The sequence below is a fragment of the Mauremys mutica genome, chromosome 17 (genome assembly GCF_020497125.1).
Source record: "Mauremys mutica isolate MM-2020 ecotype Southern chromosome 17, ASM2049712v1, whole genome shotgun sequence".
NCBI classification, from domain to species: domain Eukaryota; kingdom Metazoa; phylum Chordata; order Testudines; family Geoemydidae; genus Mauremys; species Mauremys mutica.
In genome coordinates, this window is record NC_059088.1 from 11,530,056 (window position 1) to 11,595,364 (window position 65,309).

At 61.7% G+C, this 65,309-nt stretch overlaps 6 protein-coding genes across 13 annotated transcripts; 3 read left to right on the plus strand and 3 right to left on the minus strand.

Moving 5' to 3' along the window:
• Window positions 1-4,029: 4,029 nt before the first annotated feature.
• On the plus strand, window positions 4,030-6,275 carry LOC123352124. 5 transcript variants are annotated; one of them, XM_044991881.1, is made up of 6 exons: window positions 4,030-4,166; window positions 4,363-4,581; window positions 4,871-5,002; window positions 5,496-5,636; window positions 5,904-6,075; window positions 6,206-6,275. In XM_044991881.1, coding segments are annotated over exons 1-5 (645 nt in total). In that variant the 5' UTR covers window positions 4,030-4,165; the 3' UTR covers window positions 6,056-6,075; window positions 6,206-6,275. The 5 variants fall into 5 exon arrangements, with proteins under 5 accessions (XP_044847816.1, XP_044847815.1, XP_044847814.1 ...); XM_044991880.1 differs by having other exon boundaries at window positions 5,904-6,077; window positions 6,198-6,244; XM_044991879.1 differs by lacking the exon at window positions 6,206-6,275 and adding an exon at window positions 6,128-6,176 and having other exon boundaries at window positions 5,904-6,077.
• A 7,024-nt stretch (window positions 6,276-13,299) lies between these two features.
• Window positions 13,300-16,195, minus strand: LOC123351527 (protein NKG7-like). The gene is made up of 5 exons (XM_044990913.1): window positions 16,156-16,195; window positions 14,636-14,832; window positions 14,276-14,422; window positions 13,981-14,115; window positions 13,300-13,365 (listed from the first exon to the last, which is right to left on the minus strand). The coding sequence occupies exons 2-5, from the start codon at window positions 14,799-14,801 to the stop codon at window positions 13,325-13,327; spliced, it is 489 nt and encodes a 162-aa protein (XP_044846848.1). The 5' UTR covers window positions 14,802-14,832; window positions 16,156-16,195; the 3' UTR covers window positions 13,300-13,324.
• A 7,161-nt stretch (window positions 16,196-23,356) lies between these two features.
• Window positions 23,357-29,579, plus strand: LOC123352050 (protein NKG7-like). Of its 3 annotated transcripts, XM_044991750.1 has the most exons (6): window positions 24,132-24,263; window positions 26,185-26,312; window positions 27,618-27,846; window positions 28,649-28,795; window positions 28,984-29,118; window positions 29,380-29,579. In XM_044991750.1, exons 3-6 carry the CDS (start codon window positions 27,672-27,674, stop codon window positions 29,418-29,420), a joined length of 498 nt encoding a protein of 165 aa, XP_044847685.1. In that variant the 5' UTR covers window positions 24,132-24,263; window positions 26,185-26,312; window positions 27,618-27,671; the 3' UTR covers window positions 29,421-29,579. The 3 variants fall into 3 exon arrangements, 2 of the variants coding, with proteins under 2 accessions (XP_044847686.1, XP_044847685.1); XR_006574087.1 differs by lacking the exons at window positions 28,649-28,795; window positions 28,984-29,118; window positions 29,380-29,579 and adding exons at window positions 23,357-23,745; window positions 25,273-25,407 and having other exon boundaries at window positions 24,117-24,263; window positions 27,618-27,756; XM_044991751.1 differs by lacking the exons at window positions 27,618-27,846; window positions 28,649-28,795; window positions 28,984-29,118; window positions 29,380-29,579 and adding exons at window positions 23,357-23,745; window positions 25,273-25,407 and having other exon boundaries at window positions 24,117-24,263; window positions 26,185-26,407.
• Window positions 29,580-31,974: 2,395 nt separating this feature from the next.
• On the minus strand, window positions 31,975-34,816 carry LOC123352160 (protein NKG7-like). Its single transcript, XM_044991940.1, has 5 exons — window positions 34,774-34,816; window positions 33,908-34,118; window positions 32,816-32,962; window positions 32,523-32,657; window positions 31,975-32,219 (listed from the first exon to the last, which is right to left on the minus strand). Exons 2-5 carry the CDS (start codon window positions 34,080-34,082, stop codon window positions 32,185-32,187), a joined length of 492 nt encoding a protein of 163 aa, XP_044847875.1. The 5' UTR covers window positions 34,083-34,118; window positions 34,774-34,816; the 3' UTR covers window positions 31,975-32,184.
• Window positions 34,817-41,465: 6,649 nt separating this feature from the next.
• On the minus strand, window positions 41,466-48,994 carry LOC123351989 (sialic acid-binding Ig-like lectin 10). Its single transcript, XM_044991673.1, has 8 exons — window positions 48,922-48,994; window positions 48,145-48,525; window positions 47,215-47,508; window positions 46,179-46,451; window positions 45,434-45,730; window positions 43,240-43,339; window positions 42,488-42,629; window positions 41,466-41,606 (listed from the first exon to the last, which is right to left on the minus strand). Exons 1-8 carry the CDS (start codon window positions 48,992-48,994, stop codon window positions 41,466-41,468), a joined length of 1,701 nt encoding a protein of 566 aa, XP_044847608.1.
• Window positions 48,995-55,511: 6,517 nt separating this feature from the next.
• LOC123352235 (NLR family CARD domain-containing protein 3-like) lies at window positions 55,512-64,758 on the plus strand. Of its 2 annotated transcripts, none has more exons than XM_044992088.1 (8): window positions 55,512-55,648; window positions 56,490-56,820; window positions 59,242-59,334; window positions 59,770-59,826; window positions 60,186-61,941; window positions 62,374-62,460; window positions 62,890-63,057; window positions 63,654-64,758. In XM_044992088.1, the coding sequence occupies exons 2-8, from the start codon at window positions 56,493-56,495 to the stop codon at window positions 63,955-63,957; spliced, it is 2,793 nt and encodes a 930-aa protein (XP_044848023.1). In that variant the 5' UTR covers window positions 55,512-55,648; window positions 56,490-56,492; the 3' UTR covers window positions 63,958-64,758. The 2 variants fall into 2 exon arrangements, with proteins under 2 accessions (XP_044848023.1, XP_044848021.1); XM_044992086.1 differs by having other exon boundaries at window positions 55,544-55,648; window positions 56,493-56,820.
• Window positions 64,759-65,309: the final 551 nt, after the last annotated feature.

Genomic DNA, 65,309 nt, shown 5'->3' on the forward strand with positions numbered 1-65,309 from the left:
GCACCTCCAGCCCAGAGCCCTGACCCCCTCCTGCACCCCAACCCGCTGCCCCAGCCCTGAGCCCCTCCCACACCCCGAACCCCTCATTCCCAGCCCCACCTCACAGCCCTCACCCCAACCCGCTGCCCCAGCCCTGAGCCCCTCCCGCACCCCGAACCCCTCATTCCCAGCTCCGTTGGGTCGCAGGCATCAGTTTTCTTCAGCTGGATCTCCAGAAAAAAAAAAGTTTGAAAACCACTGCCCAAGACACCTCCTGCCTCCCGGTACTGGGGGAGGCAGGATCTAACGGGGAGGACACGTGATCCCCTGACGTGTCTCCTCTGTCCAGTGACCCCCCCTGGGGCCGCTGCACTCTCCCCACCCCACCAGAGTTACTGGGGGGGGGGGATTTGTCCTCCTCCCGCTGTGCCTCCCCCCCGGCACCTTCGGCTGCTCTCCCTGGGCATGGAGCGGGACGGAGCCACGTGGGCTGAGGGTGGCCGCTCCTGGTCGCTGCTCCGGGCCTGAGAGGCAGCCCAGCTGGGGAGGGAGCGGTGACCCACGGGGCGTCCCCTCCGCTCCCTGCCCAGGCCTGGCTGCCGGGGACAGAGACCGAGCGTGCCCCGGGGGAGACCACCCCGGCAGGCCAAGCAGAAATCTGGGGGGGGAGGGGGCACTTAACCCCCGCTGCCGCCCCCCGCCCATGCATCCCCTCTGGGTATCTCAGCCAAGCCTAAGACCTGTAGGAGCTTAGCTCAGCCGGCCCAGGCGTGGGGAGCGAGGAGCAGCCCTGGGCCAGCGAGGTCCCCAGCCTGCTGCCGAAGACGTGCCAGGAGAAGAGGTTCCGGGGAACGGGATCGCGACGCACGGAGCTGTATCGGCCCGGCCGCCGGAGTGTAACAGCTTTGCCTGGCCTAGGGCGACCAGATGTCCCGATGTTACAGGGATGGTCCCAATATTTGGGGCTTTTTCTTGTATAGGCTCCTATTACCTGTCCCAGTTTTTCACACTTCTTGTCTGGTCACCCTGGCCCCGGCCCCTGTCGTGCGTCGGTGCTAACGAGGAGAAGGGGAACCGCAACCCGCGGGAACCGTCTCTCCGGGGCTGATCGTCTCTGGGGGGGTCCCGGGCCCCTCGAACGTGGCTCAGGATGTGCGGAGGGGCTCCAGCGATCGTGATGACATGGTGCCACAGGGCCCAGCCCCCGCTGTCCGCCCGGGCGGCTGCACCCGCACGCCCCCTGCGCTGCTCACGGCGACCCCTGCTGGCCGTTCGCTGTCTCAGGGACTCAGCCCCTCCGCACGCAGGCCGTGTGTGAATACCCCGGAAAGGGACCCCTTCCGGGGGCAAGAGTCCAACAGGGCCTGGCACGGCGCCCTGGTTACCACCCCTCCCGGGCTCGCTCTGATCGGGAGCGGCGCCCCCCAGGGCTTCTTCGCCCCGTTCCCTGACTGAGTCACTGTTCAGCCCCCTCCTGGGGATAACAAAGTTCAAAAGTTACTGACCCTCTTCCAGGTCTTCAGCCCCATCTCTGGGCCACTCCGACCGTAGCTGGTGGGTAGCGGGGACACGGTCCCACCCACTACTCCAGCACCTACCTTGCTCCTCTGGCTCCAGCCAGCAACTGAACAGCTCCGGCCCCAGCTCCTTTTTATATGAGCCTGCTGGTCTCTGATTGGCTGCTTTCCCTGCAGCCTCTCTAGGCAGCCTGGAGGACCCACCTCTCCTGCTCTTTCCTGGGGCAGGGTGTGGTAGGATGGCGAGGCCTCCAGCAGGGGGCCGTAGGGCCGTGGTTCCCAAACTTCAACAACCCGTGAACCCCTTTCACTAAAATGTCAAGTCTCACGAACCCCCTCCTAAAAACGAATATTTCCAGGGATTTTCTCCTTTACCCGAGTAGAAATGATAAAAGCCGTGATCTGGGAAATATAACATTTGTTTTGATGACACGCTTATTACACACTATTTATTATTATTGATCATGACAGTATGTTTATTACATTATGAAAATGGCACCACTCCTCCGAGATCTCACTTCCGCGGCTTGTATCACGTTGAAGAAGCCTGTTCTAAGACAAGGACCCTACGGTTCATCAAGGGGTATCAGATGTGAAACAGCAGGAAGGGATTTAAGAAGCCAACTCACAGAGATCCTCCTCCACAAGCATTCAGGGCTTGAGCAGTCCAGGCAAACAACAGACGTTACAACAAAGCTTAAACTTCTTCTTCATAATAATTTTTAAAACAATACTAGCTGCCTATTTAATTTTAAAAACAGCAAAAAAATATCCACCTCCCCTTTCCATTTCTGATAAGGAGTCTTGAAGTTTAAATCTCCTCAGTGTGATAGAGACGCTTGCTTTGATCTGCTCAGCTCCTGGAAGGCCCCAAGGCTGTGCCATTAGGGATTTTTTTCCCGAGAACCCCCTGTAACATTTCACGAACCCCCAGGGGTTCACGAACCCCAGTTTGGGACCCACTGCCTTAGGGCCTGGTCCACCCGCTCACATATGGGCGGGTAGGATTTCGATCCGCCTGGGGAATTGGACCTTTACTCATTGATTTAATAAAACTGGGCGTGCGGCTAAGACGTGGTACTTGGGACGTATCTGAGGTCGCTCGCCTGGGGCGCGGCGTGTTCCCAGAGCACCAGGGGCCGGGCTGACGTATTCCTGGAGGTTTCATCCCGCGCCTTAAGCCTTAATGAAAGATTCGCCTTTAATTCCTGGGGACTCCAGAGCACTCCTGGAGGGTCGGGGACGCTCCTCCAGGGGCCATTTCACTCCGTTGAGCAAGGAACCGCAGCAACCGGAGCCGAAGCCGCGGCGCCATCATCCAGCCTCACTATAACCGAAACAACGGGCCGCACAGGGTGTGTCTGCACCACAGAAAACAACCCCCAAGCCCCACGGCAGCACGTCTCAGAGCCGGGGTCTGCACCGAAACCTTCGGTCCACGGGCGGGTCCTCGACCCCCCTCTCCACCCCAGGCCCCACCTCTTCCACCGAGGACCCACCCCCGCCTAGTCTCTCCCCATCCCTGCTCCACCCCAGACCTGCCTCCACTGCACCTCCTCCCCCAAGTCCCTACCCCCACCCCACCTCTACCTGTCCCCTCCGCTGCCTCTCCCTGCCCTGGTCCACCCCCACTCCACCCCGTCCCCCAAGCCCCTGCCCCTCCCCGCCTCTTCCTGCCCCGCTCCTCCCACCCACCGTGTCTCCCGCACGTTGCTGAACAGCTGATCGTGGCAGGTGGGAGGTGCTGGGTGGGAGGGGGAGGTGCTGATCTGCGGGGCTGCCAGTGGGTGCTCAGCACCCACTGTTTTTTCTCCATGGGTGCTCCAGCCCCAGAGCACCCACCGAGTCGGCTCGGGTGCTCCGGCTGACCTCCGGACGTGGCGGAGGGGAGTGAAACAGCCGTGCCCTTGGGAGACGGAGCCGAGCCCCGACGGGAGACTTCTCCCCCGCGTGTCCGAGAGGTGGGTTTGCTACAGGCGCAGCAGCACGTCCCGGCCGTCGCTGCAGTGACCGTCCCCACCGCGGCCGCGGTTCGGGCAGCGACGTGCGGCCCCGCGGAGCCCGGGTCTGCCCGCACGACGGCGCTAAACCCAGCCGTGCAGCCGCTCCCGTCGGGGGGGGGTCACAGCCTGACCAGACCGGGCCACGCGGCTAGTGTTAGCGAGGTCGTGCGAGCCCCTCGCTCCGGCATTGGGGCTGGGGGTGTGGACGCAGCCCTAGCGAGCGGCGCCCAGCAGGATTTGGCGTCGCAGAGGGGGAGCCCGGTCGGTGAGAACCGCCACGGGAACCGCCAGCTCTGAGCAGGGCGCTGCCGGTGGGATGGGGCGTCCGGCCAGGTCGGACGGGAAGCAGGGAGGGGAGCTGGGTCTCCAGCCCCACGGGCGGTTTCTCAGGCTCTGGTTCGAACAGGGGAGCGGGGCCCCAGGCCGTGCAGCAGGACGGGGCCGGCCGACCCCAGGTCCCTTGTGCTGTGTAGTCGCTGGGTGGGGGCCGGGCACCCTGGGCCGGGGGGGGAGGTTCTACGGCAGTTGGAGGCAGCCGGGGCCCAGCGATGGCAGCTGGGGCTGCTGGGTCGCAGGGAGGCCGCGGGGATCAGGGTTTGGGGCTGATCGGGGTGTAACCCCAGCCCCCCTCCACCCCACAGAGCATCGGGGTCACCCCCTGCAGCAAGTATATGGCACAGGGATGGGGGCACCTTGGGGATGGGGGGATCTGGATAGTGGGGGGGCAGGGGGGTCATTCTGGGGAGATCTGGATAACTGAGGGGAGGGGAGGGGGGTCATTTTGGGGATCCAGCTAACGGGGACAGGGGGTCATTATGGGGGATCCCTGCCCCCCATTAATGCACATCCGTCCCTCCCCCCAGTGTCTCCCGGGCTGGCTGAGAAGCTGAATTTCAAGTGGATAACCAAGGTCCTCTCCTGCCTGAGCCTCCTGACCGGGCTGCTGGCGCTGGTCTCCCCGTACTGGATGGAAGTCGACAGTCCCGGGTTCAAGACCAACGTGGGGCTGTGGAACATGTGCATCAATTGGTTCTGCAAAAACATCCCTGTGGGGTCAGGTGCTGGACCCACATCGGCCCCTGGTATCCCCCAGCACAGACAGCGCGATGGGGCCCCCCAATCCCGACCCGCAGCCCCTCAACCCACCTGCTGCGCAGCACAACCAGTGTCCCCCCAATCCCGACCCGCAGCCCCTCAACCCACCCACCGCGCAGCGCAACCAGTGTCCCCCCAATCTCGACCCGCAGCCCAGTCCTGGCCTCCACCCCCTCAGCTCTGCCAGTGCCGATGAGTCTCAGGTCAGTGGGGTTGGGGTGCAGGGGGGTGCAGGGAGATTCCCCTCATTAACCAGCCTGGCTCTTGATCCCTCAGTGGCATTCGAGGTGGCCAAAGCGCTGATGACGCTGTCCACTCTGCTTGGGTTCATCGCCGTCTGCTCCGTCCTCACCTCCTTCCACACCTTCCGCAAATACAGGCTGGCCGCTGTCACCAACCTCTTGACAGGTACCGCTCGCCCGGCGCTGGGACGCGACCAGCTCTGGGGTGGGGCGCGGGGGCTGGTTATACAGGGATTCCTCACCCGGCTCTGAGATGCAGCCAGCTCTGGGGTGGGGCACGGGGACTGGTTATACCGGGATCCCTCGCCCGGCACTGAGATGCAGCCAGCTCTGGGGTGGGACGTGGGGGCTGGTTATACAGGGATCCCTCGCCCGGCCCTGAGATGCAGCCAGCTCTGGGGTGGGACGTGGGGGCTGGTTATACAGGGATCCTCGCCCGGCGCTGAGATGCAGCCAGCTCTGGGGTGGGGCACGGGGGCTGGTTATACCGGGACCCCTCACCCGGCGCTGAGATGCAGCCAGCTCTGGGGTGGGGCGCGGGGGTTGGTTATATGGGGATCTCTCAGCTGGTGGCCAGCTCTGGGGTGAGGGAGCTGACTAACAGCTGAGTGGGGCTGGAGAAGGGAGGTTGCAACCCAGACCTCTGCCCCGCACCACAGGACTCCTCATGCTCCTCAGCATCCTCATCTTCGGGTTGTCGTTCTCCAAGATCGCGACCGCCTTCCACCCCGAGGTGGAAGCCCATCGCGGCTGGTCCTTCTTCGTGGCCTGCCTGGCCTGCTTCCTCTTCCTGCTCAGCGGTGAGAGACCCAGAGCGCGGGGAGGCAGGGGGTGGGGATGGGACTGGATGGGGGGATAGGTACCCTGGTGGGAGGGGCTGTGGGGTGGGATGCTGGGGAGGGGGTTGGGGGTGCTGGGGCTGTCGGGGAGGAGGTTGTAGGGGGTTGGGGGGATGGGAAGCACTGGGGGCTATGGAGGTTTGGGAGGGGCTGGGGGGGTTCACCCCATGGATGGGTTGTGACTCCCTCCGAGCCCACCACTCACCCCAGCTCTCCCACCCCCCACAGGGCTCGTGAGCCTCATCACCCACACCCAGTGCTGCGAGACGCCCACCGAGCACCTCAACCAAGTGGCCCCTCAATGGGGCAGCCTCTGGCCCGGGTCCACGGCCCAGATTCACCAGAACCAACCCTGCCAGGATCTGCCCCCGCCGGTGTGAGGGCAGGGACCAGGTCGCTCTGCGTGTGTGTGTGTCCCTGCCACCCCCTGCTGGAGGGGCTGAGCCCTGCTCTGTGTGTGTGTGTGTGTGTGTGTGTGTGTGTGTCCCTGCCACCCCCTGCTGGAGGGGCTGGGCCCTGCTCTGTGTGTGTGTGTGTGTGTGTGTGTGTGTGTGTGTGTGTGTGTGTGTGTCCCTGCCACCCCCTGCTGGAGGGGCTGAGCCCTGCTGTGTGTGTGTGTGTGTGTGTGTGTGTGTGTGTGTCCCTGCCGCCCCCTGCTGGAGGGGCTGAGCCCTGCTGTGTGTGTGTGTGTGTGTGTGTGTGTGTGTGTCCCTGCCGCCCCCTGCTGGAGGGGCTGGGCCCTGCTGTGTGTGTGTGTGTGTGTGTGTGTGTGTGTGTCCGTGCTACCCCCTGCTGGAGGGGCTGGGTCCTGCTCTGTGTGTGTGTGTCTGTGTGTGTGTCCCTGGCGCCCCCTGCTGGAGGGGCTGAGCCCTGCTCTGTGTGTGTGTGTGTGTGTGTGTCCCTGCCGCCCCATGCTGGAGGGGCTGAGCCCTGCTGTGTGTGTGTGTGTGTGTGTGTGTGTGTCCCTGCCACCCCCTGCTGGAGGGGCTGAGCCCTGCTCTCTGTGTGTGTGTGTGTGTGTGTGTCCCTGCCACCCCCTGCTGGAGGGGCTGAGCCCTGCTGTGTGTGTGTGTGTGTGTGTGTGTGTGTGTGTGTGTGTGTGTGTGTGTGTCCCTGCCACCCCCTGCTGGAGGGGCTGAGCCCTGCTCTGTGTGTGTGTGTGTGTGTGTGTGTGTGTGTGTCCCTGCCGCCCCCTGCTGGAGGGGCTGAGCCCTGCTCTGTGTGTGTGTGTGTGTCCCTGCCACCCCCTGCTGGAGGGGCTGAGCCCTGCTGTGTGTGTGTGTGTGTCCCTGCCGCCCCCTGCTGGAGGGGCTGAGCCCTGCTCTGTGTGTGTGTGTGTGTGTGTGTCCCTGCCACCCCCTGCTGGAGGGGCTGAGCCCTGCTGTGTGTGTGTGTGTGTGTGTGTGTGTGTCCCTGCCACCCCCTGCTGGAGGGGCTGAGCCCTGCTCTGTGTGTGTGTGTGTGTGTGTGTGTGTGTGTCCCTGCCACCCCCTACTGGAGGGGCTGAGCCCTGCTGTGTGTGTGTGTGTGTGTGTGTGTGTGTGTGTGTGTCCCTGCCGCCCCCTGCTGGAGGGGCTGAGCCCTGCTGTGTGTGTGTGTGTGTGTGTGTGTGTGTCCCTGCCGCCCCCTGCTGGAGGGGCTGAGCCCTGCTGTGTGTGTGTGTGTGTGTGTGTGTGTGTGTCCCTGCCACCCCCTGCTGGAGGGGCTGAGCCCTGCTCTGTGTGTGTGTGTGTGTGTGTGTGTCCCTGCCACACCCTGCTGGTGTGGCTGAGCCCGGCGCTGTGTGTGTGTGTGTGTGTGTGTCCCTGCCGCCCCATGCTGGAGGGGCTGAGCCCTGCTGTGTGTGTGTGTGTGTGTGTGTGTGTGTCCCTGCCACCCCCTGCTGGAGGGGCTGAGCCCTGCTCTGTGTGTGTGTGTGTGTGTGTGTGTCCCTGCCACCCCCTGCTGGAGGGGCTGAGCCCTGCTGTGTGTGTGTGTGTGTGTGTGTGTGTGTGTGTGTGTGTGTGTGTCCCTGCCACCCCCTGCTGGAGGGGCTGAGCCCTGCTCTGTGTGTGTGTGTGTGTGTGTGTGTGTGTGTGTGTCCCTGCCGCCCCCTGCTGGAGGGGCTGGGCCCTGCACTCGTGTGTGTGTGTGTGTGTGTGTCCCTGCCGCCCCCTGCTGGAGGAGCTCGGCCCTGCACTGTATGTGCGTGCGCGTATCCCAGAGCATGTAGCCACACGTGCCCCTGTGTCCGGCTGGCGTGTGACTGTGCGTCTCAGACAGCCTGTGTCTCCGGGGGTGTGATTCTGCGTCCGGGAGCTCGGGGAGGCGCCGGCTCACACAGAGCGGGGACCCCCGCCCCTCTGGCCAGCGCACGCCCCTCTTCCCTTCTCCCCAGAGATCCTTGTGCCGAAGGATACGGAATCGGGACAATTTATTGCACTGAATTAAAAAGAGCGTTTGCAATTCGCTGGCTGTGCATCGCCCCAGCTGGAATCACATCAGCACCACGGGGCCTGACGCCGGACAGCGGGACAAGCAAAAGGGGGTGGGGGGTGTCTGGGGATAGATAGATAGATAGAGGGGGTGGATGGGGATAGATAGATTGATGGGGGGTGGATGGGGATGGGGGGTTGGACGGGGAGGATCGCGACATAGTTAACTCCCTGTCCCAGCCCCTGTGCTCTGACCCCAGCTGAGCTCAGGGGCCAGTTGTGCCAGGCGCTGCCCGGACACACAGGGGAGACAGGCCCGGCCCAGCAGTTCAGGAACTGACTAGCCAGCGGGCAGACGTGTCGCTGGCCCTGCGTTCAGACGGGGAATGGGAGGCCAGAGACACTGTGGCTCGCGCTGGCTGGGAAAATGTAGTTCAGGTCCACGAAAATTTCCAAATGTTTCGGGGGGGAGGAGGGATTAAACCATCCAGGCTGAAGCAGGAGAAAAAGCCCAAAACACTCGAAAATCTCCAGAGACCCGAAATCCAGCGGCCGATTGTTTTGGAAACACCAACAAGGGGGGGGCTTTTTTGAAGGAAATGTTGTGGGAAGCTCATGGGGTGAGCTGCAGACGGGGCGGGACACTGGCCTGGTCACTTTCGCGCTGCTCCCCAGGCTGCAGGGTCCCCGGCCCGTGGCAGCCCTCGCGCCCCCATAGTCCGGCCGGAGGGGGGGCTGCGGCCCTGTGAGCCCCAGGGGCTCTGAGGCTCCCGGCTGAGCGGGGCTGTCGGGCATTCGTGGAGATCCGGCCACGGGACGGTTCGATTCGGCCGCGCGGGTAACGGCCGACGGAGGAACGTTTCGTGGGAATTGCTGATTCCATCAGTGGGACCTGGAGCTGGATCTCTCTCACATTTCATTCGAGGCTTGAACGACCGACAGATCTTACAGCGATCGGTTACATGAGTCTCACGCAAGGAGCGAAGACACTGAGTGTGCGGGTCGCTTCTTGGCACAGAACTGCGACAGGAGTCGCACGACTTGAAGCCTGGGGCATGGGCCATGCTCCGCACCAGACACCAAACTAAAGAAGTTATCCAGCTAAGGGGAAGATGAACACGACTCAGGCTACTCGAAGGCCGACAGCAAGGCTGGAGCACAAAGTACCAACGACCTTCACTGGCGGCAAGAAGGAAGTGAGGGTGGGGGGAGTGCGCAGCTCCCCTTACAGCGCGTGATAGAGGCGCCTCTCCGGGGGTCGCAGCGGTGCTCCCCCGCTCTGGGTACTGCTAAGGGAAAACCTTCCGGCACCGGTGCACGTGGCGAGCACACACACCTGCTGTGGAATACGCAGGAGCAATCACTCAAAGAAGAATAGCTAGTTCCACATTGTTCTTCAAACCTCAGATCACTGAAATGCAGCTGTGCATCTGAGATACTGTATGACTGTAGTGCGTTTGGCACTGCCTGCATCTAACATCAGGAGAGGAGAAGAGCACAAGACTGGCCCGAGCTTCTCTGAATAAAAAAAAAGGCGAGACACCCCCACCCCCTAGCAATGCAACAAGAAGGGAGAACAGTAGCTGGGGCCAAGATAGGAGATGCAATGAAACCCTTCTGTACCCACACACGTATTCACACACAAACAAGGGAAAGCGCCTCAATCATCCCGTAGATCAACTTGGCACATTAGCCAGGAGGAAGCAGATTGTGAGTGTTTTCGACCACAAACCCCATCCCTCCAGATTTGCAACCATCCCTGGACCAGTGACAGGTGCACAACCATCCCCGGACCAGTGACACATGCATAACCATCCCCGGACCACTGACAGGTGCACAACCATCCCTGGACCAGTGACAGGTGCATAGGCAGCCAAGTCATTCGAAATAAGCAAGGAGGGAGCCAGTGGAAAAAATGAAAGGGGCCACTCTGGTTATCACCTTGGGGTCAGGGGTGTGCTCTGTACCCCCAAACCTTACCTCCCTTTTCACGTATTCACACACAAACAAGTGAAAGAGCGCGCCTCAATCATCCAAAAGATCAGGGGTCGGCAACCGTTCAGAAGTGCTGTGCCGAGTTTTCGTTTAGTCTCTCTGATTTAAGGTTTCACATGCCAGTAATACAGTTTAATATTTTTAGAAGGTCTCTTTCTATAAGTCTATAATATAGAACTAAACTATTGTTGTATATAAAGTAAATAAGGTTTTTAAAATGCTTAAGAAGCTTCATTTAAAATTAAATTAAAATGCAGAATCCCCTCCCCCAGACCCCTGCAATAGGTCAATTTGGCACATTAGGCAGGAGGAAGCAGAATGTGAGTGTTTTCGACCACAAACCCTGTCCCTCCTGATTCGCAACCCCATGGACCAGGCGGCAGCAAGTCCTGAGCAGCAGGAGCACAGATGGTTACGTTGCGCTGCAGAAACTGCAACTAGTTGCAAAACAGGAGGGTTGCACAATGTGTGGTGACACCTGCTCACACAGAGCGGGGACCCCCGCCCCTCTGGCCAGCGCACGCCCCTCTTCCCTTCCCCCCAGAGATCCTTGTGCCGAAGGATACGGAATCGGGACAATTTCTTGCACTGAATTAAAAAGAGCGTTTGCAATTCGCTGGCCGTGCATCGCCCCAGGTGGAATCACATCGGCACCACGAGGCCTGATGCCGGAGAGCAGGAAGAGCGAGAAAGAGAGAGAGAGAGAGAGAGAGAGAGAGAGAGGTGTCTATGGGGATAGATAGATAGATAGATAGATAGATAGATAAGAGGGGGTGGATGGGGATAAATAGATAGATGGGGGGATGGGGATGGGGGGGTTGTACAGGGAGGATCGCGACAGAGTTAACTCCCTGTCCCAACCCCTGTGCTCTGACCCCAGCTGAGCTCAGGGGCCAGTTGTGCCAGGCGCTGCCCGGACACACAGCGGAGACAGGCCCGGCCCAGCAGTTCAGGAACTGACTAGCCAGCGGGCAGACGTGTCGCTGGCCCTGCGTTCAGACGGGGAATGGGAGGCCAGAGACGCTGTGTCTCGCGCTGGCTGGGAAAATGCAGTTCAGGTCCACGAAAATTTCCACGTGTTTCGGGGGGCGGAGGGGGGGTTAAACCATCCAGGCTGAAGCAGGAGAAAAAGCCCAAAACACTCGAAAATCTCCAGAGACCTGAAATCCAGCGGCAGATTGTTTCGGAAACACCGAGAAGGGGGGGGGGGCTTTTTTGAAGGAAATGTTGTGGGAAGCTCATGGGGTGAGCTGCAGATGGGGCGGGACAGCGGCCTGGTCACTTTTGCGCTGCTCCCCAGGCTGCAGGGTCCCCGGGCCGTGGCAGCCCTCGCGCCCCCATAGTCCGGCCGGAGGGGGGGCTGCGGCCCTGTGAGCCCCAGGGGCTCCGAGGCTCCCGGCTGAGCGGGGCTGTCGGGGTTCGCGGAGATCCGGCCATGGGACGGTTCGATTCGGCCGCGCGGGTCACGGCCGACGGAGAAACATTTCGTGGGAATTGTTCGTACCGGGTCAGCCCAACGGTCCATGAGCCCAGTGCCCCGAGGCAGGCGCCCCGGAATCTCGGTAGACGTAGGGAGACCAAGAGACCCCGCCCCTCTATGGCCCCGCCCATTGCTCCGCCTCCTCACCCGAGGCTCCGCCCCCGGCCAGGCTGAAAACCGGAGCCGGGCCAGGGGCTGCTCTCCGGCTCCCCGGCCCCCTGCCCAGGGCAGGTGGAGGGTCAGGTGCTCCCCACAGCGGCCTGGATTCCCTGGGCGGCTCTTAACAGGGCCCTGGGGGGGGAGAGACGGGGCGGGGCGGGGCCACGGAGATAGGCGGGGTCTCGTAGCCTTCCCGCCCCCCCCACGATTTCGGCGTTCTGGCCGTGGGAGGTTTAAGGACCCCCGAAGCGTGGGGCTACGTCAATAGCCATTGACAGGCCTGTCCTCCAGGAACCGAGCTCCTTCGTTTCGAACCCGGGTCACAACGTGACCATCCCCTGCCTGGACACGTGTGCACGGGGCTGGAGGGAGGGAGGGGTGTATGGGGGTCGATAGATGTGGGGAGGGATGGTGGGTGCAGGGGGATGGATTTGTGGGCGGGGAGGGAGGGGTGTATGTGGGGATGGAGCGTGTATGGGGGTCGATAGATGTGGGGAGGGATGGTGGGTGCAGGGGGATGGATTTGTGGGCGGGGAGGGAGGGGTGTAAGTGGGGATGGAGCGTGTATGGGGGTCGATAGATGTGGGGAGGGATGGTGGGTGCAGGGGGATGGATTTGTGGGCGGGGAGGGAGGGCGCACGGGGGGTAGATGTGGGAGGTATGGAGGCTCCCAGGAGTCTGGACTGGGCCCCTCTGGCTTGGGGCACCCCGGACACTCAGGCGGAGGCCAGGATGGGTCAGGGAGACCCCAGAGAATTATGGGAGATGGCTTGTGGGGCCAGTGGTACTCTGAGATGCCCCAGGGGCTCATGGGAGTCTCGCTCCGGGCCCAGCGACGGTGCCGTTAGGCTCCCTTTGCCCAGCGCCGGCTCCGAGCAGGGAGTCACTGAGCCGCAGGGAGGGGACGCTCCTGCCAATTCGCTCCCGGCCGGGCCGCTCCCTGGGCTCAGCTCCAGCCAAGAGCCGCCCCTCGCTCAGCCCTCGCCCTGCCCCGAGCCAGGGCAGGAAACTTTATCCCTTTTCTAACCAGCATCACCTCCTCCCCTCCCAGAGCTGGGAGAGAACCCAGGAGTCCTGGCTCCCAGCCCCACCCCCATCCACTAGACACCCCCTCCCATTCCGTCCCAGAGACAGGAGAGAACCCAGGAGTCCTGGCTTCCAGCCCCACCCTTCTAACCAATTGACCATACTCCCCTCCCAGGGGGAGAGAACCCAGGAGTCCTGGCTTTCAGCCCCCCCTCCCCCGCTCTAACCACTAGACCCTCCTCCCTTCCCCTCCTGTCCACTCCCAGAGCCGGGGCCAGAACCCAGGTGTCCGGGCTCCCTTTCAAACCCAAGAAAGGCTGGAGTCAATCCCCAGACGTGATGCTTTGGGGACGGACCCGTTTAATGTCAGAACAGAGAATGTTGGTTGGACGCCAAAGGACGGGGCTGGAATGTGTGTCGGGGGGAGTTGGAGGGGGGGGGGCTCCCAGGGTAGAGAGAGGCCAGGGCTACACAGACCCCCCCCCCGTCCCCTGTCGGGGCTGTTGAGGGAATCGGCCCCGTGAGGCTGCAGGCTGCATCCGCCCCCCCACCCCCCGGGCAGCGCGGCCCCAGGCTCAGCTCGGGGGAGGTTTCCGGGCGAACATCATCACCGCACCTGGGGCGAGAGGAGAGACATGGGCTCAGGGCACCAATGGGAGCAATGGGAGCAGCACCCGCTGGTACCACCCATAGGCGCCGACTCCGGGGTGCTCCGGGGCTGGAGCATCCACGGGGGAAAATGAGCGGGTGCTCCACACCCACCAGCAGCCAAGCCCCCCCATCCCCTCCTCCCCTGAGCATGCAGCATCCCCGCTCCTCCCCCTCCCTCCCAGCACTTCCCGCCCCCCTCCCCCGGCCGCCGAACAGCTGTTTGGCGGCGCTTTGGACTTCCTGGGGGGAGGAGGCGAGGCTGGGGCGGGAACTTGCGGGAAAGGGGTGGATTGGGGGCAGGGCAAGGGCGGGGCAGGGATGGGAAGAGGCGGGGCAGAGGGGTCAAGCACCCACCGGGCAAAGGGGACGTTGGCGCCTATGCCAGAGACAGCCGCATCTCAGCACCGGGCGAGGGGTCCCCATATAAACACGCCCTGGGCCCCACCCCAGAGGTGGCTGCATCTGAGCACCAGGCGATGGGTCCCCTTATAACCAGCCCCCGTGTCCCACCCCAGAGGTGGCTGCATCTGCGCACGATGCAAGGGATCCCTGGGTACCCCCTACCCGATGTTGCACTCACCAGTGATGAGGAAGAGGGGGAAGGAGGCCCAGCCGAGGCCGAAGGACCAGCCGAAGGTGACTTGGCCTGGCGGGACATTCACGGCCCCAGCTAACTCCCCTGTGAACACGGCCAGCGCGATCATGGCACAGAGCCCTGGGGAAAGGGAACAGCACGGACACCCCTCAGCACGGCCCACGCTCAGTCCCAGCACCAGGGGGAGCCACAGAGCCCAGGGCAGGGTCCCTGGATGGGGGGTGCACGGTTTGGGGGGCTGGGAGTAGCCGGGGGAGGAGGCTGGGGGGGGGGGCGGTACCTGCGCTGAAGCTGCCCACGGCAGAGACCAGGCTCAGGGACACGGGGCCGAGGTGGGAGCGGAAGAACGAAGGGATGAGGGCGAAGAAGGAGAGAAACCCGGCGATCACGGCCAGGAACAGGAAAGCCCTGGTGGCATCAACGTAACCTGAGGAGCCAAGAGAGACCAGGGGCTGAATGGAGAATAACCCTGCAGCAAACTAAAATAGAACCCAGGAGTCCTGGCTCCCAGCCCCCCCTGCTCTAACCACTAGACCCCACTCCCCTCCCAGAACTGGAGAAAGAACCCAGGAGTCCTGGTTCTGCCCTGTGGAGCTGGTTGGTGTCAGGTGGGATCCCTAGCAGAGCCGCCTGCCCTTACCTAGTACTGAAGAATATTGCAGACACAGTGAACTGCTGCAGCTCTTCCACAGCCCACTATGGCTGCCACTGTTGTCCGCCAGCCAGTAGTCAGAGCCCAGGGCGATCAGCAGCAGCAGGAGGCTGAGCAGAACCAGGACGGTGCTGAGGATCCGGAGAAAGGGCATCGCGGGGGGAATCTCAGGATCTGGGGAGCACCTGGGCAGGTGAGGAAGAGCGAGAGGGGAAATAGTGGCCCCAGATGACCTGCCACAGGCTACGGCTGCCTCAGTCCCCGGAGAGACGGGGGCGTGTGGAGACAGACGCGGCAGCAGCCAGATCTCTGCTCCACGAGGCACCGACAAACCACGACGATCGGGAACCTGGGAGCCGCAGCCAATCCAAAATGGTGGCTAAAGCCTAAACAGCGACTACGAGCAAAGTGCCGGTTGCGTGTAACACACACAGGCGCCTCTCCTCTCCCACCTTCTCCGCACCTCTTGTCCCTACTCTGTGCTCACATCGCCCAGCGCATAATGTTCATGCTTCAGGGCCTCAGCCGGCTGCCAGCAGGGGTCAGGAAGGGATCCCTCCGCCAATGTGTTCTGGGAGGGGTTTTTTCCTCCTTCCTCTGAAGCCGCAGGGATGCCCACAGCTGGCGATGGGACACTGGGGGGCTGTCCCAGGGCTCTGGGGTGGCACAGAGCGTTCTCTCTCTCAGGCGTGTCTGGCCAGTTCCCGGCCCCCACACTCAGGGTCGAGCTGATCGCCAGAGGAAGGAATTTCCCCCTCGGGCCGCTGCGGGGGAGGTTCACCTTCCTCTGCGGCACCAGGCACTTGCTGGGCTTAGCTGAGTAAATCTCAGCATCTCGTTCCCCCACCATCGCAGGGGCCTTGCGCTCAGCCCCCCACCCCGGCCCGTGGCTCTGTCCCCGGGCTGGGCTTCTCCCTGGCTCCCGGCCACGTGCGGCCATGGCCTGGCTTGGTTTATTTCTTTACCCAAGGTGAGCAAACCAACAAGCAACCAGGGCCACTCCCCGGGCCCTCCGGCGCGCCGGCCCCTGGCAGCTTCCCGCTCCCAGCCGGCTCTGCCCCAGGGTGGCTTCCCGGAGCCCCCCAGCTGCCCGCTAGCCACCCAGAGCCCCCCGCGAGCCCCCGCGTCCCAGCACGGCGGGAATTGCAGCCAGCCACAGGGGCCAGGGCCGGGCAGGGCCACTGAGAGAGAGAGGCAGAGAGTCGTGTGCTGGGCTGGGGGCAGCGGCGGGTGGGGACGGATGGACGGAGGGATATCGGGTGTGTTTGGGGCCGGAGGGAGGGATATTGGGGGGGGGCTGGATGGACAGATGGGGGTGTTTGGGGATGGATGGATGGCTGGATGGACAGGTATTGGCGTGTGTTTGGGGCTGGCTGGCTGGCTGGGTATTGGGGTGTGTTGGGGCTGGGTGGGTATCGGGGGTGGGGACAGACAGACCCCTGGTCTCACCATGTGGGGCCTACGTTCAGGGGACCATGTTTTAATGAACCCCCTCGATCCCCCCTCACCTGCTCTCTGCGTCACCCCTTCCTCAACGGGCTGAGTCCGTCCGATCTCCACCCCTTGTACCTGGGATGCTTCAATGGGAGGGGCTGGGGCGGAAAGGGGCAAAGTCCTATAACTGCTGCCTCCCACATCGGTCCATCGGCCACTTCCATGTCAGTGAAATCCACCCACGGCCTCTGATCCACCCTCACCCTGGTCCCACCCCTCTCGGCTCCCCTGGAGACTCCCAACCCACCTGGGGATAGGACAACCCCGTGCCCCCCACTCTAACCCACTAGCCCCCCCTCCCAGAACCACAGAGAGAACCCAGGAGTCCTGACTCCACCCCTTCCCCCCTAACCACTAGACCCCACTCCCCTCCCAGAACCACAGAGAGAACCCAGGAGTCCTGACTCCACCCCTGCCCCCCCCCCGTAACCACTAGACCCCACTCCCCTCCCAGAACCACAGAGAGAACCCAGGAGTCCTGACTCCACCCCACCCCCCTCACCACAAGACCCCACTCCCCTCCCAGAACCACAGAGAGAACCCAGGAGTCCTGACTCCCCCCCTCCCCCCCGTAACCACTAGACCCCACTCCCCTCCCAGAACCACAGAGAGAACCCAGGAGTCCTGACTCCACCCCTTCCCCCCGTAACCACTAGACCCCACTCTCATCCCAGAACCACCGAGAGAACCCAGGAGTCCTGACTCCACCTCTGCCCCTCCCCCAACCACTAGACCCCACTCCCATCCCAGAACCACCGAGAGAACTCAGGAGTCCTGACTCCACCCCTGCCCCCCTAACCACTAGACCCCACTCCCCTCCCAGAACCACAGAGAGAACCCAGGAGTCCTGACTCCACCCCTTCCCCCCGTAACCACTAGACCCCACTCCCATCCCAGAACCACAGAGAGAACCCAGGAGTCCTGACTCCACCTCTGCCCCTCCCCCAACCACTAGACCCCACTCCCATCCCAGAACCACCGAGAGAACTCAGGAGTCCTGACTCCACCCCTGCCCCCCCAACCACTAGCCCCCACTCCCCTCCCAGAACCACCGAGAGAACTCAGGAGTCCTGACTCCACCCCTGCCCCCCCAACCACTAGCCCCCACTCCCCTCCCAGAGCTGAGGAGAGAACCTAGGGGCTGTGTGCGGGGGAGGGGGGGATGAAGGGAGTGTCTCTGAGGAGGAAGGAGTCACCAGACAGGAGGATCTGAGAACAGGCTCATCTTTCACCACAGAACAATACAGGGAGTAAAGACTAACAAATTTATTTTAGCATGAGCTTTCGTGAGTTACAGCCGAAAGCTCATGCTAAAATAAATGTGTTAGTCTCTAAGGTGCCACCAGGGGCGGCTCTACGTTTTTGGCCGCCCCAAGCAGTCATGCCCGGGAGGCGCCCCCGAGCCGCGGGAGCAGCGGACCTCCCGCGGGCATGACTGCAGAGGGTCCGCTGGTCCCGCGTGGCTCGGCTGGACCTCCCGCGGCTGCGGACGGCTCGCGGGTCCGGCGGCTCCGCTTGAGCTGCCACAGGCATGCCTGCGGGAGGTCCAGCCGAGCCGCGGGACGAGCGCCCCCTCCGCAGTCGTGCCTGCGGCAGGTCCGCTGCTCCCGGGGCTCCGGTGGACCTCCCGCAGGCATGACTGCGGCAGGTCCGCCGGCCCAGCCTGCTGCCCCCCCCCGGCTGCAAAGGATGCCCCCTAGATTTTGCCGCCCTAGGCACCAGCTTGTTTTGCTGGTGCCTAGAGCCGCCCCTGGGTGCCACAAGGACTCCTGTTCTTTTTGCGGATACAGACTAACACGGCTGCTACTCTGAAACCTGAATACAGGGAGTGTTCACCATCCCTGGCGGATGGGTGCGGTTCTGCCTATCCATGTGAGGGGTCAGGGTCCCTCTCGACTTTCATTTTCTCTTCCCCCCTGTGTGACGGTGCTGCCCGTGGGAGCCAGCTGCGGTCACTCAATCAGGGTGAACTGCAAACCAAACGGGGCAGACAAACCCCAAACGCGGGTGGATCTTCCAATACTTAGATTGACCAACCAGCACAAAACAGTTTCTGTACCTCACTGGCTACTCAGACGTCCAAACAACGCCCTGCCTCAGGCCTCCATCCAGACACACACAGCAGATATGATGCTGATTGCTGAAAATGTGATCTCATCATACCAAAGAAAAGGTTCTTCCAGTCCCAAAGAATCAGCCACAGACCCAGGTCCAATGATAACTTAGATCTTACCCAAAATACACGCTACAGCCAATTCTTATTAACTAAGCTAAAATTTATTACAAAAGAAAAGAGAGAGAGAGTTGGTTAAAAGATCACTATACAGACAGATTTCAATTCAATTCTTGAGGTTCAGACACAGCAGAGATAAGCTTGTAGTTGCCAAAAGTCCTTTTAAAAATAGTCCAGAGGTTACAGTCCAATGGCCATATTCAGGGTGGCTCCAGTCAGGGACTGGGGATCTCAATCCTTGTGACTTAAGGTTTCCCCCTCTTGAAACCCAGAGCAGATCTGAGATGAAGCAGGATCGTGTCCCAGGGTTTTTATACATTTCCAGCAGCCTTTGGCCTGAGAAAACAATCGGCTTAACTCCTTCTCCCAAACATCCTGGCACTTAGCGCAGGGTAATTTATCCATGAACCAGTTCAGATATGGGTTACCACAAACTATTTCACTCAAGTATCATCATAAATGTTAATATTCCCTTTTTTGATCTTTGAATCAAAGCTCTAGCAATAGACAAGACTTGTTTGCTGACATCTTGTGATGTCTTGTGAGCAAACCTCTCCCCTTGAGATCTCTAACACTGCAGACTTGCATTTCAAAGCTCTGTTCACCTTCCTAACCCGTCCTTAAGGTTCACCCCTGGGTCAGGTCAGTCTAGGAGTTAATTAACTCTGTCTGGCCCTGTCACCTTCCAACGAAATATTATAGTACACTCATAACGTCCCCCCCCTTTCCTTTCCCTCTCGCTCTGTGAGGACCTGGGGCAGGGATCCTGGGGGGCAGGGGACACTCAGACCTGGCTGGGACCTCCCCGCCCTCGCCCCCAGCACACACCCCTAGGGATTGATAGGTAGACAGAGGGTGTTTGGGGAGGGAGGGAGCGATGTCTGAACCCCTCTTCTGGGCAAGCTCCCCGCACACCAGGACCCACCAACTCAAAGGCCCAAGTCTTAGGCTGACCGCTGCAGCCAGTGTCTTGGAGACAGGCCTTGGCTTCCTTGCAGTTCTATGGGCTCCAGGCACAATTCCCAGCAAGTGACATCCATGTAAATGGCGTTTCTGTCTCCACTGATATGCTGGGGGACCCCGTGTACCCCCCTATTGCCTGGGCTTCTGAAACCGAACCCTGAGTGCAGAGGCCCTGGCAGAGGGAGGCTCAGTTCCACGCTCAGCGGGTGCCGAACGGTTGCTGAATGTGCTTCTGGCGGATTGAAATCCCGTTGGCGATGCCGCCGGACCCATCTGGCTGCTGGTGCCGTCTGCGTCACTGCGGCTTGCTGGGCTCTTCACAACCGCTGTGAAACCGGAGCGGAGCCGTTCCCCTGCCCCGGGTGGACCTATGCCGGCGAGGGGCCGCTGGACTGGTACCAGGAAGTGCCAGCTGCCCTGCGGGAGCTGGTTACACCCAGGCAGCAGAAGTCAGGGATGATTTGTGCTCCCACATCCTGGACTTGTGCGGCCCGATGGGAGAGGGGGAAATGCCCACACGAATGTGCTTGTGGGTGGGAAGGGGCTAATTATTGGGGGGGGTCAGTGCTTGGCAGGGATGCCATGCGGCGTCCTTGTGAGTGCCGTGGTGAATAGTGAGTCGAGGGGCAGGGCTGGGTTTCTACATGGCGTTTGCTCAGTAATGCGCGACGGCTCAGCGCCATTAGCTCAGATCCTGATTTCATCACGTGAGGCAGAGGCAGCAATAAGCTCCCTTGATGGAAACCGATCTTAACCCAGCCCGACGGTCGCCCACGACACCCCGGGGATCCTGGCGGCGGTTCGGTCCGGCGGGGACAGAGCCAGGCTGGGTTTCGTCCCTCGACCCTGCGGGGTTTGCTCACGCGTGTGATGTGTTCTGTGCCCGGCCGGGGAGAGCACGGGCAGGCGGGTGACGAGTCTCACGGGCAGCGAGGGGTAATCTCTTCAACGGAGAAACGAGGAGCCACAGCACAGCCGGAAATCCAGCTTCCACCGGCGCTGGGGGTGCAGCCGCCAGGAGACTGCGTTAGAGAGCGCGATGCAGGAGCGAGACGAGCACAGGAACGCGGGGAAAACCCTCCACTTCCCAGGCAACACCAGACGCTTCGTTCCCCCCCCCCCCCTTCCAGGGCTTAGAGACCTCGCGACGGTGCAGCTTGTAGCCCTGTAATCCAGTGGTTCTCAGCCAGGGGTGCGCAGGGCCGGCCTTAGGGAAAATGCCGTTCTGGGCAAACTTCTATGTTAGCATCTCCGGGGCAGAGCGATGCTGGACGGAGCCTGAGCCAGGTATGAAAAGATCATAGAATCACAGAATCTCAGGGTTGGAAGGGACCTCAGGAGGTATCTAGTCCAACCCCCTGCTCAAAGCAGGACCAAACCCAACTAAATCATCCCAGTCAGGGCTTTGTCAAGCCTGACCTTAAAAACCTCTAAGGAAGGAGATTCCACCACCTCCCTAGGTAACCCATTCCAGTTCTTCACCACCCTACTAGTGAAAAAGTTTTTCCTAATATCCAACCTAAACCTCCCCCTCTGCAACTTGAGACCATTACTCCTTGTTCTGTCGTCTTCTACCACTGAGAACAGTCTAGATCCATCCTCCTTGGAACCCCCTTTCAGGTAGTTGAAAGCAGCCATCAAATCCCCCCTCATTCTTCTCTTCTGCAGACTAAACAATCCCAGTTCCCTCAGCCTCTCCTCCTAAGTCATGTGCTCCAGCCCCCTAATCATTTTTGTTGCCCTCCGCTGGACTCTCTCCAATTTATCCACATCCTTCTTGTAGTGTGGGGCCCAAAACTGGACACAGTACTCCAAATGAGGCCTCACCAGTGCTGAGTAGAGGGTAATGATCACATCCCTCGGTCTGCTCGAAATGCCCCTACTTATACAACCCAAAATGCCATTAGCCTTCTTGGCAACAAGGGCACACTGCTGACTCATATTCAGCTTTTCGTCCACCGTAACCCCTAGGTCCTTTTCTGCAGAACTGCTGCCTAGTCACTTGGTCCCTAGTCTGTAGCAGTGCATGGGATTCTTCCGTCCTAAGTGCAGGACTCTGCACTTGTCCTTGTTGAACCTCATCATATTTCTTTTGGCCCAATCCTCTAATTTGTCTAGGTCCCTCTGTATCCTAGCCCTACCCTCCAGCGTATCAACCACTCCTCCCAGTTTAGTGTCATCTGCAAACTTGCTAAGGGTGCAGTCCACACCATCCTCCAGATCGTTAATGAAGATATTGAACAAAACTGGCCCCAGCACCGACCCTTGGGGCACTCCACTTGATACCGGCTGCCAACTAGACATGGAACCATTGATCACTACCCGTTGAGCCCGACCATCTAGCCAGTTTTCTATCCACCTTACCGTCCATTCATCCAGCCCAGACTTCTTTAACTTGCTGGCAAGAATACTGTGGGATCCTCAGGCTCATACCTAGAAAGAGCTTGGTGGCACCCCAGCCGCGCGAGCAGATCCGGGAACGGCCAGGGGGCCGCGCTGGGGTGTGTCCCCTTGACTTCGCTGCGGCTGGTGGCCTCCGTGGGGGTAACCCCGGGGCTTTCATTTTGCCTGTAACCGTCACGCTGGAGCTCAAGAAACTCTTCCTGGTGGGGTGACCAGACAGCAAGTGTGAAAAATCGGGATGGGGGTGGGGGGTAATGGGAGCCTATAGAAGAAAAAGCCCCCAAAATCAGGACTGTCCCTATAAAATTGGGACATCTGGGCACCCTGGTCTTGGTGAATCTAGCCAGAGCCCGAGTCCCCAGATGGATTTTCGTCTTTTTTTAATTAATAAAATGGAGCTTTTTTAAGAGCAGGATCTGGATCGTGGGTGGCCGAAGAGGTTCGTGCACATGTTTGATTAGCTGGTGGCAGCAGCTGATTTCCTTTGTTTTCTGTCTCAGCCCTTCCCCGGCTGAGGGGGCCCCGCAGGGAGGAATTCCCGGGGGCCCCTTCCTGGGTCCAAGGGGGTTTTTGCATTGGGAGGTGGCAGCGTTTACCCAGCCAAGGCCAGAGAGAAGCTGTAACGTGGGGAGTTTAATACCAGCCTGGGGTGGTCGGTGTGAATTGTTAGAATCCTTGCGGCCCCCCCGTTCTGCACTCGATGTGCCCAGTGGGGATTCAGCCCTGATCCCCCCACACCCCAAACACTGCCACCCCTCACCCCATCTGCCGGCCCAGCCACCCCTTCACCCCCCCCTCCCCACCCATCCCGGGAGCTGCCCGGCGGGGGCTGGGCTGGGGACTCCCCAGGCTGGGGGGGGGGGAAGGTTCCATGGCAGTTGGCGACACAGAGAGGCTGGGTAAGGGCCCCCCAGCCCCCCCCCGTCCCTTCATCTTTGTCCGTCCCCACCCCCACCCCACCTCCCCCACCCCTCCATCTGTTCCTGCACCCATCAGTCCATCCCTCTGTCCCCACCTCCATCCACCCATCCATCTCCCCATCCCCACACCCAGCCCTCCATCCCCCATATACACCCCTGCAGCCACCCATCCCCCCATATCCCTCCCCCATCCCCACCCCTCCATCCACCCCTCCATCTCCCCATCCCCCATACACACACCTCCATCCCCCATCCCCATCCCCGCATACACACCCCTTCATCCCCCATCCCCCATACACACACCTCCATCCCCCATCCCCGTCCCCCCATACACACCCCTTCATCCCCCATCCCCCATACACACACCTCCATCCCCCATCCCCGTCCCCGCATACACACCCCTTCATCCCCCATCCCCCATACACACACCTCCATCCCCCATCCCCGTCCCCCCATACACACCCCTTCATCCCCCATCCCCCATACACACCCCTCCATCCCCCCATCCCCACACCCAGCCCTCCGTCCCCCATCCCTGTCCCCCCATACACACCCCTTCATCCATCCATCCATCCCCACACCCTCCCCTCCATCCCCCCATTCCCCTATATCCCTCCCCCCATCCCCACTCCTCCATCCCCCCATATCCCTCCCCCCTCCCCCCCCCTCCATCCCCCCATCCCCACACTCAGCCCTCCGTCCCCCATACACACCCCTGCAGCCACCCATCCCCCCATATCCCTCCCCCATCCCCACCCCTCCATCCAGCCACCCATCCAGACGGCTGAGGGTTTGGCTCAGATCAGCTGGGCTGGGGTTTCCATCTAACTCTCGTCCCTCCCTGCCCCCCCCCCCCGCAGGTGCTCCCCAGATCCCAGCCTGCCCCCGGGCCCCAACCCCCCGCCCTGCGATGCCGTGTCTCCGAATCGCCAGCCCCAGCCTGGCCCTGCTCACTCTCCTGCTGCTGCTGGCGGCTCTGGGCTCCGACCACTGGCTGCTGACGAAGGAAAACCAAACGCTGATCCATTCGGGGCTGTGGAAGTTCTGTATGCATCTGAGGTGCCTGATACCTTTGACTGTACCAGGTAAGGGCAGCCGGGCACCACCAGGGATCCCACCGCTACCACCAGCCACCTCCACCAGGCACAGCCAGGACTCCCGGGTCCTAGCCCCAGCTCTGCGAGGGGAGTGGGGTCTATGGGTTAGAGCAGGGGGGCTGGGAGCCAGGACTCCTGGGTTCTCTCCCTGGCTCTGGGAGGGGAGTGGGGACTAGTGGTTAGAGCAGGGGGGGCTGGGAGCCAGGACTCCTGGGTTCTCTCCCTGGCTCTGGGAGGGGAGTGGGGACTAGTGGTTAGAGCAGGGGTTGGGGCAGGTGGGAGCCAGGACTCCTGGGTTCTGCGGTAGTTTCTTGCCATCTTATTCTGCATTTCAGCCCTGCTCGCTCTTGTCTCCTCAGATCGCATGAGGGCCAGCAGGGTTTGCCTGATCCTGGCCGTGATCGCCGGGTTTCTCTCCTGCTTGGCTCTCCTCGCCTCGGTCTTCCGCTCCCACCTCGGCTCCGTGCCCCTGACCCTGGTCTCCGCCGTGGGCAGCTTCAGCGCCGGTACCGCCCCCCCCTGGGGCCTCCTCCCCCCGGCGACGCCTACGGATACGTGGTCCCTCCCACACCAGGGACCTGGGGGTTCTCCCCTGCCCACAGAGGGGGGTGTTTCCGCCTGCCCTATAACCCCGGTGCCTTCAAATGTTCTGCTGCTGCAGCTCACAGCCCAGGCCGCCGCAAGGCTGCGTCCCCTGAGCATCCGTGGGCTGTGCCGCCCGGGGTCACCCCCCAGCAGCCTGCCCACAGCCCCCCGTCCTGGTCCCCCCCGTCCTGGTCCCCCCCGTCCTGGTCCTCCTGGCTGGTGGGAGGTTTGAAGCCCGTTCTGGAGCCCGGGGCAAAGGCAAATTTGCATCCTCACGGCTAAGATTTAAGCAACACACTCGGGGCGCGGGAGATTTCGTAGCCAGCTGCCTCTGGCTCCCTCTCCGTCCCGACCTGCCGCCGCTGACCAAGGGCCAGTTTCCTTCGCCGCCCCAGGTCTTTGCCTCACCGGGTTTCTCAGCTGTATCCAGTGCAGGGCTGCCCAGAGGCTTCAGGGGGCCTGGGGTCGTCGGTGGCGGGTCCCGGGGCGGAAGGACCCCTCGCCGCCGAAGACCCAGAGCGAGTGAAGGACCCTGCTCCAGGGGCCCCGAAAAACTCTCATGGGGGCCCCTGCGGGGCCCAAGGCCTGGGGAAAATTGTCCTACTTACCCCCCCCAAGGCGGCCCTGATCCAGTGCCCGGGGTCTTCGGCCCCCTTGGACTCTCCGCCAGCCCCCTGGCGTGGTGCCGATCGTCCCCACCTCACGGCTCCAACGCCCTGCGCCCCTTCCCGCCCCCCCGCCGGTCGCTCCGGAGTCGGCGCTGCCTCGTTGGAGCGCGGCGGAGGCCGGGAGGTCACTGCCTGTTAGGGCGACCAGACAGCACGTGTGAAAAATCGGGACGGGGGTGAGGGGTAATAGGAGCCTATACAAGAAAAAGACCCAAAAATCGGGACTGTCCAGCTGACTCCGTGCTCTTGCCTCTGGCCCCAGGTCTCTGTGCCACCGTCGCCATGGCCGTGTTCACGTCCCACAGTGCGAAGAGCATGACGGGCGCCTCGGCGCGAGTCAGCTTCGGGTGGGCCTTCGGCCTGGGCTGGGCCGCCTGCCCGCTCGCCCTCCTAGCCAGTGAGTGCCGCGGGGCGGGGGGTGGGAGGGATTGAAATGCAGCTGCTTCTGGGGTGGGACGCGGGGACCCCTCACCCAGCACTGAGATGCAGCCACCTCTGGGGTGGGACCGCGGGGACCCCTCACCCGGCACTGAGATGCAGCCACCTCTGGGGTGGAACGCGGGGACCCCTCACCCGGCACTGAGATGCAGCCACCTCTGGGGTGGGGCCGCGGGGACCCCTCACCCGGCACTGAGATGCAGCCACCTCTGGGGTGGGACCGCGGGGACCCCTCACCCGGCACTGAGATGCAGCCACCTCTGGGGTGGGACGCGGGGACCCCTCACCCGGCACTGAGATGCAGCCACCTCTGGGGTGGGACGCGGGGACCCCTCACCCGGCACTGAGATGCAGCCACCTCTGGGGTGGGACGCGGGGACCCCTCACCCGGCACTGAGATGCAGCCACCTCTGGGGTGGGGCCGCGGGGACCCCTCACCCGGCACTGAGATGCAGCCACCTCTGGGGTGGGGCCGCGGGGACCCCTCACCCGGCACTGAGATGCAGCCACCTCTGGGGTGGAACGCGGGGACCCCTCACCCAGCACTGAGATGCAGCCACCTCTGGGGTGGGGCCGCGGGGACCCCTCACCCGGCACTGAGATGCAGCCACCTCTGGGGTGGGGCCGCGGGGTAGCAGCCATGCAGTGACGCAGCACGGGGATGGCTTGCCCAGCGCTGAGACGTCCCCGTGGGTCCCACCCCTGCCCTGACTCCGTTTTTCTCCCCTCCTCCCAGGTGTGGTGACATTTTTTTCCCAAGGAGCCTCCTCGAGCTGAGTGTGGGGCCTGCGCTGCCCACTGGGGACAGAGCCGGGGGCCGGACGGAGCCTGCAGCCTCGCCGGGCCGATTCCCCCAGCCACCCTGTGCGTGTGCGTGTGTGTCCCTGCGCACTCCCACAGACCCGTGATCCACCCCCCCCCAACAGAGTCCCCCCTTTCTGTTCCCTTCCTTTCCCAGGCCTTGTTCCATGGAGATTAAAGGGCCTGTTCTCAGAGCCTCCTGTCTGGTGACTGATTCCCCGTCAGAGACAGATGGACTCCTGGGTTCTCTCCCCTGCTTTGGGCGGGGAGTGGGGTCTGGTGGGTTAGAGCTGGGGGAGGGGCTGGAGGGAGCCAGGACTCCTGGGTTCTCTCCCTGGCTCTGGGAAGGGAGGGGAGTGGGGTCTAGTGGTCAGAACGGGGCAGGGAGCCAGGACTCCTGGGTTCTGTCTCTTGCTAAGCAGAGTTGAGGCTGGTCGGTGCTGGGCTGGGAGGCAGAGCACAGCAGAAAGATCTGCCCCCGCCTGGCTGGTGTCTCCTCTCGGCGGCCAGGCTTTGGGACAGACGGGTCCCGTTTCTAAGGCCAGTGAAGACGCTGAAGAATTTCCGTCCACGTTGGAGAGACCCTGTGACAGTCACCGGCTTCCAGCGCCGGGGAGAAACCTGCCCGTTCTCCTCCCGCCGGGCCGCAGGGGCCTGAAATGACCCTTTCCATTCTGGAAAGTGTCTCGCGGAGCTGGACCCTTCCCCTGGGCTCCGGGAGGCTGCAGGCGAGCGGATCAGGTGCCCTGTACGGAGCTGGGTCAGGAACCGTGGCGTAAGGGGACAAAGGCTTCCCGCGGTTTTGTTGAGGGGCTGGACTGACTGGCTGTGGGGCAGCTTCTCCGTAACCGGGGGGTGGGGTTAGGAGCACAGCTTGGGGCTGGCCGGGCAATCGAACGACCGCAGGTTTGGGGAATCTCTGCTCTCCCTTTTCGCAGCCCGCCCTGACCTCGGCCTCCTCCGGGTGGGCCGCCCTAGGCACCCTGGGGGGGTCCCCTGCACAGCCCGCAGGGCATGGGGAACCCAGGCGTCCGTCTGGCCCCACAGCCCCGTCCAGCCAGCCCCAACCCCCCCACCCCGCCGTCCCCCCTCACTCCTCCACCCATCCACCCCCCGAAGGCGGGAGCTGTCCCCGCGGGCGCTGGGCTGGGGTCTCCCCCGGCTCCGCGCTGGGGTCCCGGGTGGGGGGAGGGGAGGTTCCATGGCAGTTGGTGACCCAGAGAGGCTGGTGTCTGGGTAAGGGCCCCCCACCGTCCCCCCCATCCCTCTCCAGCCACCTCCAGACGCCCCCACCCCCAATCTGTCTGTCCAGCTCTGGCCCTTGCTGCTCTGACTCTCATTCCCCCCCGTCCCCCTGGCCTGACCCAGGTGCTCCCCGGATCCCAGCGCTGCCCCCCGCCCCCGAGCCCCCCCCCCCCCGCGATGCTGCCTCTCCAGATCCCCGGCACCGTCCTGGCTCTGCTCAGCCTCCTGCTTCTGGCGGCGGCCCTGAGCTCCGAGCACTGGCTGGAGGCGACACGGGACGGCGTCTTCGTCCACTCGGGGCTCTGGAAGATCTGTGTGAATTCGGTGTGCGCCATGCCTTCGAAACTACCCGGTGAGGGCAACCCACCGCCGCCCCCGGCCAGCTCCGGGGGGCTGGGAGCCAGGACGCCTGGGTTCTGGCTCTGGGAGGGGAGTGGGGTCTAGTGATTAGAGCAGGGAGGAGCTGGGAGGCAGGACTCCTGGGTTCTGGCTCTGGGAAGGGAGTGGGGTCTAGTGGTTAGAGCGGGGGTGCTGGGAGCCAGGACTCCTGGGTTCTGGCTCTGGGAGGGGAGTGGGGTCTAGTGGTTAGAGCGGAGGGGCTGGGAGCCAGGACGCCTGGGTTCTGGCTCTGGGAGGGGAGTGGGGTCTAGTGGTTAGAGCGGAGGGGCTGGGAGCCAGGATGCCTGGGTTCTGGCTTTGGGAGGGGAGTGGGGTCTAGTGGTTAGAGCAGGGAGGGGCTGGGAGACAGGACTCCTGGGTTCTGGCTCTGGGAGGGGAGTGGGGTCTAGTGATTAGATCAGGGGGGGCCGGGAGGCAGGACTCCTGGGTTCTGGCTCTGGGAGGGTAGTTGGTCTAGTGGTTAGAGCAGGGGGGCTGGGAGGCAGGACTCCTGGGTTCTGGCTCTGGGAGGGGAGTGGGGTCTAGTGGTTAGAGCGGAGGGGCTGGGAGCCAGGACACCTGGGTTCTGGCTCTGGGAGGGGAGTGATGTCTAGTGGTTAGAGTGGGGGGGGCTGGGAGGCAGGACTCCTGGGTTCTGGCTCTGGGAGGGGAGTGGGGTCTAGTGGTTAGAGCAGGGGGGGTGTAGGACTCCTGGGTTCTATTTCCGTTTGCTGCAGGGTTATTCTCCATCCCCCCCGGTCTCTCTGGTTCCTCAGATTACATCGAGGCCACCAAGACGTTCTTGATACTGGGCCTGCTCGCGGGGCTGCTCTCGGCCTTCTCCCTCCTCGCCTTGCTCAGCGGCTCCGGCCTCGACGCCGTGTCCCCCCTCACGGTCTCTGCCGTGGGCAGCTTCAGTGCAGGTACCTCCCCCCTGCTGCTCCCAGCCCCCTGGATACCATGTACCCCCCCAGCCAGCCTCGGGGAGACACCCCCCCCAGACCCTGCCCTGGGCTCTGGCAGCGCCCCCTGGTGGTGGAACGGGGCAGGGGCCCTGGGACTGTGCCTGGCGGGTGCTAAGGGGCGTCCGTGCTGTTCCCTTTGGCCCTAGGTTTCTGCGTCCTGATTGCGCTGACCGTGTTCACCAGCGAGTTTGCTGAAGTCATAAAGGTCACCTGGCCCCACGTCTCCTTTGGCTGGTCCTGGGGCCTCGGCTGGGCCTCCATCCCCCTCTTCCTGCTGACCGGTGAGCGTGCCGGAGGGGAAATTCGAAATGCGGCCACCTCTGGGGTGAGGCTGGTTACACACGGGGATGGCTCACCCGGTGCTGAGATGCAGCCACCTCTGGGGCGGGGCAGCGGGGGAACAGCTGCACATAACGCCGCACAGGGACAGCTCGCCCGGTGCTGATGCAGCCACCTCTGGGGCGGAGCAGCTGGGTTCTAGTGGATGTTGATCCCGTCAGTCCCATTGCTGCCTAAGCTCATTTTTCTCCTCTTTCCCTCAGGTGGGGTAACGTTACTGGCCCAGGAATCCAACTCGATCTGAGCACAGGGCCTGAGCTGCCCCCCGGGGACGGTGCCGGCAGCCGCCAGGGCCAGGTGGAGCCTGCAGTGTTATGGGGATGATTCCCCCCAACACCCCAGAGAAGGGGCGTGTGTCTGCTGCCCCCTGCTGGAGGGGCTGAGCCCTGTGCGCTCTGTGTGTGTGTGTGTGTGTGTGTGTGTGTGTGTGTGCCCCTGCTGCCCCCTGCTGGAGGGGATGGGCCCTGCTCTGTGTGTGTGTGTGTGTGTGTGTGTGTCCCTGCTGCCCCCTGCTGGAGGGGATGGGCCCTGCTCTGTGTGTGTGTGTGTGTGTGTGTGTGTGTGTGTGTGTGTGTGTGTGTGTGTGTGTGTGTGTGTGTGTGTGTGTGTCTCCCTGCTGCCCCGTGCTGGAGGGGCTGAGCCCTGCTGTGCGCGCATCTCAACCACGCAGCACCTCCTCCCACAACCTCTACTGCTCCGGCTGTGACCCCTCCCCCACACACACATCCCCGCCCCATCCTTTGGGGTCCCACAACTGTTCTTTGTACAAACATTAAAGAGTCCGTCCCCAAAGCATCACGTCAGGTGATTTATTCCAGTCTTTCTTATGTCTGAAAGGGAGTCCAGACTCCTGGGTTCTCTCCCCAGCTCTGGGAGGGGAGTGGGGGTCTAGTGGTTAGAGCAGGGGGGGCGGAGCTGGGAGCCAGGACTCCTGGGTTCTCTCTCTGGCTCTGGGAGAGGAGTTGGATCTAGCAGTTAGATCTAACAGGTACCCCCAAGTTTCACCTCACTTTAAAACAACTTGCTTACAAACTCAGACATAAAAATACAAAAGTGTCACAGCTACGCGATTACTGAACAATTGCAACTTTCTCATTTTTCCCATATAATTATAAAATAAATCAATTGGGATATGAATATTGTCCCTGCATTTCAGTGGACCGTCTACAGAGCAGTTCAAACGAGTCATCGTCTGTATGAAATTGTAGTCTGCACTGACTTCGCTAGGGCTGTTTCTGTGGCCTGTTGTAAAACTAGGCCAATATCTGAGTGAAGTGATGTAGCCCCCGAAGACCTGGGCGTACCCCCAGGGCTGCCGTAGGGGTGCACCCCCAGGGATGCCATGATCAAGGGGGCACCGTGCGGCAGCTCAGAGGTGCGAACTGGCGGTGCCTGAAACTGCTCCTGGCTGGTGGGGGGGGAAATCCACCCAGATTTCTCCCTAGTGGAGGAACATGGGGGGAGGAGCCGTGCTTACCCCCAAACATTCCTCCGCACCCCCTAGGGGTGCTGCGGGGGAGCGAGGAGCAATGCCAGCTGCTCTCTGCAGCCAGGTCAGTTTCCCCACATGGGCACGGGATGGGGGGTGCAGGGGGTAGGGGCTAACGGGGGGGGATCCTGGGTAACCCAGGGGCAATAGGGGGTGCCACGCCCAATTTTCAAAACTTCCGGCCTCCCCATTGGCTCCCTTGGCCAGGGGGCCACTCCCTTTTCTTTACCTGGGGGGCCTTTTAACCCCTGACAGGCAGAGCAACTCGAGAAGTGCCACCGAGGGGGATTTGACAGCCACCGGCTGGCTGGGTGTCCATCAAAGGGAGCTCCCCCCCTTCATTTCTCACGGGGTGTGTGGGGACGGGGGGACGGACGGGGGCAGGACGGCCAGCCGGCCGCGTTCCCCAGACAGTCAGGGCTGCGCTGGGGAGTCTGGGTCATGTAACCTTCTCAATCCCAGCCCTCCACCCCGCCCCACACGTACCACAGGGCTGAGGGGATCCCCTCCCCCGGTCTCTGCAGCAGGTCCCCCCTCGAAGGGTTAATGCGGATCCAACCAGGCTGCGGCTTCAGGGCTACCCCCACCCCCGAGGGTGCCTCCTGTACCTGCCCTGCAGGTGGGGTCCCGTCCCCCTGCCCCTGCACGGCCGTGCCCTCCTGGGTCAGAGCCCTGCTCTCCCGGGGGTCTCCCTTCGAAGCACCAGCCAGCTCCACCCATGCTTAGCAAAGAGCCAACGCGAGGGTGGAACCCAGGAGTCCTGGCTCCCAGACCCAACCCTTTGCTGTAACCACTAGACCCCACTCCCCTCCCAGAGCCAGGGAGAGAACCCAGGAGTCCTGGCTCCCAGCCCCCCCTGCTCTAACCCACCAGCCCCCACTCCCCTCCCAGAGCCAGGGAGAGAACCCAGGAGTCCTGATTCCCCCCAGCCCCCTCCCCCAGCTCTAACCCACTAGACCCCACTCCCCTCCCAGAGCCAGGGAGAGAACCCAGGTGCTCTAACCCACCAGCCCCCACTCCCCTCCCAGAGCCAGGGAGAGAACCCAGGAGTCCTGATTCCCCCCAGCCCCCTCCCCCAGCTCTAACCCACTAGACCCCACACCCCTCCCAGAGCCAGGGAGAGAACCCAGGAGTCCTGATTCCCCCCAGCCCTCTCCCCCAGCTCTATCCCACTAGACCCCACGCCCCTCCCAGAGCCAGGGAGAGAACCCAGGAGTCCTGGCTGTCTTCGATATTCCCCCTCGGAGACGGATGGGTAAGTCACTAGACAGGAGGCTCTGAAAACAGGCCCTTTAATCTCCATGTGGGTCTGGCAGCAGCTGTGGGGAAAGGAAGGGAACAGAAAGGGGGGCTTGGGGTGGGGGGATCACGGGTCTGTGGGATCCCAGGTGACACACACACACACACACACACACACACACACACTGCTCTCTGCTCCGGGCTGTTGGGGGAATCAGTCCCAGGACACCGCAGGCTCCGTCCGACCCCTACGGGGGCAGCGCAGACCCCACACTCGGTTCTAGGAGGCTCTCAGGGTGCGAAGCGTCACCACACCTGGGAGAGAAGAGAAATGGGCTCAGTGCAGCAGTGGGAGCATCATCTACTGATACACGGCATCCCACCCCTGAGGTGGCTGCATCTCAGCACCGGGCGAGGGGTCCCTGTATAACCAGCTCCCATGTCCCACCCCAGAGCTGCTGCATCTCAGCGCCTGGCAAAGGGTCCCTGTATAACCAGCCCCACCCCACCCCAGAGGTGGCTGCATCTCAGCACCGGGCGAAGGGTCCCTGTATAACCAGCCCCCGCGCCCCACCCCAGAGGCAGCTGCCTTTCAACACTCCCCGATGTTGCACTCACCAGTGAGGAGGAAGAGGGGGAAGGAGGCCCAGCCGAGGCCGAAGGACCAGCCGAAGGTGACTTGGCCTGGCGGGACATTCACGGCCCCAGCGAACTCCCCTGTGTACACGGCCAGCGCGATCATGGCACAGAGCCCTGGGGAAAGGGAACAGCACGGACACCCCTCAGCGCGGCCCACGCTCAGTCCCAGCACCAGGGGGAGCCGCAGAGCCCAGGGCAGGGTCCCTGGATGGGGGCTGCACGGTTTGGGGGGCTGGGAGTAGCCGGGGGAGGAGGCCCCGAGGGGGCGGTACCTGCGCTGAAGCTGCCCACGGCAGAGACCAGGCTCAGGGACACGGGGCCGAGGTGGGAGCGGAAGAACGAAGCGATGAGGGCGAAGAAGGAGAGAAACCCGGCGATCATGGCCAGGAACAGGAAAGCCCTGGTGGCCTCAATGTAACCTGAGGAACCAAGAGAGACCAGGGGCTAAATGCAGCAAACTAAAATAGAACCCAGGAGTCCTGGCTCCCCCCACCCTGCTCTAACCACTAGACCCCTCTCCCCTCCCAGAGCCAGAACCCAGGAGTCCTGGCTCTCAGCCCCCCCTGCTCTAACCACTAGACCCCTCTCCCCTCCCAGAGCCAGAACCCAGGGGTCCTGGCTCCCCCCACCTGCTCTAACCACTAGACCCTCTCCCCTCCCAGAGCCAGAACCCAGGAGTCCTGGCTCCCAGCACCCCCGCTATAACCACTAGACCCCTCTCCCCTCCCAGAGCCAGAACCCAGGAGTCCTGGCTCCAAGCCCCCGCCCGCTCTAACCACTAGACCCCTCTCCCCTCCCAGAGCCAGAACCCAGGAGTCCTGGCTCCCCCCACCCTGCTCTAACCACTAGACTCCTCTCCCCTCCCAGAGACAGAACCCAGGAGTCCTGGCTCCCAGACCCTCTGCTCTAAACACTAGACCCTCTCCCCTCCCAGAGCCAGAACCCAGGAGTCCTGGCTCCCAGCACCCCCGCTCTAACCACTAGACCCCTCTCCCCTCCCAGAGCCAGAACCCAGGAGTCCTGGCTCCCAGCCCCCCCCCCCCGCTCTAACCACTAGACCCCTCTCCCCTCCCAGAGCCAGAACCCAGGAGTCCTGGTCCCCCCACCCTGCTCTAACCACTAGACCCCTCTCCCCTCCCAGAGCCAGAACCCAGGAGTCCTGGCTCCCCCCACCCTGCTCTAACCACTAGACCCCTCTCCCCTCCCAGAGACAGAACCCAGGAGTCCTGGCTCCCAGCCCCCTCTGCTCTAACCCATAGGCCCCACTCCCCTCCCAGAACCAGGGCCAGAACCCAGGTGTCCTGGCCCCTGTCAAGGGAGCGGCTGCAGCAGGGGGTTTCCTGGCGGAGCCGGGCTGCCCCCACCTGGCACTGAAGCAAACATCCAACACCCCGAATTGACGCAGACTTTCCACAGCCCCGAATAGGACGTGACGAGGCGGCTGTTGGCCACCAGCCAGTGGTCGGCGCCCAGGGCGGCCAGGAGGAGCAGGAGGCTGAGCAGGTCGAGGACGGTGCTGAGGATCCGGGGAGACGCCATCGCGGGGGGGGGGCAGCGCTGGGATCCGGGAAGCACCTGGGGGGGGGAATGAGTCAGAGGCAACCGCGGCCCAGAGCAGCAGGGCTGAGCCAGAGCCCTGGGCAGGGCCTCAGGCAGCTCCCGAGCTGGGGTGGGGGGGGTCGGGGGGATGGGGAGGAGGGATGGGGGTGGGGAAGGGGTAACTGTGGGGATGGGGTGGAGGGGTGGGGGAGGTGGGGAAGGGGTAACTGTGGGGATGGGGAGGAGGGGTGGGCGAGCAGGGCTCGAGGGGTGGGAGAGGTGGCGTGGAGGGGAGGGGGAAGGGGTAGGTGTGGGCATGGAGGGGTGGGGGAAGGGGTAACTGTGGGGATGGGGTGGAGGGGTGGGAGAGGTGGGGTGGAGGGGTGGGGGAGGGGTAGGTGTGGGCATGGAGGGGTGGGGGAGGGTAACTGTGGGGATGGGGAGGAGGGGTGGGGGAGGTGGGGTGGAGGGGTGGGGGAGGGGTAGGTGTGGGCATGGAGGGGTGGGGGAGGGTAACTGTGGGGATGGGGTGGAGGGGTGGGAGAGGTGGGGTGGAGGGGTGGGGGAGGGGTAGGTGTGGGCATGGAGGGGTGGGGGAGGGTAACTGTGGGGATGGGGAGGAGGGGTGGGAGAGGTGGGGGAGGTGGAGAGGGACAAAGACGAAGGGACGGGGGGGCTGGGGGCCCCTTACCCAGACACCAGCCTCTCTGCGTCGCCAACTGCCATGGAACCTTCCCCCCGCCCCCAGCCTGGGGAGACCCCAGCCCAGCCCCCGCCGGGCAGCTCCCGGGATGGGGGGGGAGGGGGATGGAGGGAGTGTGGGGAGAACGTAGGAACATACAAAGGGCCAGACTGGGTCCATCCAGCCCCGTGTCCTGTCGGCCGACAGTGGCCAATGCCAGGTGCCCCAGAGGGAGTGAACCCAACAGGCGATGATCAAGTGATCTCGCTCCTGCCATCCATCCCCACCCTCTGCCGAACAGAGGCCAGGGACACCACCCAGCCTGGCTACCAGCCATTTCATAGAATCATAGAATCTCAGGGTGGGAAGGGACCTCAGGAGGTATCTAGTCCAACCCCCTGCTCAAAGCAGGACCAAACCCAACTAAATCATCCCAGCCAGGGCTTTGTCAAGCCTGACCTTAAAAACCTCTAAGGAAGGAGTATCAGAGGGGTAGCCGTGTTAGTCTGGTTCTGTAAAAGCAGCAAAGAATCCTGTGGCACCTTATAGACTAACAGACGTTTTGCAGCATGAGCTGTCGTGGGTGAATACCCACTTCGTCGGATGCAAGTGGTGGAAATTTCCAGGGGCAGGTATATATAAGCAAGCAAGAAGCAAGCTAGAGATAACGAGCTTAGATCAATCAGGGAGGATGAGGCCCTGTTCTAGCAGTTGAGGTGTGAAAACCAAGGGAGGAGAAACTGGTTCTGTAGTTGGCAAGCCATTCACAGTCTTTGTTTAATCCTGAGCTGATGGTGTCAAATTTGCAGATGAACTGGAGCTCAGCAGTTTCTCTTTGAAGTCTGGTCCTAAAGTTTTTTTGCTGCAGGATGGCCACCTTAAGATCTGCTATTGTGTGGCCAGGGAGGTTGAAGTGTTCTCCTACAGGTTTTTGTATATTGCCATTCCTAATGTCTGATTTGTGTCCATTTATCCTTTTCCTTAGAGACTGTCCAGTTTGGCCGATGTACATACCAGAGGGGCATTGCTGGCATATGATGGTGTATATTACATTGGTGGAAGTGCAGGTGAATGAACCGGTGATGTTGTGGCTGATCTGGTTTGGTCCTGTGATGGTGTTGCTGGTGTAGATATGTGGGCAGAGTTGGCATTGAGGTTTGTTGCATGGATTGGTTCCTGAGCTAGAGTTACTATGGTGCGGTGTGCAGTTGCTGGTGAGAATATGTTTCAGGTTGGCAGGTTGTCTGTGGGCGAGGACTGGTCTGCCACCCAAGGCCTGTGAAAGTGTGGGATCATTGTCCAGGATGGGTTGTAGATCCCTGATGATGCGTTGGAGGGGTTTGAGCTGGGGACTGTATGTGATGGCCAGTGGAGTCCTGTTGGTTTCTTTCTTGGGTTTGTCTTCCAGTAGGAGGCTTCTGGGTACACGTCTGGCTCTGTTGATCTGTTTCCTTATTTCCTCGTGTGGGTACTGTAGTCTTGAGAATGCTTGGTGGAGATTTTCTAGGTGTTGGTCTCTGTCTGCGGGGTTAGAGCAGATACGGTTGTACCTCAGTGCTTGGCTGTAGACAATGGATCTTGTGGTGTGCCCGGGATGGAAGCTGGAGGCATGAAGGTAGGCATAGCGGTCGGTAGGTTTTCGGTATAGGGTGGTGTTGATGTGACCATCACTTATTTGCACCGTGGTGTCTAGGAAGTGGACCTCCCGTGTAGATTGGTCCAGGCTGAGGTTGATGGAGGGGTGGAAGCTGTTGAAATCGTGGTGGAATTTTTCCAGAGTCTCCTTCCCATGGGTCCAGATGATGAAGATGTCATCAATGTAGCGTAGGTAGAGAAGGGGCGTGAGTGGACGGGAGCTGAGGAAGCGTTGTTCCAGGTCGGCCATAAAAATATTGGCATATTGTGGGGCCATGCGGGTGCCCATAGCAGTGCCACTGATCTGGAGATATATATTGTCAGCAAATTTGAAATAGTTGTGTGTGAGGATAAAGCCACAGAGCTCAGCAACCAGGTGTGCTGTGGCATCATCAGGGATACTGTTCCTGACAGCTTGTATTCCATCAGTGTGTGGGATGTTGGTGTAGAGAGCCTCTACATCCATGGTGGCCAGGATGGTGTTTTCTGGAAGGTCACCAATGCATTGTAGTTTCCTCAGGAAATCAGTGGTGTCACGGAGATAGCTGGGAGTGCTGGTAGCATAGGGTCTGAGTAGAGAGTCTACATATCCAGACAGTCCTTCAGTGAGAGTTCCAATGCCCGAGATGATGGGGCGTCCAGGATTTCCGGGTTTGTGGATCTTGGGTAGTAGATAGAATAACCCTGGTCGGGGTTCTAAGGGTATGTTGATTTGTTCTGGTGTTAGTGTAGGGAGTGTCCTGAGTAGATGGTGCAGTTTCTTAGTGTATTCCTCAGTGGGATCTGAGGGAAGTAGCCTGTAAAATTTAGTATTGGAGAGTTGTCTGGCGGCCTCCTTTTGGTAGTCAGACCTGTTCATGATGACAACAGCACCTCCTTTATCAGCCTCTTTGATTATAATGTCAGGATGGTTTCTGAGGCTGTGGATGGCATTGCGTTCTGCACGACTTAGGTTGTGAGGCAAGCGATGTTGTTTTTCCACAATTTCTGCCTGTGCACGTCGGCGGAAGCATTCAATGTATAGGTCCAGACTGTCATTTCGACCCTCAGGAGGAGTCCATGTGGAGTTCTTCTTCTTGTGCTGCTGGTGGGAGGGTAACTGTGTATCCGTGCGCTGTTCAGTGTTGTCCTGAAAGAATTCTTTGAGTCGGAGACGGCGAAAGTAGGCTTCCAGATCGCCGCAGAACTGTATCATGTTGGTGGGGGTGGCAGGGCAGAGAGTCCCCGAGATAGGACAGACTGTTCTTCTGGGCTCAGTGTGTGGTTGGATAGATTGACGATATTGCTGGGTGGGTTAGGGGTACCACGGTTGTGGCCCCATGTGGCAGGTAGGAGTTTAGACAGCTTACAGTCCTTTTTCCTTTGTAGAGAGGTGAAGTGAGTAATGTAGATCTCCTGTCTTATTTTAGTGAAGTCCGTTTGTATGGAAGTTTGGTTATTGATGAGAGTCTCCAGGTTGGAGAGCTCTTTTTTGATGTTTTCCTGTTTGCTGCATAGGATGCTGATCAGGTGGTTCCTCAGTTTCTTCGATAGAGTATGGCATAATCTCTCACTGTGGTCTGTGTAGTATGTAGATAGTAGTGGATTTTTTACCTTTAGTCCATTAGGTATGATGTCCATCCGTTTGCATTTGGAAAGGAAGATGATATCTGTCTGTATTTGTGCAAGTTTCTTCATGAGGTTGATGGATTTCCACTCCATACGGCTAAATGCAGTGCCTAAGGAAGGAGATTCCACCACCTCCCTAGGTAACCCATTCCAGTGCTTCACCACCCTCCTAGTGAAAAAGTTTTTCCTAATGTCCAACCTAAACCTCCACCTCTGCAACTTGAGACCATTACTCCTTGTTCTGTCATCTTCTACCACTGAGAACAGTCTAGATCCATCCTCTTTGGAACCCCCTTTCAGGTAGTTGAAAGCAGCTATCAAATCCCCCCTCATTCTTCTCTTCTGCAGGCTAAACAATCCCAGTTCCCTCAGCCTCTCCTCATAAGTCATGTGCTCCAGCCCCCTAAGCATTTTTGTTGCCCTCCGCTGGACTCTCTCCAATTTATCCACATCCTTCTTGTAGTGTGGGGCCCAAAACTGGACACATGGACTTAACTTCCATGAATTTATCCCATTCTCTTTTAAACGCTGTTGGGGGGGGGGATGGATGAATGTGTAGGGGGTGAACAGTGGGATGAGGGGTTTGTCTGGGGAGGGAGGGGTGTGTAGGGGGCTGGAGGGAGGGAAGGATGGATGGGTGGATGGATGGAGGGGTAGATGGAGGGGGGGTGGAGAGGGGTGGAGAGAGGAAGGTTTAGGGAGATGGATTGGATGGAGGGGTAGATGGAGGGGTGTGTAAGGGAGGGATGGAGGGATGGATTGGTTGGAGGGTAGATGGAGGGAGGGAGGGATGGGTGGATGGAGGGGTGTGTAGAGTGGGGGATGGATTGGTTGGAGGAAGGATGGATGGGTGGATGGAGGGGTAGATGGACGGGTGTGTAAGGGAGGGATGGATTGGTTGGAGGGAGGGAGGGAGGGATGGGTGGAGGGAGGGGCGGAGGGGCGGGTAGAGCGAGGGATGGATTGGTTGGAGGGAGGGATGGATGGATGGTTGGAGGGAGGGGTGGGTAGAGCGAGGGATGGAGGTTGGAGGGAGGGATGGATGGAGGGAGGGGCGGAGGGGCGGGTAGAGCGAGGGATGGATGGTTGGAGGGAGGGAGGGAGGGAGGGGCGGAGGGGCGGGTAGAGCGAGGGAGGGATGGATGGAGGGAGGGATGGGAGGACGGATGGGCGGAGGGGCGGGAAGAGCGAGGGATGGATTGGTTGGAGGGAGGGAGGGAGGGAGGGGCGGAGGGGCGGGTAGAGCGAGGGATGGAGGTTGGAGGGAGGGAGGGAGGGGTGGGTAGAGCGAGGGATGGATGGATGGATGGAGGGAGGGAGGGGTGGGTAGAGCGAGGGATGGAGGGATGGATGGATGGATGGATGGAGGTTGGAGGGAGGGAGGGAGGGGCGGGTAGAGCGAGGGATGGAGGGATGGATGGATGGAGGGAGGGAGGGGCGGAGGGGCGGAGGGGTGGGTAGAGCGAGGGACGGGGCCTGTGTCCAGGCCTGCAGGGACAGCAGGACGGTGGCCCGGGCTGGTAGAGGCGCCTAGGAGGAGGGCAGAGCGGGGGTCTGGCTGCAGCAGATGGCTGCCCCCAGGGCTAACCATGCCAAGGCCGGCCCACGCCACCCTCCAGCCAGCCAGCCCCCGGGAAAGGCTCGGACCCCACTGGGCAGGCCCAGCCCTCCGGCCATCGCTCGTCCCTCAGCCCCTGGCCCAGCCCGGGGGACGACGGCTCATCTCCATGGCGGGGCGGGCGGGGGGGGCAGACACACGACCTCCCCCAGTGTGGAGTTACGAGGGGGTGCGGCCCAGAGCGGGGCTGGGAGGGACCAGCACAGGCCAGGGCGGCCGGGTTCCTATTAGCCTCTCCCCCAGGCTCAGCAGCTCCCCGCGACACCTGCTCTCTGTGCCGCCCCCTCCCATCCCAGGCCCACACAGCGCCTCTTGTTCTGGGGCAGCGCCATGTGAGCTCCCGGGGGGCGGGGAGCAGGGAAGGTCCCATTGCATCCCACCCCCCGCCCCCATCTCCACCCAATGGGTCTGCCCCATTGTTAGGTCCAATTCCACAGCCTACGCTCCCCCATTCCCTGCCCCCCTGAGCCAGCCAGTTCCCCGCCCTGGGGCCGGAGCAGAGCCAGTGCCCCCCACATGTCCCATTCCCCAGCCCCTCATGAGATTTGCATGTAATTTAACTATAATAATCACCCTGCAGCAGTGAGTTTCCTGGGTTAACACTGATATGCCACCCCACCCCCGAGATAAACCCACTAATTCCCCGGGGCAGGCAGTCCTGCAGGCTAATCCACTAAGAGCAAAATGCAGGGAGTCCCACAGGTTAACGCTGTTAATAGCCAGTGTCAGGGAGTTCCAGGGGTTAACCCTGCTAACACCCAGTGGCAGAGTCCTGCACGTTAACCTCAGTATTATCATATAATCAAACCACCGTGGACGCATTGAAAGTACAAAAATAGAGACGTATATTTTGAAAATCTTCCAGTAAAACCCACCACGGTTTGGGGCAAAGCAGCCGGGGTGGATCTCAGAGTTAGAAACGAACAGTGGGGTGAAATATCGCCTTTCAAAGCTCTAGAAGTGTGATTTGCAGGGATTAACTAATATCCAGTGGCCGGGAGTTCCAGGGGGTAACACTATTAAACCCAGTAGTAAAATTGCACCCGGTGGCAGATGTGATCGGTTCCTTCACGATCTACAGGGTATCAAGCCACCCCCTACACCTTGCCCTTATGGGGTCTTTGAACCTTTCAAGACCCTGAGATTCTCCCCTTCCAGGATTTTAGGGGGATTTTTTTAACCCTTAGGAAATCGGAGTAGGTGGAAAAATCCTCTGTTCTTAACCTTGCACGATCCTACATGCGTTTCACTCCGCTCCAGCCCCCAGGGGGTTAATGGGACCTAGCACAGGGACCAGCTGATACTAGGGGTGTCACCCCATTGGGTGTTTAGTGTTATGTCATCCAGGGGTACCAAATCTGATTGGCCATCTCAGGGGGTCGGGGGGCATGGTTATGTGGACATCAGCGTATGCCCAGGGAAGCTGGCATGTGGCCCGGGGCTGGTGGGCGCGTGGGGTCTTTTACAGGTACACGTGGTGACTAAACCGTCTCTGGAGGGGGCAGATGGCTATGGGCAGGTATGGGTGGTTTGGTTAGTTTTCCAGCGATCCCACTTCTAGCACCAGTTCACACTAGCTAAATCCCACCGCTGACACCACTTTCCCCCTCTCTATATCACACCTCTAGCATCATATTCCTCCCAGTGACTCGACTGATTACCTCAGTCCCTGACACGGGTTGGGTCTAGGCATATCCCACTGCCCCCACCATGTCATCACCAGCCGTCCCACCGCTCACCCCCACGGCTCTAGCTATTATTACTCCTAGCTATACAAGCGCTTGTTTAAATAGAAGAGATATTTAGAAGCATTTTCGGCCCGTCCGCTCCTGCTCTAGGGTTAGACGTTGGAGTAGATCTGCTCAGACAGCACATGCGGCTGCCAAGTGCCAACATTCCCATAATGTCCAGCTCCTCCTGCTGCTAAATTCTCATAGTCTTCCACTCTCTCCATGGCCTCGTAGTCGTCAATGCCCAGCTCCTGAGGATGCAAAGAGGAAGAACTGACTCACCCAGAGGTCGCCGAGATGCAGCCACCTCTGGGGCGGAGCGGCTGGGGAACAGCCAAACACAATGCTGCATGGCTACGGCTCGCCCGGCGCCGAGATGCAGCCACCTCTGGGGCGGAGCAGCTGGGGAACAGCTGCACACAACGCCGCATAGGGACAGCTCGCCCAGTGCCGAGATGCAGCCGGGGGCAGGAAACAAAGATTAATGTTTCTATGGTGACAGAATGGATTTTAGGGAGGCAAATACAATTAACTATCTGGGAATCTGGCCAGGACGCCGGGATCCACATCCTACCCGCCTCAGTCTGACAAACAGCAGAGACGTCTGGTTACTCGGCACTCGGGTGCGCTGACCAATGCCTCAGTGCTAATAACTGCAGCACAGCGCCCCCTAGTGCCACCCTGGGGCACCGGGGCCAGCCCTGACTGCCAGGGGACAGCCCCCGCCCCCTGCAGCACAGCGCCCCCTAGTGCCATGCTGGGGCACCGGGGCCAGCCCTGACTGCCAGGGGAGAGCCCCCACCCCCTGCAGCACAGCGCCCCCTAGTGCTGCCCTGGGGCACCGGGGCCAGCCCTGACTGCCAGGGGAGAGCCCCCACCTGGCCCCTTGCAGCACAGCGCCCCCTAGTGCCCTGCTGGGGCATTGGGATCAGCCCTGACTGCCAGGGGAGAGCCTCCACCCTGCTCCCTGCAGCACAGCGCCCCCTAGTGCCAGGCTGGGACATCGGGACCAGCTCTGACTGCCAGGGGAGAGCCCCCACCCTGCAGGTCTCCCATCCAGGGAACAACCAGGCCCCTCCCAGCTTAGCCCAGGATGACGGCGGGGGGAGCGTGTGGCCCTGGCCTTGCCCACCTCTCCCCCCGCCTTTGCCTTGCTGTAGAGGTTGAACTGCTCGTCTTTCTTCGCCCTGCTCGGCTTCCCCCCCTTGAGGGACGGCCTCTGCTCCCCGTTGCCTTCGTTGTCGTAGATCGAGGGACCCTCGTCTTCGTTTTTCCTGCAGGGGAGAACAGGCTTCAGCCTGGTTCCCGCAGCCCTGGAGCTGCCGACGAGCCCACCCTGCAGCAGCCAGTCCCAGGGGTTAACACACCTACTCCGCAGTGGCAGGGAGTCCCGTGGGTTAAGCCTTCCAGTATTTAGTGACTGGGATTCCTCTGGGTTAACGCTGATCATATCTAGTGACAGGGAGTCCCACGGGTTAACCCGGCAATGATCCAGTGGCAAGGAAGCCCTGTCAGTTAACCGTGCTAATCCCCAGTGACAGGGAGTCCCACGGGCTAACCCTGCTAAATATCTAGTTGCAGTGAGTCCCACAGGTTAATTATTTCTTACAGGAGCCTCATACCACAGGAGACGAGCCAGGTTCTGCCCAATCCCCGCTTACTTGCCTGCTTTTCACAGGTGTCTCCCTATGTCCTAATGAATCCACCCTGCTCAATCCTCCCGGTTCAGTTCCCTGGGCCTCTCTATATCTGCCCTCCACTCATGCCCCTTCCCGTTCTGTGCCTGCTGCCATGCCCCCCGGCGCTGAGTGGGGGTCTGCTGCCCATGCAGCACCTTTGTGGCTAAGCCACCAGACCTCCAGGCCCATGGCCTGGTGCCCTCACCTGGCTCTGGCTACCTTGTAGACCACGATCGCCAGCACCGAGAGGAGCAGAACGCCGCCGATGACTCCGCTGGAGACCATGAGCAGCAAATTATCGTCCCCTGCAGAGAGACAGACACACACAGCTGGTGTTAGCAGTGGGATTAATGGTGTCAAGCTGTGCATTAAGGGGGCGCAGCATCTATATGTGGGTAATTACAGTAACAGCATGTCCATGCATGGGTGGGAGGGTGCTATCGGCCCCTCACCTGAGCTAAATTAGGCAGGCAGCTTGAACTCATGGTGCGAACATATAAGCAAATATGGGAAGGGTGCACCACCAACTCAACGGGTCCCAGGTTACCCTGGCCCTGGGGTGGCTTATATTTGGGTGTGAGTATATACGGTAACCCCACACCCACGCTCAGGCTATAGTAAAGAAATGGCAGCTTTATACTAGGGCCAAACCTGTGTAAGAGAGTAACTAGGGTAATACCAGACATGGGAGTGTATGTGAGTAATGACAGCAGCAGGCCACCCTATGCCCAGCCCCCCGAGCTACCCAGACATGCGGCAGATACCCGGCTCAGGGTGTATATAGGAGTAATTAGGGTACCAGGGAGCCCCACGCCCAGCACCCCAGACATGTAGCCAGGGCTGCCATCCGTCTAATCACACAAACCCAAACCCCTCTGCCCTGCCCCCGGCCCCGCCTCTTCCTGAGGCCCCGCCCCTGCCCTGCCCCTCCTCTGAGGTCCCGCCCCACTCACTCCTTCCCTCCTCCCTTTGTCACTCGCTCTCCCCCACCCTCACTCACTTTCACCGGGCTGGGGAGGGGATGGGGTGCGGGAGGGGTGAGGGGTGTGGGCTCTGGGAGGGAGTTTGGTGCAGGAGGGGTGGGGAAGGGGTCAGGGTGCAGGAGCGGGGGAGGGGTGTGGGCTCTGGGAGGGATTTGGGGTGCAGGAGGGGGCTCAGGGCCGGGGAAGGGGTCAGGGTGTGGCAGAGGATGAGGGGTGTGGGCTCTGGAAGGGAGTTTGGTGCAGGAGGGCCGGGGAAGGGGTCAGGGTGCGGGAGGGGTGAGGGGTGTGGGAGGGATTTGGGGTGCAGGAGGGGTGGGGAAGGGGTCAGGGTGCAGGAGGGGTGAGGGGTGCGGGCTCTGGGAGGGATTTGGGGTGCAGGAGGGGTGGGGAAGGGTCAGGGTGCGGGAGGGGTGAGGGGTGTGGGTTCTGGAAGGGATTTGGGCTGCAGGAGGGGGCTCAGGGCCGGGGAAGGGGTCAGGGTGCAGGAGGGGTGAGGGGTGTGGGCTCTGGGAGGGAGTTTGGGTGCAGGAGGGGTGGGGAAGGGGTCAGGGTGCAGGAGGGGGGAGGGGTGCAGGCTCTGGGAGGGATTTGGGGTGCAGGAGGGGGCTCAGGGCCGGGGAAGGGTCAGGGTGCAGGAAGGAGGGAAGGAGGGGGGGATGGGCTTCGGCCGGGATGCGCGTCCCTCGGGCGGCTCCCAGACGGCGGCACGGCGGGGCTAAGGCAGGCTCCCTGCTTGCCCTGGCTCTGCACCGCTCCCCGAAGCGGCCGGCACGTCCCTGCAGCCCCGTGGGGGAGGGTGAGCTCCACGCGCTGCCCGTGCCCACTAGCGCCGCCCCCGCAGCTCCCATTGGCTGCAGCTCCCGGCCAATGGGAGCTGCGGAGTCGGCACTCGGTGAGGGGGCAGTGCGCAGAGACGCACCCCGGCCAGGGGGCCGTTTCCGGGAGCAGCGCGGGGCCAGGGCAGGCAGGCAGCCCTTAGCCCCCCGCGCCGCCGGACCGTCAGCGCCCGAGATCTCCTGGTTTGGCTGCAGCAGCCGCCGGGAGATGGAGCCCGATTCCGGGAGACTCCAGCCAGCCCGGGATGGTCGGCGGGACGGGCTCCCGCTCACTCCTCCCAGCCGTGGGCCCAATGAAATTTGTCACGTGCCCCAATCTGGAGGGGACGTGTGCCACGGCCCTGTGCCACGTCACCGCCATATTCATGCGGCGGGGGTGGGGCTGAGGGGCTCAGAGCTGGGGCAGAGGGGTGGGGTGCAGGGGGTGCAGGGGGCTCTGGCTGGGGGCGCGGGGCCGCGCAGCTTCGGGGGAACTCCGCCTGGCGACCCTACATGCGGCCGATACCCGGGTCGGGGCAGGGCCGTGCGCAGTTGTGGTACCGGGGCACCCCCCTGCCCAGCCCCCGCCAGTCCCCGGTACCTGCGGGCACCACGGGCAGCGCGGCCTGGCTCTGCCCGTGGGCGTTGGTGGCAGCGCAGGACACGTTGGCCAGGGCCCCGGCCGGGCCCCGCAGCTCCCCGCTCACGGCCGGGCCCCGCGCCCCCGAGGTCGCTCGCAGCTCGGGGCCCTCGAAGTGCCCGGGGAGGGTGCGGTTGGGCAGGCGCCACTCGAGGCGGGGCGGGGGGTTCCCCTCGGCCGCGCAGTGACACGTGGCGGCTCCCCCGGGCCCGCGGCCCCGCACCGTGCAGTTCCCCCGCGGCAGCAGCTCCGGCGGGTCTGCAACGGGACACGGGACGCGTGGGGCACCGAGCCCAGATCCCCCAGCCGCCCCGGAGCCAGCCAGCGCCCCCTAGAGGGGAGCGGCCCTGTGCCCCATTCCCTGCCACCCAAGACTTGGGGTTGATCGGGGCCAGCACCCTCCAAAGGGGAAAAGCCCCGTGCCCCATTTCCCGCCCCCCCTGAGCCAGCCCCCCAAGCAGGGGCTGGATCGGGGCCTGCACCCCCTAGAGGGGAGAGGCCCCGTAGCCCCTTCCCCGCCCCCCTGAGCCAGCCCCCCAAGCTGGGGCTGGATCGGGGCCTGCACCCCCTAGAGGGGAGAGGCCCCGTAGCCCATTCCCCACCCCCCTGAGCCAGCCAATCCCCTGTCCCAGGATGGGATTGGGTCCAGCGCCCCCTAGAGGGGAGAGGCCCCGTGGCAGGGCCCCACGGCCGGCCGCCCCCTCACACTCCACGTCGAGGTTTGCGGCGGGCGAGTCCTCCCCCAGGCCGATCTCGTTCTCGGCGGCGCAGCGGTAGGGCCCCGCGTGGCGCCCCACAGCCAGCAGCGTCACCTCGGGGCCCGGGCCCAGCCCCCGCAGCAGGGCCCGGCGCGGCCCCTGGAACCAGCGGTAGGTGGTGGCCGGGGGGTGGCTCTGGCTGGTGCAGCGCAGGGTGACGTTGTCGCCTTCCTTCAGCCGGGCCGGCCCCACCACGGCCACAGCCGCGCCCCGCGGGCGATCTGGGGGGGGGAGCGGCACATTAGGGGGACCTGCCCCCACCAGCCCCCCCGAGACCCCAGAGCTCCTCCGGCCTCCCCCGGAGCAGCCCACCAGTCCTGTGTGCCACCCCCTCCCGCTCTGGGGCCAGCCCCACCGCGAGGGGAGAGCCCCCACCCCGCCCCCATTAGCCCCCTGCCCTGCCCCTGCCCCACAGCGCCCCCTGCTGACCCCACCCCGCCCCCATTAGCCCCCTGCCCTGCCCCTGCCCCACAGCGCCCCCTGCTGACCCCACCCCGCCCCCATTAGCCCCCTGCCCTGCCCCACAGCGCCCCCTGCTGACCTTCCGCCCACCCTCTGCAGCACGGTGCCCCCTCCTGCCCTGCCCCTGCACTACAGCGCCCCCTACTGACCCCACCCACCCCGCCCCCTACAGCACAGCACCCTCTACTGACCCTCTGCCCTTCCCCCCACACCATGGCGCCCCCTTCTGCCCCCTGCCCCTGCACCACAGCGCCCCCTGCTGACCTTCCACCCCGCCCCCTACATCACGGCACCCCCTCCTGACCCCACCCCACTTCCTACTGACACTCTGCCCCTGCAGCACAACGCCCCCTACGACACCGGGGTCAGCCTTACCTGCCATGGGAGAGCCCCCACCCTGCCCCCAGCACCACAGCGCCCCCTACTGACCCCCTGCCCCACCCCCTGCAGCACGGTGCCCCCAGGGAGTGCCCCGCCCCCCGCCCCCTGCAGCACGGCGCCCCCTAGCGCCCTCTCACTCACACTTGACCTGCAGGTGCAGCCCGTTGCGCGCCTGCTGCTGGTTGGGGAAGGTGGCCGTGCACTGCAGGTATCGCCCGTGGTCCTTGTACGAGGGGGTGTAGCTCAGCTCCGACTCCGCCCGCCAGCCGCCCCCCGCCAGCCGCTCCTGGCTGGTCGCCGCTTTGCCCCCCCGGGGGCTCCAGCCCAGGCTGGGAGGGGCCGAGGGGCAGGTGTGGCGGATGGAGCAGGTGATGGTGGTTTGGTCGCCCTCGATCAGCACCCCGGGGTCGCTCAGCATCAGCGGGTCTGGAGTGTCTGGGGGAGACAGACGGGGCGGGCGTCACAGTCTGCAGCGAGTCACCCGCAGACTCAGCCACCTCTGGGGTGGGGCACAGGGGCTCCTCGCCTGGCGCCAAGATGCAGCCGCCTCTGGGGTGGGGCAGCTGTTTATACAAGGATCCCTCCCCAGTGCTGAGATGCAGCCGCCTCTGGGGTGGGGCAGCTGTTTATACAAGGATCCCTCCCCAGTGCTGAGATGCAGCCGCCTCTGGGGTGGGGTGCAGGGACTGCGTTCTCCCCCTGGCTCTGGGAGGAGAGTGGGGTCTAGTGGTTAGAGCAGGGAGTGTTGCTGAGGTCTGTGCTTTTAGTGGCTGGTAACAGAGGAAGCGGTTTGAGGGGGGAAGGGCTGGGGGAGGAAGTGGGGCTCCTGGGAGCTGTGCGGGGAGCTCTGTGTTTTCCCTTGATGTGGTGTCTGCTCTGGTCCCCACTAGCCACCTGGCAACAAGCCCTCCCCAGCTCCGCCGATGCCCCTTGCCCAGCGTTGAGATATGGGGTTGTGTATACAGGCATCCTGCAATGCGACCGCCTCTGGGGTGGAGCCCTCTGCTGCCAGCCTCCCTTTGGCTGTATCCCGGGGGCTGCCCTGTACGAGGTGGGGGGGTCTCCCGTTACCTGCCACCTCCACCCGGACTGTGACGTCGTAGAAGCGATGCCTGACGGAGTCGGGGTTGATCCAGACATAGTAACTCATGGCGTCCTCGCTCCGCACGGGGCTTATGCTCAGAGTGCAGTTCCCCATCTCCGGATCCCCCAGCAGCTGCGTCCGGGCCTGGTACTCGGCCAGCACGCTGGCCGGGCCCTTGCTGTTATAGATCTCGGGGTAGCCCCGGCTCCGGTACTGGTACCAGACCACGCTGAATGGACCACCCAGGGACTCGCGGGAGCCAGGGTAGGTGAACGAGCAGGGGATGACCACGCAGGAACCCTTCAGAGCCCGGATGGTCCCAGGGAGCGAGGATTTCCAAGACCCAGAGACATGGCTGTAACACAAAGCTGGAAAGACAGAATGTAACACTGAGATGCAGCCACCTCTGGGGCGGTGCAGCTGGGGAACAGCCACACATAACGCCACACAGGTATGGCTCACCTGGGGCTGAGATGCAGCCACCTCTGGGGCAGGGCAGCTGGGGAACAGCCGCACATAATGCCACACAGGTACGGCTCGCCTGGGGCCGAGATGCAGCCACCTCTGGGGCGGGGCAGCTGGGGAACAGCCGCACATAACGCCACACAGGTACTGCTCACCTGGGGCCGAGATGCAGCCACCTCTGGGGCGGGGCAGCTGGGGAACAGCCGCACATAACGCCACACAGGTACGGCTCACCCCGGGCCGAGATGCAGCCACCTCTGGGGCGGGGCAGCTGGGGAACAGGGATGGCAGAGACTTACCTTCCAGCAGGGCCAGCAGGAGGTGCTGCCACGTGAGGCTCACGGTGTGTCCGGCCTGGGGGGATCCGGCCATGTCTGGTGGATTGAATTAGGACCCCAGGGGTCCGTCCCCTCCCCCTCTCCGCTCCGGGATGCGAGATGAGCTGTGAACTCTGGGGGTGGGGAGAGCCATGGGTTATACGTGGAACTGATCTAGCCTGGATCGGGGCCAGCACCCCCCCTAAACGGGAAAAGCCCCATGCCCCATTCTCCGCCCCCCGAGCCAGCCAGTCTCCACCCTGGGGCCCGATCTGGGCTGTGCCCCCTACAGGAGCCCCAGGGACTCGCTCCCCCTTTGCTGTCACAGCCCAACGCCCTTTGGCTTCCTTACGAAAACCCACAGCTCGTGTTGCTGGAGCCAACCCTGGCAGCGAAACTGGGGCAGGGGGTCACCTGCCCCGCACCCGTCCCAGCTCCTCCCCTAGAAGAGACCCCGCCCCGCCCCACCCCAGGGAGCTGCTCACTCCCCTCCAGCCCCCCTTCTACAGCAGGGAAACTGAGGCAGCAGCAGAGCACAAAATAGAGCCAGGACTCCTGGGTTCTCTCCCTGGCGCTGGGAGGGGAGTGGGGTCTAGTGGATTAGAGCAGGGGGGGCTGGGAGCCAGGACTCCTGGGTTCTCTCCCTGGCTCTGGGAGGGGAGTGGGGTCTAGTGGATTAGAGCAGGGGGGGCTGGGAGCCAGGACTCCTGGGTTCTCTCCCTGGCTCTGGGAGGGGAGTGGGGTCTAGTGGATTAGAGCAGGGCGGGCTGGGAGCCAGGACTCCTGGGTTCTCTCCCTGGCTCTGAGGCCAGGGCGGGGGGAGGGGAGCCAGCAGCAGTCGGGCGCGGGCAGAGCAGACACACACGGAGGCGCATGACCCAGCGCAGTTCCCCCCCCACCCCCATAGTTGCTGGCCGCTTGCCCAGGCCCGGCACAGGGGAGCTCCGGCCTCCCTCCCCCGTGCCCCCCATCTCCCTCCCCCCACCCATCTATCCCCATGCCCTCTCCCACCCCCAGCCACCCCATCTCCCTATCCTCCCCCCCACACCCTGTCTATTCCTCCAGCCCCCATCCACCCCTCTATCTATCCATCCCAATACACCCCCACATGTATCCCCACACATCCCATCCGTGCCTCCCCCCGTCCCCCCATCCCCGCTGCGGGGTCCCACACCTGGATCAGGGCCCGGCCACAGGCTCCTGGTCGGTTTCACTCTCCCGCCCTTGGCCTCCCCTTACCCCCTCTGGGCCCGACCCCCCCCCCCCCAGGCTCGGGGTGGCTGATGCTGCGAAGGGGAGGGATGGCGGGGGGCTCAGCCCTCCAGGGGCTCAGCCAAAGCAAACCCGGGGAGGGGGAGCCAGGACTCCTGGGTTCTACCCCTGGCTCTGGGAGGGGGAAGTGGGGTCTAGGGATTAGCGCAGGGAGGCTGGGAGCCAGGACTCCTGGGTTCTACCCCTGGCTCTGGGAGGGGGAGGGGGTTCTGTCCGACACACCCCACCCTTCCTTCCATTTCACCCCCCGCCTTCACCCCCAACTTGCTGCGCTGGGAATTGCCGAGACCCCAGGGACTCACCGGGCAGGGCCGGTGTCCGGCCGGATCCCAGCGCCCCCGGAGCTGCCTCTCGCTGGCTTCCTCTTGCCCTCGTTTTCTCTCCGTCCTTTCTGCGCTCCGGCCAACTATAAATAATTGCTTCACTGTCGCCCTGGGGCCCAGCTGAATCTGTGAGCTGCAGCTCCCACCCCCCGCCTGCTTCCCCACAAGTCCCACATCTGCCCTGGCACAGGCCGTGGGGGGGCATCAGGGGGGGCTGCCTAGGGGCTCCCACCCCCTACACACCCCCATCTTTGGGACGGCATTGCTGGAATGGAGCAGGGGAGAGCCAGAGTGTGAGTGTGTGTCCATGTTAGTGTCCCCTCCCCTGCCCCCGCAGGCCAGGCAGAGCGTGTGTGGTTGTGACACCGGGCAGGTGTGACGCTGCCGGGGAGCGGACGGGGGTCACACAAGGAGATATTCACAGGGAAAGGGCCTCCACTTGAAATGGTCTCTAGGCGCCGATAAGGCGACAGAGTGAGGTGGCCAAGTTTGCAGATGATACTAAACTGCTCAAGATAGTTAAGACCAAAGCAGATTGTGAAGAACTTCAAAAAGATCTCACGAAACTAAGTGATTGGGCAACAAAATGGCAAATGCAATTTAATGTGGATAAATGTAAAGTAATGCACATTGGGAAAAATAACCCCAACTATACATACAACAGGATGGGGGCTAATTTAACTACAACGAGTCAGGAAAAAGATCTTGGCGTCATCGTGGATAGTTCTCTGAAGATGTCCACGCAGTGTGCAGAGGCGGTCAAAAAAGCCAACAGGATGTTAGGAATCATTCAAAAGGGGATGGAGAATAAGACTGAGAATATCTTATTGCCCTTATACAAATCCATGGTACGCCCACATCTCGGATACTGTGTACAGATGTGGTCTCCTCACCTCAAAAAAGATCTACTGGCACTAGAAAAGGTTCAGAAAAGGGCAACTAAAATGATTAGGGGTTTGGAGAGGGTCCCATACAAGGAAAGATTAAAGAGACTCTTCAGCTTGGAAAAGAGGAGACTAAGGGGGGATATGATAGAGGTCTATAAAACCATGAATGATGTGGAGAAAGTAGGTAAGGAAAAGTTATTGACTAATTCCTATTAATCTCATTTGGTGACCCCTAGTTCTTGTATTATGGGAATAAGTAAATAATGGACTTAACTGCCATGAACGTATCCAGTTCTCTTCTAAAGGCGGTTACAGTCCCAGCCTTCACACTCCTTACCCGAGGGGTAGGAGGGCCGGTGGCAGTAACCACTGACTCATCTGTCGGGGGACTTGCAATCGCCAGATTTTGCGCCAGGTCCAGCATGTCATTAGGCTGGTAACGAAACCCACTACTCTTTGGCACCCCGAGATTACTCTGATGGGGTGTAGGGTCAAATTCAGGATGCCTGTGCCGGGGGGGGGGCTATCCCAATAACACTTCCCCCCAGTGGTGCGTCCGGTCCTGGCCAATTCTGGCAAATACCCGTTTCGTTTCCTTGGCATTATGCTGGACGGTAACCAGGACTCTGCGCCCTTCTTGTGTTGCAGTATGTGACTAGTTCTGTAAACCAGGGTGCACACGCAATGTCTGTAAAACAGGCACATCCATCCCAAGGGGCACAGGTGTTACAGCAGAATACAAAGTCTAAGACACTTTTAACTGACTATCTTTAAATTCGGGTACATGAACTTCAAAATCACATCCCTTAATTGCTGCAATACGACAGAAACATTTATTCTCCTAAGGGCCATGATTTACTTTGCGCACAGAATTAACAAGAAACGTAGGACACCAACTTCTAACACCTACACAACGATTTCCTAGCTACACAAACACAGAATTGCTACTTACAAATGGGTTAATGGCATAATGGCATTTTCCTTCAGTTACTTCTGTAACCCTTCTGCCCCTCTGAGTTGGCAGCAACAAGGGCCGGGTTCAGTATCCAGGGGTTCCGTTTCAATAACACAATGCAAAACCGGCTCGAGCCCCCACCCAGTGACCTGGGACAATTACACCCCACCCCCCGGGCGCCTCTAGGAGGCAACACTTTCCCACTCGCAAACACGGAGTCTGAGTGTAGCAAAATCCTTTTAATAAAGGAGGGAAACAATGCGGCATCACGTTGGAGAGACACCACAAACAGGATTATACACAAACCATAAGCAAAAACCCACCTCCAAGTACATTTGGCACTGTCCTTAGGGTCTTAAGTCCAATCACCCCAAAGTCCAACAACCCAAAAGTCTCTGTCTCTGGTCAATGCTACCCCAGAGTTCAAAAGTTTATCTGCAGAGTTTTACCCCCCCCCAGCCTGGGTGGAAATGGGGGGGGGTTTGCACACACAGGGTGCTAGGGACACCTTACGTGGGCCAGGGCCGACTGCTCCGCTTCTCCGTGGAGTTCTGCTGCAGCCTTCACCACGATTGGCTCCACTCCACCAGCTGTGCCGCTCCTCCAGCAGACCCGTGAACCATGTCAGCCATCCCCACAAACAGCTCCACACTGCTCACTGTTCCATGGGCTGCTCCAACGTGCTGCAGACTGCTCTGCTCTGCCAGCTGCTTGGTGATAGATCTTCAGGCTCTCCCACTACTTAACACAGCACTCAGTGATCTCAGCTTAGTAAGCTTAGCTCTTTTAGTGATTTCAACTTGTAGTAGGAGAGCCCCACTGCCACATGGCCCAACGTGAATTCAGGTCAGCAGTCTCTAGATGGACTCCTAAAGGATTCAAAATTAGCTCTGCTCTTTAACAGTGGAGAGAGGAGGATGTGCAATTGGTGTTCCAGACCCTCAAAGGGGGCCCATACCATCAGGTACACACACCAGTCCCCAACCTCTCTCAATTCACTGGGTTTTGGAACCCATGTCCCTTGTCTAGCAAGTACTATTTAATGTAGGTTGAGTCATTTATCTCATAAAGCAGTCTCATAGTTCCTCATTCACATAATTAAGGTAACAGCCCCTTTTTTCTTTCCTGCCCCAATAACAAAGAAATTGGGGATTCCACAGTGTGAAAATAACCATCCCAGGCTGCTGTGTGTTATGCTAAGTGGAGTGGGTTTACCAATGCAAATGCACATTCCTAAAATTCCTTTGCCCACTCCTCATAATGTACCACCAGATGTCAGGGTAGAGCTCATCCTGACTCTGCTTACACTTCCAAACACACATCCTGAGGTGGGAGGGCATTTTGGTTACATTCATTTCCAATTCCAGATTCCTCTAAACAGGCTCCCAATTCTACCGGTTTCCATTTTTGATCATCTTCCACCACCCTCAGTTGGTGGTCGATAGGTTCCACTACGGTCCGATTAATATTGAGGCCTAAAGGCACAACGGGAGAAACCCATTTTATTTCCGCTTGGGACATTAGCAAGGCAAAGACGGTGATTTCCTCTGACTCTTGATTATAGATGAAATTTACCCTTTTCCACCAGGCCTGCAACTCTCTTTCAGTTTGGGTGGAATATTTCCAAATGATGCTTCTGATTTCTACTGGGAGCACCCCAGTCCTACCATCGTGAATTGTATCTGCTCCTACATCAATCGTCCATACTTGCATTTGCGTACACGCCACAGCTAAAGAAGTGTTAGTTTGCAGAATGCCAACAGCCTGCAAGAGGCGGCGACGGTCTTCCTCTTGGGTTGCCAGGTGGCGTTCGGTCCACCCACCCCGGTTCCGGGAGACGCGCGTCTCTCCCAGCCGTCGCCTTGAAGGGAGTTACTCCGTGCGATGCCGCGGAGCCCCCGGATGAACGGCAGCCTTTGGTCCCAATCTTCCACTTGAGGGTTTCCTGCTTTTCTGAGAGCTGTTCTGAGAGGCCGGTTCGTTTGCTCCACTTGGCCTGAACTCTGGGGGCGTCCAGCTGTATGGAGCCTTCGCTTAATCCCAAACGCTTGGCAGATTCCTTTGGGGATTCCCCCAACAAAGCGGGGCCCCGGATCGGAATCCGTTGCCCTCGGGTGCCCCATCTGGTTATGACGTGTTCAGTGAGCACCCGAGCTGCGGTCTGAGCTGCGTTACGTCGAGTGGGGATGGCCTCAGTCCATTCAGTAAAGGGATCAGCAGTCACCAGACAATACCGATTACCCCCTGGCGTCCTGGGTAGGGGCCCAATCCCATCAATTTGCAGCCTGGCCCACGGCCCCTCTATTCTCCGATGTCTCAGGGGTCCTTGGGTTATTTTGGGATCAGCACTGTTGGCGGCACATGGTAGACAGTTGGGATAGGCCATTGCTTGTGGAGCTGCAGGGAGGCTCCGGGGCCAGCGAAGGCACCGGGCTTCCAGGGCCCATTCCCCCCGTACGCTCTTGTACAAAATCTGTCGAGCTGTTTCCCAGCACCATGTTCATTCTTTCCAGCTGTTTCCCTGTCTCACTCGAGCAGGCCGTCAGCCTGAGTTCGGCGTCCCAGGCCCAGAACGGATCCGTAGATTAACTCAAGCTGCCCTTGCTGTGGCACCCAAAATTCCCCCCCCCCCCGGCCTTGGTGAAGCTGAGATGGCTGAATGGCCAATTCACAGCTTGCTGACTAGGTCGCCTTTAACAATAAGCCAGAGCGATTTCAAGCACTTTACTGGTTTGCCAAAGTCTCCCTGTACACTGTTACCAGCCATTAAAAGCACGGACCTCAGCAACATCCCCCTGCTCTAACCACTAGACCCCACTCCCCTCCCAGAGCTGGGGAGAGAACCCAGGAGTCCTGGCTCTGAGACTGTCCCCCCTCCCGCTCTAACCACTAGACCCCACTCCCCTCCCAGAGCTGGGGAGAGAACCCAGGAGTCCTGGCTCTGAGACCGTCCCCCCCCCCGCTCTAACCACTAGACCCCACTCCCCTCCCAGAGCTGGGGAGAGAACCCAGGAGTCCTGGCTCTGAGACCGCCCCCCCCGCTCTAACCACTAGACCCCACTCCCCTCCCAGAGCTGGGGAGAGAACCCAGGAGTCCTGGCTCCCAGCCCCCCCCCCCTCACCCAGGGAGGGAGGGGCTATTCCCCAGCAAGGCCTTTGCTGATTGTGGTTAATGATTGAGCCAGAGGTTGCTCCTGAGAAAGCTGAGATCCTCCCACACCCACCCCGGGAGCAACAGGGCCCAGGGGCTTTGCAGACCCAGCTGGACCCAGGTAGGACCCACAACCCCACGGCCCTATCCCCGCCGGGAGCAGGATGGGGCCTAGTGCTCAGAGCAGAGGGGGAATTGGGAGCCCGGACGCCTGGGTTCGCTCCTGGCTGAGGGAGGGGTGGGGTTTAATGGTTAGAGCAGAGGGGGCTGGGAGGGAGCCCGGACTCCTGGGTTCTGTCCCAGCTCAGGGGGAAGGGGGGTGTAATGGGTTAGAGCGGAGGGGGCTGAGAGGGAGCCCGGACTCCTGGGTTCTGTCCCAGCTCAGGGGGAAGGGGGGTGTAATGGGTTAGAGTGGGAGGCGGGCCTGGGAGTTCAGTCCCCGTGGCCCAGATCCAGCCCTCCCCTGTCTGCCAGGGCTGCTGGCAAGGGGGTGAATCCTCCACTGGGGGTGGATCAGAGCTGGCGCCCCCTAGAGGCGAAGGGCCCCGTGCCCCATTCCCTGCCCCCCCCCCGCCAGTCACCCCACCCCCCACTCAGTTACTGCAGGGCTGTATCGGTGGAATGAAGGTCAAGTTCTCTGCTCCTTGGAGCCAGCGGAGATAAGACGTCCCGCCCCGCCCCCCCACATCATCCACCCCTCCACGGCTCCGTTCCCTGGCACAGCCAGCTGAGCTGCCAAGCCGGGATCACCAGGGCGGGGGGCTCTCCCCCAGCAGTCAGGACTGGCCCCAATGGCACCAGGGGGAGTGGTGCTGCAGGGAGGGGCTCAGGACGGGGCGCTCTCCCCTCCAATTTAGACTATTAATAGCATTTTCCTGGCTCTGGAGGGGAGTGGGTGCTAGTGGTTACAGCGGGGGGGCTGGGAGCCAGGACTCCTGGGTTCTCTCTCCGACTCTCCCCAGCAGATGCCTGCCCCCCAGGATTACCCCGAGCTGATCCAGCAGCACCGGCAGGCCCTGCTTCGCTGGATCAAGGGGAACCCCCATGCCCTGCTGCGTCGGCTCCACGACACCGAGGTGCTGAGCCAGGTCAAGTACTTCGACCTGCTGGAGACGGCCCCCGAGATGAACCAGGTCATCGCGCTGCTGGAATGGGTCAGCCAGGGGGTCGAGCGGAGCCGGTGCTTCCTGGAGGCGCTGCGGGAGCTGCAGGAGGAATACGGCGCCGAGCTCCAGCAATGGCTGCAGGAGAAGTACCCAGAGGAAAAGAGACCATGTCCTCCATTGCAACCAGGTATGGGGCCTGTCCCCCCTAGGGGGCTCCAGCTCCCACCCAGCCCCAGGGCGGGGCACTGCCTGGCTCGGGGGGGTGGGGAGTGGGGCATGTGGCCTGTCCCCTCTAGGGGGCGCCAGCTCCCACCCAGCCCCAGGGCAGGGCACTGCCTGGCTCAGGGGGGTGGGGAGGGGGACACGTGGCCTGTCCCCTCCAGGGGGCGCCAGCTCCCACCCAGCCCCAGGGCGGGGCACTGCCTGGCTCAGGGGGGCTGGCACTGGGGGCTGGATCTGAAATTTGGGGGAAATCACAGGAACGCAGTAAGGTTCCGCCTCACGTCAGCCTTGACGGGGCTCAGATTCCATCACTGTGTCCTGGTGTCTTTCCCATCCCTTCCTCCAGCTTTCCGTCTTCAACCATCCCTCCGGCTACCCGGCTTTCTTTTACAGCCAGCCACGTGGCCAGCCGTGGTGTTATGTCCCTCCAACCTGCCGGCCAAACAGCCTGTTTGATATTCAGCATCCTTCCATCTTTCTGTACCCAGCCAGCCTTCCGACCCACCCACCCACCCGTCCACCCATCCTTCTCGATTTCCATCCACTCACCCATCCATCCATCAACCCATCCATCCACGCACTCTTATCTATTTCCATCCACCCTCCCACCCACCCGTCCACTCATCCTTCTCTATTTCCATCCACCCACCCATCCACCCATCAACCCATCCATCCACGCACTCTTCTCTATTTCCATCCACCCACCCACCCACCCGTCCACTCATCCTTCTCTATTTCCATCCACCCACCCATCTACTCATCCAATCGTCCACCCATCCAACCCCCCACCCAAACTTCCACCCACCCATCCAAGCCCCCACCCATCCATCCATCCAACCTTCCACCCATCCCTCTTTTACAGCTACCCATACATACATCCAATTATCCTTTATATCCATCCATCCACCCATGCAACCTTGCTCCCAGCTATCCGTCCGTCACAGGGTTCTCTGCTCACCACTGGAGCGCCTCCTCCTGGCCGCTTGAAGGATTAGCGCTTTCCATGTCCGATGCCCCTTCTGCAGGGTTGCGCCCCGTGCTGTCTCTCTGTCTCACTCTCAGACTCCGGGTGCTCTCCCTTCAAGGCTCGGCCCTCTGGCCAGGTCACCCTGGGTTTTCCACCTTCCAGGGTATCAAAGTCTTTCCACAGTAACTGTCTCCAGCTGCCTTCTCAGTCACTGCCCAGGTGGTACCACTTCCCCAGTGGCTGGTGGGTAACCCGGACCCAGCCTCTATGCCAGGTTCCAGCCCAGCAACCTTCTAATCCACAGCCAAGGTCTGCACCATCTTAAATCTCACTGCCCTTTCCCTGCCTCTCTCCCCGGCTCCCTTCCTTCCCTTGCTAACGTCCAGACGGTGGCTGCAGGCTCCTTCCCTGCAGCCCCCTTCTGCTGCCAGCTTCCTGGCTTTATCCCAGCCCCATCCAGCCTTCCATCCATCCGTCTACCCATCCAGCCTTCCATCCATCTACCCATCCAACCTTCCATCCATCTACCCATCCAGCCTTCCATCCGTCTACCCATCCAGCCTTCCATCCATCCGTCTACCCATCCAACCTTCCAACCATTCGTCTACCCATCCAGCCCTCCATCCATCTACCCATCCAGCCTTCCATCCATCTACCCATCCAGCCTTCCATCCATCTACCCATCCAGCCTTCCATCCATCCGTCTACCCATCCAACCTTCCATCCAACCTTCCATCCATCTACCCATCCAACCTTCCAACCATTCGTCTACCCATCCAGCCTTCCATCCATCTACCCATCCAACCTTCCATCCATCTACCCATCCAGCCTTCCATCCATCCGTCTACCCATCCAACCTTCCATCCATCTACCCATCCAACCTTCCATCCATCCGTCTACCCATCCAGCCTTCCATCCATCCGTCTACCCATCCAGCCTTCCATCCATCCGTCTACCCATCCAGCCTTCCATCCATCCGTCTACCCATCCAGCCTTCCATCCATCCAACCTTTTCCATCCATGTCTTTTTATATCTATCCACCTAACCAACTTCCATCCACCTACCCATCCAGCCTTCAATCCATGCAACCTTCCACCCATCCATCCGTCTTCTTTACGTCCATCCACCCACACCTCCAGCCTTCCATCCATCTTTTTTATATCCATCCATCCTCGCATCCAGACTTCCAGCCTTCTTCCACCCAGCTGTCATTTTATATCCATCCTCCCACCCATCCAACCTTCCATCTGTCCATCTTTCTTGTATCTATCCATCCATCCGACTCTCCGTTTGATATCTATCCATCCACACATCCAGCCACCTTTCTTTAATATTCATTCAGCCAACTCTCTTTTTTATAGCCATCCACCCCACCCATCCAACCACTATTTTTATCCCCATCCATCTTTCTTTTGCAGACAATCCCAACCCTCCGAAATCCAACCACACATTCCTGCGGAAAATCCTGCGGAAAAAAAACAAGAAGTATGAGCCAACCCCAGAGCCGCCAGGTGAGAATCCCCTGCCACCCCCACCCCACCAGCCGACCTCAGGAACAACACCTTATCAGTGAGGGATCCTCAGCTGAAGACAGGCTAGGAGGGGAGTGGGGTCTAGTGAGTTAGAATAGGGGGACTAGGAGCCAGGATTCCTGGGTTCTATCCCTGTCTCTGGGAGGGGAATGGGGTCTAGTGGTCAGAATAGGGGGGCTGGGAGCTAGGACTCCTGGGTTCTATCCTCAGCTCTGGGAGGGGAGTGGGGTTTAGTGGTGAAAGTGGGAGGTAGCTGGGAGCCAGGACTCCTGGGTTCTCTCCCCAGTTCTGAGACCACACCAGGCTGCCATGGAGGAGGTGTGGGCAGGGAGAGGCATGGCACAGCCCAGCTCTGGGGCCTGGATCTGGGTCCTGCCCCCCAAGAAACAAGGACACTTGTCCCTTGTCCGGCAGGTGAGGAGCGCACCGGGAATCTGAACTTCCGAAAGGCCCCGAGCGCCCCGCTGAAAGGTATGGAGTGAGGGGGCTGGGTGGGGGAGGGAGGTCAGAGGGAGGGTCAGGGTGTTGGGAGCAGGGGGGAGCGTTGGGGTGACAGATGGGCCAGGGGAAGGGAGGGATGGAGGGGTGGGAGAGAGGGTCGGGGCTGGTGGGTCAGGTTAGGGGAGTTGGGAGAGGATCTTGGGGTTGGGGGCGAGGCAGGGGCAGAGATGAGGGTTGAGGGGAGGATTTGGGGTACTCGCAGAAGCACTGGGGGCTGGGAGGCCTGGAGGAGTTAGGGGGCAGATCGAGGTGTGAGGGGCAGGCCCAGGGCTCTGGGGGGTGCAGACGCTCGACCCCCCCTCCCCGCTGTTCTCCCCCCTCCCCCCCAGCTGTCCTGCAGCGCCACCGGGCCTCTCTGCTGCGGCACACCAAGCAGCTGTGCACCAACGCCTGTGACGCCCGCTCCTGCGGCCTCATCGAGATCCGCTACACCCCGCTGCTCCTGGACCACCCCGGCCCCGCCGCCCCCCCCGGGCACGAGCACCTGGCCCTGGCCGCCCGCCGCGCCCGCCTCCTCCCGCTCCACGCCCCCCGCCGGCTCCTCCTGCGCCACCTCCTGGCCCCGCTGCCCACCGAGACCCAGCCCCCCCGCCGGGTGGCCCTGAGCGGCGCCGCTGGCATCGGCAAGAGCGTGACCATGCAGAAGATCCTGCACGACTGGGCGCTGGGCGCAGCTTTCCAGGGCCCCCTCTGCGCCTTGGATTTCTCCTGCCGGGAGCTCAGCATGATGTCCAGCCCCGTCACCCTGGAGGGGCTGATCTGCACCAAGCGCCCCCACCTGCAGGAGGTGCTGCCCGAGCTGCTGGCGCGGCCCGGGGACCTCCTCATCCTCGTGGACGGCTTGGATGAATTCCGGCACCCCTTGGACGGCGGAACTCCCTGCCACCGGCCCGGCCAGCCGGCCCACATCAAGGAGCTGTTGCGGGGCCTCATCGACGGGACCCTGCTGCCCGGGGCGGCCGTCGTGGTGACGTCTCGGCCGTGCCCGGCCCTCTCCAGCATCCCCTTTGATCGCCACTTGGTGATCCTCGGCTTTGACGAGGACCAGGTGGAGGACTACTTCCGCCGGTTCTTCCGGGATGACGAGCGAGCCGCTGCCGTGCAGGGCTACATCTCCGGCCACCAAGGCTTAGCCGGGCTGTGCTTCATCCCCCTCTACTGCTTCATCTTATGCACCGCCCTGGGGGAGTTCTTCCCCGCCGGCAGGGCAGCTGACCCATCTCCGCCCACCACCATCACCGAGGTCTATCGCTGCTATATGGCCACCATCCTGGGAACCGGCTGGTCTCCGGAGCCGGGCGCCAGGCAGCTGGTCCTGCACCTGGGGCGCCTGGCATACGCCGCCCTGTTGGCCGGCAAGATCCTCTTCACCCCAGCTGAGCTGCGGGAATTCGGGTTCGACCCCCAAGACCTTCCGGGGACTTTCTTCAACCCCATCTTCTCCGGAGAAGACCACCAGGTCTATTGCTTCTTCCACCTGACGGTGCAGGAGTTCCTGGCTGCACTCCACTGCGTGGCTGCACTGGATCCTGGTGCTGAGGACCTCACGCCCTGCCTGGATCTCTGGTGGGAGGGATCGGCCAGGCAGGACGGGGATCCAGAGCCCTCCTGGACATCACCAGGGAAATCCAGTCTCCTCCACTCCACCAGGCAGCTTCTGAAGGGCCACCAGCCCCAGTGGGACAATCTCCAGATGTTCGCCAGGTTCTTCATGGGGCTGCTGACCTCCAGGATGGAGGGGAAGCTGGAGGGGTTGGCCGCAGGCTTCTCAGGAGACGTGTTGGGGCCCGTGGCGGACTGGCTGGGGAGGAAGCTCAGGGGAGACACCGAGAGGCGCCTCCTCTCGCTCCTGCACTGCGTGGCTGAGCTGCGCCAGGAGGGGGTGACGGGCCGGGTGGCCTGCGAGCTGGAGGACGTCAACCTCTTCAAGGTGACCCTCAACCCAGCCGACTGCGCCGCCCTGGCCTACGTGCTGGGGGCCTCCGAGCCCGGGCGAGTGAAGAACCTCAACCTGAGCTACAGCAACATGGGCATGGTCGGGCTGCGCAGGATCCGGGGGCTGCTGCACCGCTGCGAGACGCTGCAGTGAGTGAGTGTGTGTGTGTGTGTGTGTGTGAGAGAGAGTATGTGTGTGTGCATGTGTGCGTGTGACTGACTGTGTGAGTGTGTGTGTGTAAGAGAGAGAGAGAGAGAGAGAGTGTGTGTGTGTGTTACACCATGCAGGACTCCTTGGTTCTATCCCCAGCTCTGGGAAGGGGTCTAGTGATTAGAGCGGGGCAGGGGATTGGGAGTCAGGACTCCTGGGTTCTATCCCTGGCTGTGGGTGGGGGTCTAGTGGTTAGAGCAGGGGGGATTGGGAGTCAGGACTCCTGGGTTCTATCCCTGGCCATGGGTGGGGAGTGGAGGTCTAGTGGTGGGGGATTGGGAGCCAGGACTCCTGGGTTCTATCCCAGGCTCCAGGAGCAGGGGGGGCGCCTGGTGCTCCGGTCCCCTCTCACGCTGGCCACTCCTCTGCAGGCTGCGCTACAATTCTCTGGACAAGGAGGCAGCCGTCATAGAGGCCGAGGTGCTGAGATCCCCTCAGTGCCGAGTGAAACGGCTGCTGTGAGTGACCACGGCCCCAGGACGGGGCGCAGGCTCGGGGGGGGGGGCGGCAATGGGGCACGGGGCTCTTTCCCCTCTAGGGGTCCCAGCTCTGATCCAGCCCCAGCGTGGGGACTGGCTGCCTCAGAGGGGGCAGAAAATGGGCCTTGGGCCCTTCTAGCTCCATATGGGAATTGAGTTTGCCAGGTCTCAGCCCTGATCCCAGCAGGGACAGGGACCGTCTCCCCCTCTCCCCCCTCGGCTACTAACCGACCCCCTTGCTGGCAGCCCCAAAAGAGATGCCAAGGGCTGGCTGGGCCATGGGGAGCGAGCCCCCCTCTCTGGGGTTCAGGGGTGGGATGCACCCAGAGGCGCTGGGCTTGGGGGGGGATTTCTGAGCCGGCCCCTTCCCCGCCAACGGGTGGATCCCGTCGCTCTGCTTCCCCGCAGCCTGTGCGGGAACTGCCTGGGCTCGGAGGGGGCGAGGCGGCTGTGGGAGGCCCTGCGGGAGAACCGCACCCTGGAGGAGCTGTACCTGGACATCACCGGCATCACCGACAGCGGCCTGGACAACATGCTGCCCTGCCTCCTGGCCAACAGCACCCTCCGGCTCCTGACGTGAGTGCCAGCAGCTGCCCTGCAGGGGGCGCTGTGCTGTGGGGGGGGGTGGCTGGGGCTCTCTTCTGTCAGGGCTGACCCCAATGCTCCTGGGCGGCACTAGGGGACGCTGTACTGCAGGGGGCAGGGGAAGGGGCTCTCCCCTGGCAGGCAGGGCTGGTCCTGATGCCCTAGGGTAGCATTAGGGGGCGCTGTGCTGCAGGGGGCGGAGTGGGGGCTCTCCCCTGGCAGCCAGGGCTGCCCCAATGCCCCAGAGCGACACTAGGGGGCGCTGTGCTGCAGGGGGCAGGGTGGGGATCTCCCCTGGCAGTCAGTTCTGGCCTCAGTTTTGCACTCAGCACCGGGTGAGGGGTCCTTGTATACACAGCCCGCACACCCCACCCCAGAGGTGGCCGCATTTCAGTGTTGGGTGAGGGATCCCTGTATAACCAGCCCTTGGGCCGCACCCCAGGAGCCGCATCTCAGGCCCCAATATACACACCGGCTCCAGCCCTGCCAGCCCCCGGCGAGCAATCCCGGTGTAAACCGGCTGCTGCACCCCAGAGGCAGCTGCACCTTGACGATCCCCTGACGTACTATCCCCCACCCCTGGGCAGCATCGTGGGGAACCGGCTGAGCGAGGCCGGGCAGCGGATCCTGTCGGAGCTGAGCCGTCGCAAGCCAGGCCTGAAGGTGATCAGCACGTTCGAGAGCGACATGGGCCTGCTCCAGGCCTACCTGGACTGGGTGGAGGAGATCAAGGCCGACCCCGACCAGATGGACGCCGTGAAGAACGCCGACGCCCTGCGCTGCATCGTCTCCGTCCTCCGGGACTTGGACGAAGCCAGGACCAGCCCCGAGGCCCGGGCCAGAATCCGAGAGCTGAGGCGAGAGATCAGCGCCCTCCTGGGGGAGGAGTGACAGGTGCTAGGAGCTGCACGTCTCGCTGCCAGGCTCCTTCCTGCCACCAGGGGGAGACACCCTCTGAGATCCCCCATGATGCCATCTGGGTGAAGCTGTAGAGTAACTTAGGTGTTTAGGGGAGCTGGAAACAGGACATGGGGCCTTTCCCCTGTAGGGGGCGCCGGTGCCCATCCGGGCCCAGGTTGGGGGACTGGCTGGCTCGGGTGGGACCTTTCCCCTCTAGGGGCCACTGGCATCGATCCAGCCCCTGGGTGGGGGGCTGGCTGGCTCAGGGGGGCAGGGAATGGGACACGGGGCCTTTCCCAGCTAGGGGGCGCCGGCTCCCATCCGGCCCCAGATTATTCCCATCTGAAGGGCTGTGTAATGACGGCGAGGTTCTCAGCTCCGTTCCCAGTAGGGCGGGCACCCCCATCACCCCCCCACCCCACGGACATTAAGCAGCCCCATTGCCGCCATGGAGTCTGAAGGCCATGGAGATAAACTGGCAGAGGGATGTGGGGTGGTGGTGGGGGGGTCTGCCTGGGAATTTCACAGCAAGAGCTGGGACAGAACCCAGCTGCCAGTGCCTGGGAGTTATGGAGAATCCCTCTCATTCTGAACACTATAGGGGATATGACACACGCTAGAACATATCTACTTCCCTGCCACAGGGGGTAGTGGTGAGTACATCATCAGATCCACACTCCTCTGCTCGTTTCAGTATAAACTGGCTCCAGGATGGGAATGTTTTCATATAAATCCCCCTAAAAAAAGGGAGCTATTGGTAAATATTGCTAATGAATAAAATTTGTATTACTAGTCATTGTTTGTATTGCTGTAGCCCTCAGAGCCTGAGTCCCGGGGGCTGACGCCAATGCCCCGGCACGGCAGTGGGGGGCGTGGTGCTGCAGGGAGCAGGGCAGGGTGGGGGCTCTCCCCCGGCAGGCAGGGCTGGCCCCGATGCCCCTGGGCGGATTATTAGGTGGTGCTATGGTGAAATATTGTCCCAGGTAGCTCAGGGAGTCTCTGGATGGATGGGGTCTGGGATCATCCCACCCCTAAATCCTGGGTTGACCCAGTCTAGCCTGGCCCCCCTACTGCCCCCTTCTCCCTAGGGAGACCCCCAAACTCCCCCTTCCCTACCCTGATACCCCGAGTCCCCTTGAACCATTCTCCCCCCCCATTCCCCAAGCCCAGTTCACCCCCAAACACCTGGCACCCCCTCCCTGGACAGCCTGGTGCCCCCTCCCTCGCTGCTGCTCCAGAGACCCCAGACTGGGGGCATGTGGATGGAGAGGGGGGGCTCCGGGTGAAATTCCCATGGGGGGAACCACCCCTCTGCAGGGGGCATTGGGGTACAATTTCCCCCC

Excerpts from the sequence above, each read along its gene's own strand:
- LOC123352124 (XM_044991881.1), top strand. Across the intron at positions 4,582-4,870 it reads TGGACCCACATCGGCCCCTG|TGGCATTCGAGGTGGCCAAA; the intron begins GTATCCCCCAGC and ends TTGATCCCTCAG. Across the intron at positions 5,637-5,903 it reads CTTCCTCTTCCTGCTCAGCG|GGCTCGTGAGCCTCATCACC; the intron begins GTGAGAGACCCA and ends CACCCCCCACAG.
- LOC123351527 (XM_044990913.1), bottom strand. The coding sequence starts at position 14,801 with ATGCCCTTTCTCCGGATCCTCAGCACCGTCCTGGTTCTGCTCAGCCTC. Across the intron at positions 14,116-14,275 it reads CGTGGGCAGCTTCAGCGCAG|GGCTCTGTGCCATGATCGCG; the intron begins GTACCGCCCCCC and ends CCCTTTCCCCAG. Across the intron at positions 13,366-13,980 it reads CCCCCTCTTCCTCATCACTG|GTGCGGTGATGATGTTCGCC; the intron begins GTGAGTGCAACA and ends CTCTCGCCCCAG.
- LOC123352050 (XM_044991751.1), top strand. The coding sequence starts at position 23,571 with ATGCCGTGTCTCCGAATCGCCAGCCCCAGCCTGGCCCTGCTCACTCTC. Across the intron at positions 24,264-25,272 it reads CGTGGGCAGCTTCAGCGCCG|GTCTCTGTGCCACCGTCGCC; the intron begins GTACCGCCCCCC and ends CTCTGGCCCCAG. Across the intron at positions 25,408-26,184 it reads CCCGCTCGCCCTCCTAGCCA|GTGTGGTGACATTTTTTTCC; the intron begins GTGAGTGCCGCG and ends CCCTCCTCCCAG.
- LOC123352160 (XM_044991940.1), bottom strand. The coding sequence starts at position 34,082 with ATGGCGTCTCCCCGGATCCTCAGCACCGTCCTCGACCTGCTCAGCCTC. Across the intron at positions 32,963-33,907 it reads GATGTTTGCTTCAGTGCCAG|GTTACATTGAGGCCACCAGG; the intron begins GTGGGGGCAGCC and ends TTGGTTCCTCAG. Across the intron at positions 32,220-32,522 it reads CCCCCTCTTCCTCCTCACTG|GTGTGGTGACGCTTCGCACC; the intron begins GTGAGTGCAACA and ends CTTCTCTCCCAG.
- LOC123351989 (XM_044991673.1), bottom strand. The coding sequence starts at position 48,994 with ATGGCCGGATCCCCCCAGGCCGGACACACCGTGAGCCTCACGTGGCAG. Across the intron at positions 48,526-48,921 it reads CCTGCTGGCCCTGCTGGAAG|CTTTGTGTTACAGCCATGTC; the intron begins GTAAGTCTCTGC and ends CTGTCTTTCCAG. Across the intron at positions 43,340-45,433 it reads GCTGCCCGTGGTGCCCGCAG|GGGACGATAATTTGCTGCTC; the intron begins GTACCGGGGACT and ends GTCTCTCTGCAG.
- LOC123352235 (XM_044992088.1), top strand. The coding sequence starts at position 56,493 with ATGCCTGCCCCCCAGGATTACCCCGAGCTGATCCAGCAGCACCGGCAG. Across the intron at positions 59,335-59,769 it reads GCCAACCCCAGAGCCGCCAG|GTGAGGAGCGCACCGGGAAT; the intron begins GTGAGAATCCCC and ends CTTGTCCGGCAG. Across the intron at positions 61,942-62,373 it reads CACCGCTGCGAGACGCTGCA|GCTGCGCTACAATTCTCTGG; the intron begins GTGAGTGAGTGT and ends ACTCCTCTGCAG.